Source organism: Rhipicephalus sanguineus, chromosome 6, assembly GCF_013339695.2.
Source record: "Rhipicephalus sanguineus isolate Rsan-2018 chromosome 6, BIME_Rsan_1.4, whole genome shotgun sequence".
NCBI classification, from domain to species: Eukaryota; Metazoa; Arthropoda; class Arachnida; order Ixodida; family Ixodidae; genus Rhipicephalus; species Rhipicephalus sanguineus.
In genome coordinates this window covers 52488575-52560663 of record NC_051181.1, presented here as the reverse complement: position 1 = coordinate 52560663, position 72089 = coordinate 52488575, and the positions used below count along the sequence as shown (strand labels likewise).

The following is a 72089-nucleotide window of genomic DNA, read 5'->3' as shown; positions in this document are numbered from 1 at the left end:
TAAGTTATCACTGAAAAAATTGCAATTCCCGCTTACAGGATAACGCTAATTTAATTGCCAGTCATGTGTTGCGAATGCCTACCATTCCTTGGTGAATTTAATAAACGTGGGAGGGGGGGGGTGCTCGTCTACTCGTAATTACCTCACGCGCATACACAATCTTCTAGTCTAGTTGCCACTCTTGATCTCGCTTTTTCGGCAAGCCGCCTAACATTACTTTATTTTCTTCGGGTCCGTCTTTAATCCTACTTTAATGCTGCCTTCGTTTACATCTCCAGAATTTTTTTCGTGATTCGGCACGAAAAAAAATCTCCGCCGCCGCCGACGACGCCACGACGAAACCTTCAGAACACTACGCGAACCAGACAGAGCCCTGACGACGAAACATCGCGGACCGAAGTAGACCTGACGACGCAACGCCGGAGCAGCGTAACAAACCGACGCAGCCGTGACCCGACGCCACGACCTAACTGCAACCCAAGGCGACGAACTAGCGACCTCGACGTTGTTATCGACGGCCACAGCGTCACAGCCCTTGCCGACACCGGAGCCGACTATTCTATCATCAGTGGATCATTCGCCACGAAGCTGAAGTAAGTTAGGACAGCCTGGGAAGGCCCCGAAATCCGGACAGCTGGAGGTCACCTCTTAACGCCGGAGGGAATCTGCACAGTGGGACTCACCATTAACAACCGGATTTATCCCGCGAGCTTCATGGTGCTACAGCGTTGCTCGAGAGATGTCATCCTTGGTATGGACTTCTTAGGCCTTCATGGTGCAGTCATCGACCCAAGGTCCAAGTCGATAACACTGTCCACGGAAAAGGCCCTACCACCGCACACTCCGCGAAGAAAGCACGCCTTGAATGTGCTGGAAGACCAGGTCAACATTCCGCCTCGCTCCAGCGTCATCATTTCCGTCGGCACTCAGAAATCAGCACACCTGGAAGGCATCGTTGAAGGCGACCAGCACCACTTGACTAACCGCAAAATTTGCGACGCAAGAGGAGTAGACGAGCCACGGGCAGGGAAAGCAACAGTTATGCTCACGAATTTCAGCAACGAATAGAAGCACGTGAGCAAAGGCACGACGGTCGCCTGCATCGAAGAAATCGTAGAAGCCAGAAATGCTTTCGGCCTCACCGATTCTCCCGAGCCTACTCCGACGAGTAACGCTCCGCAACCAGCTTTCGACGTCAATCTCAGCCTTCCGAAGCACAAACAAGAACAGCTGAAAACCCTGCTCTTGCAATACAAGGACTGCTTTTCGTCGTCATCAAGAATTCGGCAGACCCCCGTGGCAAAACATCTAATTATAACAGAGGAAAGTCCTAGACCACTCCGTCAGAGCCCGTACAGAGTTTCGACGAGAGAACGCGAGGCCGTGAAGTAACAGGTCGACGAAATGCTACGCGACATAATCCAGCCGTCGAAGAGTCCGTGGGCATCCCCCGTGGTGCTAGTGAAGAAGAAAGATGGGACTCTACGTTTTTGCGTCGATTATCGTCGCCTGAACAAAGTCACGAAGAAGGACGTGTATCCCCTTCCCCGGATAGACTGCACCCTGGATCGATTACACAATGCAAAGTACTTTTCGTAGATGGAACTCAATACGGGTTACTGGCAAATAGAAGTCGACGAGAGAGACCGAGAAAAGACTGCCTTTATAACACCAGACGGCCTGTTCGAGTTCAAGGTCATGCCATTTGGCCTTTGCTCAGCAGCTGCGACTTCTCAATTGGGTGTGGATACAATACTAGCCAGCTTGAAGTGGCAGACGTGCCTCGTCTACTTGGACGACGTCGTTGTGCTTTACTCAAACTTCGATGAACACCTTCGGCGCCTTGAAGCTTTACTTCAAGCAATCAAGACCTCCGGACTCACCTTGAAGCCTGAAAAGTGCCGCTTCGCGTACGAGGAGCTCTTGTTTTTGGGTCACGTGACCAGGAAGGATAGTGTTCGCCCGGACCCGCGGGAAACAGCTGCAATCGCTGCCTTCGTGCCGCCCCCCGACAAGAAGGTCGTACGCCGTTGCCTCGGCTTCTGCGCCTATTACAGACGTTTCGTCAAGGAATTTTCACGGATCGCCGAGCCACTGACGCAACCTACGAAGTCCGACGTCGAATTCAGGTGGGAAACGTCGCAAGTTCAAGCATTTCAAGAAATAAAACGACGCCTGCAGGGGCCTCCAATACTTGCGCATTTCGACAAATACGCCGATACAGAAATCCACACCGACGCAAGCAGCCTAGGACTCGGCGTCGTCATTGTGCAGAAGACCGACGGATTAGAAAGGGTCATCACTTATGCTAGCCGCTCGCTATCAAAGGCAGAAATGAACTATTCCACAACAGAAAAGGAGTGCCTGGCCATCATATGGGCTACATCGAAGTTACGGCCGGTCATTCAATGTTGTGAGCGACCACCACGCCTTGTGTTGGCTAGCTAACTAGAAGGACCTTTCAGGTCACCTCCCATGGTGGAGCTTACGACTTCAAGAATTCGACATAACCGTCGTTTACAAATCCGGCAGAAAACACTCCGACGCTGACTGCCTGTCGCGCGCCCCCCTCGACCCAACGCCGCAGGACGACCAGGAGGATGACTGCTTCTTGGGAACCATAAGTGCCGACGACTTCGCCGAATGACACCGAGCGGACCCAGAACTCAGGGGTCTTCTGGAATACCTCGAGGGCAGGACCACCGTTGTTCCCAAAGTATTCACGCGGGGACTGACGTCATTTTTCTTGCGCAACGGTGTTCTCCTTAAGAAGATCTTCTCGCCGCTTCGAGCCGATTCCCTTCTCGTGGTGCCCTCGACATTGCGACCAGAAGTCCTCCAGGCTCTGCACAACGACCCGACGCCTGGACACTTGGGTGTTTCTCGCACGCTCGCAAGTATACAGGAAAAGTACTACTGGCCGCACCTTGCCGCCGACGTCACTCGCTACGTAAAGAATTGCCGGGACTGTCAGCGAGGCAAGACGCCGTCGACTAGGCCAGCCGGACTTTTGTAGCCTATCGAGCCACCTCGACGGCCGTTCCAGCAAATCGGTATGGACTTACTGGGGCCATTCCCGACGTCGAATACCGGAAACAAATGGATCGTCGTAGCTACCGACTACCTCACCCGCTACGCCGAGACAAGGGCCCTACCCAGAGGCAGTGCCGCCGAGGTAGCGAAGTTCTTTGTTGAGAACACCGTCCTGCGTTATGGCGCCCCAGAAGTCCTCATCACCGACAGAGGTACGGCGTTTACTGCTGACCTAACTCAGGTAATACTGAGATGCAGCCAAACAAGCCACCGCCGAACCACACCGTACCACCCACAGACCAATGGCCTCACCGAGCGGCTAAACAAGACCATCGCCGACATGCTGGCCATGTATGTTGACGTCGAACACAAGACGTAGGATGCCATTCTTCCGTATGTGACCTTCGCATACAACACTACCATGCGAGAAACGATGCAAATGACGTCGTAGAAGCTGGTCTACGGAAGAGCCCGGCAACGACGCTCAACGCAATACTACCAACCGCCACCGACGAAAACGATCTCCACTTTGCGGCCTATTTGCAACGCGCCGAAGAAGCTCGACAGCTCGCCCGCCTGCGCATCAAGAACCAGCAGAGGGCCGACAGCCGTCGCTATAATCTTCGACGACGCCACATGGAGTACCAAGCCGGTGACCATGTCTGGGTCTGGACGCCGATACACCGAGGTGGGCTCAGTGAAAAACTTCTTCGGGGATACTTCGGGCCATATAAGGTGCTTCGACGTCTCGGAGCTCTTGACTACGAGGTCGTCCCGGACGGCATTACGAACTCCCCGCGACGCCGCGCACGACCTGAAGTCGTCCATGTCGTGCGCCTTAAGCCGTTTTTTTGCGCTTTAGCAAACGCGGGGAGTCTACTTTTTCCTTTGTTATTGTAATTCATTTGTGTATGCGCTTGTTCCTTTTATTCTTTCTTTTTTTTCCCTGCTATGTTCTGTCGCAAGCATCGGGACGATGCCTTTTCAGAGGGGGGCAATGCCACGCCCGCTTCTTCGTTTATTTTGATGTATTCGGATTTGACCAGCAAGGGCGGTTATCAACGCTCGACGTTCACCGCGCCGCAGTGTTCGAGAAGCTTCGCGAGTGTAGTAGATCGTTTTGTGAAGATTGCACGCATGACGCGAATAATCTAGATTATTCCAGTGCTTGCGCGACAACCAGTGATAAGACTGGAAAGTTGGATGCGTGATGTATAAAAGACGGCGCATCCCAGCTATGATTAGTTGATCGACGGTCGACGCTCTGTCCACTGCTATCAGTGTATTGCTGTAGTTTGACTTTCAGTTTCCCGGCCACAAGTTCGGCAAAATAAACAGTTTCATCTCGGACGTGCTGACTGCTGTCTTCGTCGACGTCACGACCACGTGACAATATAATGCAGTGGTCTCTAAGACGCTGTTTCGTTGCTTCCTTCGTCTGACCGCGTTATCACTCGAAAAGGTATGCTGCTACATTTTCAGACCGTGAACGCCGCACATGGCTCGAGCACTATTTTCACTTGCTGCTCGGTGACATAGCCAGTGATAATTATTCAGATGGGAATGTCTTAGAATAGTGCGCGCTGTCCAAGACTTCCAAATTATGGACGTGCCCTGTGGCACGTGTACCTTGTTGTCTACAGTACGCTCAGTGCTGTTTCTACATCTGACCCTTTGTCGAGGGATGTTTTCTCTTGTTCCGTTGATGATAACATTACAACGGTACGATAATATCAGCTTTTCTGTCTTTTAGAAGAATTTCGTTCTTGTTCCTACGTGGGGTAACATTCCGTGGGCCTGAAGTCAACTACTACCAATAAAAACGACACTGGCGCCATTGCTTCTACGCTCGTGTCATGTATCTCGAAATAACGTTTAGTAGTGCTTCCACTGGGGCTAATTGGTATGGCATTGCGAAGTGAAACAATGCGCTGCATAGGTGAACGGAGACGAAATACGCAAGGTCCTTGTTCGTTTCGTGTTCTCATGTCTTTCGTCTCAGTTCACCTATGCAGCGCATCGTTTCCCTTCACATGTATCTGCTTCGGAACGGCATGTGCTGAACGAACTAGTCGACGGTATCTTTCGCCGCAAAGTGATTTATACGTCCCACACTCCGTGGGCATCCCCTGTCATCCTAGTGAAAAAAAGCTTATTCTCTGAGGTACTGCGTGGACTATCGTTGTCTCAACAAGATGGCTCACAAGGAAGTTTACCCCCTACAGCGAATTAGACAGGAGCAGAGCTTTTTGCAACGCTTGATTTGCGACAGGGTATTGGCATGTACCCTTGGCAGACGAAGACCGGCGGAGAACAGCTTACGTCACGCCCTACGGCCGGTACGAATTTAGCGTCATACCTGCGAAATTTTGGTACACGCTGGCGACATTTGAGCGCCGTTAAGCTCATTATTGCGCCAATCGCAACGATCTGCTTTAAAGGCGCAATTGCTATTCCGACGGCCGCCAACGGTCGTTTGTAGTATCTTGCAAAATATGCGCATCCTTCTACTCTGATGCTCTGTGTGCGCACTTGAGAGTATTCATAAGTTTAGGCCGAAATTTTAGGCACTAAAAAGCACATTTCAGGTGCCAAAAATAGGCAGGCAAAAGAACATTTTAGGCCTCCAACGTCGTAAATATAGGCACTGTAAAGACGTTTACTGGCGGGCACTCGGTGGCGATGCACGAGAGCGACAGTAAAGACGGGGACCGACTCTCTGTGCGAGCTGCGTTCACTCCGAAAGGAGCCGAAGAGAGCTACCCACTAGTGCTGGAGAGGACGACCCACTGCACATTTCCAAGGCTTCGCTACAATTACCCCGGGTACGAAAAGGAAGAAAAGGAGGAAAAGGGTTTTAGGCCTCCAACGTCGCAAATATAGGCACTGTAGCGAAGCGTTCGAACTCAGTAATCTTCTAGTGGGTCGTGGGTCGCCCTCTGCAGCTCCTTTCGGAGAGAACGCAGCTCGTGCTGACAGTCGGCTCCGCCTTGACTGTCGCTGTCGTGTATCGTCGCCGAGTGCCCGCAAATAAACGTCTTTATATTTTGGTGGAGAGTGCTGGGCCTTCACAACAACTTGGGCCCTCATTCGATGCCCCTGGCTCTTTGATCCTGTAACCTGCCGCCTACCATGCCTCAAGACGCATCCCGGCAGACGCCCCTGTCTGCACCGACCTCATGTCCCGGTGTCCCTCGTATCCGCGACCCTCCAGTCTTCACTGGCGCAGATGGTGCCGACGTGGAGGGCTGGAGTGCTATGCAGGATGGCCCGAGCTTCTCGGGCACACGAGTTTGCTCCGAGCCCGCCCTAGGACGGTCATGATAGGAAGACAGTGCGGAGCGCGCTATAGAAGCGTTGATAAAAACGGCTAAAAGAACGAGAATGGCGTCACAAACGCACGCGCGGCATTTGCGGCGGTTTTCAAAGGAATACCGCGTGCGAACGCGTCAGCGCCGCCACTCAGTCAACATTTTGACAGTGCAGCGGCGTCAGCGTGATTGTCACGCTATCTTTTTGCCAACTGATGATCGCGCCTCCCACGGGCGTGTTCGTGGGCGTTTTTCCTCTTTCGGAAAATTCTTTCGTTCCACCAAGTGCATGGAAATTTCCACTCTCGAGGGCAACAAGGGCGATCACGCAGCACTCTGGCGCAGCTCGTTTCGCTTCTCTGGAATATTACAGATAAATAAATGGACAGGTTACTGCTACACTTACATTACACGTATAAACAGTTTTTTGTATTAGCGAATCGGTAGAAACAGTGTCTCCGCAAACAAGTAATAGTAACATTTCTCGCCGCAAATCCCACCAGGGGCACTTGCTTCATGGCTGTGAGTGGTACGTCGTGAGAGCGGTGAAATTGAATGCGAGGCACCGTAGCCACGTGATGATATAACCTTTAGTTCTTCGTGCGTGTGTGCATAGTCTGTGCGATTAAGCTCATAGATGAATCGTGCCGCTCGCTGGCGTTGTTGCGTGAGCACTGCTCCTCGGCAAGAGGGAACGCGGTGGGCGGGCCCGCTCTTCGCCGCGGGCGTCTGTCAATCAAATTGATTGACGCGTGATCTCGGGCACAAACTCGTTGATTCTGAAAAGGCCCTAGTTCAACTCGTGACTGTCGTAGTGCCGGTGTGCCTGTAAAGTGTTTCATGCGGTGGGCGCTACCCAGCAGCTTCTTTGCATGAAAATACACCATCTCCCGCTAAAGGGGACCATGAGGCGATGCGAAGCCGGAGCACTTGCACGATCGCGTTCCGTTGGCGTTCGTTGGGCATGCTACCGACCTCGCGTCGTGGAACGCGAAGAGGGACGCTACGCGCGTCGTATCTTCCATCTAGCCTGGCCGTTCTCACAGGGCGAGCGGGGAACGCTGTCGACAGGCGGGCGAGAGGGGGGCAGCGTGGGAGAGGAGAGAGAAGCGGAGGGGACGCGCATGCGCTCGAGCTCATCGCGGCGTTACGCAGGAGAGAATTTCCGCATGTCTAGCCCGCGTTTCAGAGGAAGAGTGGAAAGGGGGAGGGGAGAGGGAAAGTGGAGAGGGAAAGTGGAGAGAGAAGTGGAGAGGGGAATGGGAGAGGGAAAGTGGAGAGGGGAAGGGGAGAGGGAAAGTGGAGAGGGGAGGGGAGAGGGTGAGTGGAGAGGAGGTATGTGGAGAGGGTATGCGAATGCGCAGTAAGGGTGGTCACGCCGCACACCACCACCACCGGATTGAGCTCCGCCTTAAGATACTTCGCATCTAATAAAATAATTTGTTCAGCTTGCAGTGCTTGTGCAGGGCTTGGGTCATCGGCGGAGTGTGTGATCAGCTAGCTTCTTCCACCTTTTTACGTGGCTTGTCTACTCAGTCTGCTTGGTCTGCTTCAGTGTAATGACCATGTCAGTTCGGTCTCAGTATTGGTGCTATTGCTTAGGAAGGTCTTCACTAACATGATAGTGAATAGTCAATTCTTAATTGTTAATTTTTTAATTAACACGGCATTAAGTAAGTACACAGGTAATTAGCATAATAATGATTAGCACGATCCCAATTAACACGTCCTCGGTGAGTAAGGTCGTGGTTATCTTTGTTTTAATTACACGCTTCTAATCTAATCACCGTCGTGTTAATTAGCATTAATTGATAATGTTTTAACTACCGCGCCATTAATTACTTAGGTTTAATTCGAAAGGTCCTGAATAGTACAGAGGCAATTAACGTAATCCTAATGAGCACGATCCTAATAACCACGTTCATGATTAGCGTCATGTTAATTAACAATAACTAATAATGTCTTAATTACCACGACATTAATTACACAGGTTTAATTTGCAAGGTCCTGAATGGCACAAATGTAATTAGCATATTGTAATTAGAACGATCCTAATTAACATGATCTCGGCGAGTAAGGTCTTGATTATCTTGGCTTGAATTACACCATCCTAATTAGCGTCATGTTATTTATCATCATCTCAATTACCTTGTTCTTAGCTTTACACGACTTCATTAGCACGGTCTTAGTAAGACGTGGCTTAGTTAGCTCGACCTTAACAAGATTTTACCTAATCAGCTTCGTCATAGCACGTGCTGACAGCTAGGTATACCGCCCAGCCATTTAGCTAATTCACCGGGCGCGCCTGGTCGGGGAGCGAGCAGACGATTAATAAGAGGACGAAGAGGGCGCGCCGGCCGAGCAACGTGCTAGAATGTACTACAGGCCGACCACGGTGATTATATACGTGGCCTCGGCGATTAGGTCTAGCCGCAGTGTTGTAAGGCGCTCTGTCGGAACTAATCTCGGAGGCCACGGTGCTGCCGGATACTTGCTGCAGACATTAAGCGCTTGAAAATGAATTCAAACGTCCCGCGCACATATCCAAGGAGTGAATGATGATGAGTGGGCGAAGCTGCGGAGGTTCATCGGTAAACCGTGAATCTTCCGTGAATTCTGCCCAGTACATCATCACCGACGTGAGATAGGGCGCGTTTATACTAAAGGTTCGATGAGTTATGACGACTTGCAGCTCACTTTAATTTTACATGTACGCTGCGAATTTTCATTGTTTAGAAAACCATTGCTTTAGAAAACATCTGGCGTCTTTCGTTAAGCAGCTGGCGTCTTTTCCTAATGCTTTAGAAACATCTGGCGTTCTTCCGTTTTGCTTTTACAAAACATCTGGCGTCTTTCGTTGGTTTATTTCATCAATAAACGGCGTTTTGAACAAAATTTTTATTGTTTAATCACGCACAGGAGAAATCTCACCAGGCACTACCTTGGAGGTAAAGAATGGCTGCTAATGGGAATGAGAGACAGAAGAAGTCGGCTTTTAGCTACCGCTGCGAATTTTTTATTGTTCAACAACGCACAGGAAAAATCTCCCACCGGCACCACCTTGGAGGTCAAAGCGTAAGACTGGTTACGGACTACGACTACGACTACGAGGGACGAACGGGTGCCGCCTTAAGGAGCTTCGCCCCTAAAAATATAGTTAGTAGAGCTTTCTGCCACTTTTCCTGCATGGGTGCACTTCTGCACTCAGTGGAACGACAAACAAACGAAAGAAGGTGCCTCTAGTTTTACGACACCACCCAACCTTCTCGACCGCCCTTGATGTGACGCCGCGTTCCATCGTAACGAATGGAACGGAGCGCGCGCTGAGGGGTGGATTTCACCTTATCGTACTATTAGCTCGTTCAAAAGGGGGTGTCGCCAGAGCTCGGAAAGATACCGAGTTTCGCCAAACTCGGGCCATCCTGTATAGCACCCACGGCTCGCGATTTACGAGCGCGTGAGTGTCCCCAATAAATGGGACGAGGCAGGAAAATTGACTAACCTGGCTTTCTACGACGCGGGTGTGGCGGGCCTGTGGTACAACAACCACGCATCAGGTTTTACGACGTGGTCCGACTTCAAGACCGCCATTATCAAAGTGTTTGGCCGGCCTGCCGTTGGTAAGCTGCAGGCCGAGCAGCGCTTACGTGAGCGCGCTCAGCAGGCCGGTGAATCATTCACCAGTTACATTGAAGGCGTCCTCGATTCCTGTAAGAAATCCGACGCCACCACGTCCGAATCTGACAAGATCAGGCACAGCATGAAAGGCATCGACGACGACGCCTTCATCTCTGCGTTGCTCGCAGAGATGAAGACACTCGTGCGCGAGGAAAGCGCGCGCCAGTTCTCTCTTCTGGACTTTGTTCGCCCTCAGTACGTTCAACAGCCGTCGTCCGCACTTCTGCCTCCCCTCCGTCGAGCAATTGAACCGGAAATCGCGGAGGTCATGCCCGAGTACCACCAGCAGCAGCCGCCTCCTGCACCCTTCAGTTACGCCCAAGTTGTTACGCTCGATGTTCAGTTGTTCAGTTATGCTGAACAACTGTTCAGTAGTTCAGTTGCGCTCAACCTCGCTCTTTTGAAGCGGATGTACCGGTTACCTACGCCGACTTCACGCACAGGCCACGACTGCAGCCCACAATGCAGTCCTATCAGTTGCCGCCCCGTCAATCCCGTCCTGCACCACGGGCGGGCCCTGCCCCAGGGAACCGATGGCGTACACCTGACAACCGCCCAATATGCTTCGCATGCGGTTACGCCGGCCACGCGGCGCGCTATTGCAATCGCGTGCAGCCGCCTAGAGTCACGTCGCCTGCCACCAGCCAATCGAACCGCCCACATTGCGAAACACCTACGCCTCTGTCGCGGACGTCTCGCCCAGCTCCATCTACCCAACGTTCGCCGTCACCAGGACGCCGCTTGCTGTCACCGATGCGGCCACGTCTAGTTCTATGCGACCAGGAAAACTAGTCGTCGCAGTCCACGAGGCAAGGGCTGCGATGCTATCGAACTGCGAAAGCCCTCAGCAAAACCCATCGAACGTGATAGATGTTTTTGTGGACGGTGTTCACCGTCGAATTCATCATAATTTCTTCATGCTCTCACGACGTCATCCTGGGATGGCATTTCCTCGCCCGCCACGACGCCGTAATTCATTGCGCACCAGCCGAAATAGAGCTCCCACCATTCTCAGATTAGACGCCGGCAGACAGTTCATCGGCTGCGACCAAGGTATTCGTCAAAGTCGACACGACAGTTCCTGCAAATTTGTCAACGGCTGTGTCAGTCTATTGCACCGGTCTTGTGCGACACCCTTGCACTCCGTTCTCCATGTGGCCGCATTTTCACTAGAAAAGGCTTGCTTGTGCCATTTGCGACCGTGGAAGTCAATCAGGGCGACACGGATATTTTTGTGACCAACCCGTCCCCGTTCATTGTTACGTTGGTGCGATGGGAATGTCTCGGCAGAGCGGAACCCCTCGAAGACGCACAAGTTATGGACGCACCGGGTGACACGCACTGCGCCAGCTCGCGTGCGCTGAGTGCTGTTTCCACATCTGATCCGTCATCCGCTGATGTATTTCGTTCCTCGATTGCTGACAACCTTACGTCGGTCGAGTGTTCCCAGCTTTTATGCCTCATGGAAGAATTTCGTTCGACGTCGCGCAAACTTCTCTCGGCCGCACGTCTGCTGTCACGCATCGCATCGACACTGGCACCCAACCACCGCGTATCTCCAGCAGGGCGTCGCGTATCGCGTGTCTCCAGCAGGACGTCGTGTAATTAACGAGCAAGTCGATGACATGCTCCGCCGCGACGTTATTCGACCCTCATACAGTCCGTGGGCGCCTCCTGTCGTTCTCGTTACGAAGAAACACGGCTCTGTGCGGTTCTGTGTCGTCTTCCGACGACTGAATAGGATCACCCGTAAGGACGTTTATCCCCCTACCTCGAATAGACGACGCCATTGACAGCCTTCAAGGAGCAGGGTTCTTTTCATCGCTCGATTTGCGCTCACGGTACTGGCAAGTCCCCATGGCTGATGATGCTCGACCGAAGACAGCCTTTGTCACGCCAGATGGCTTGTACGAATTCAACGTCATGCCGTTTGGGCTGTGTAATGCACCCGCGACCTTTGAGTTCATGATAGATACCGCTTTGCTCAACATGAAATGGCGCACGTGCCTGTGCTACCTCGACGCCGGGCTACAACTGATTGTAAAGAAGTGCCGATTTGCAGCACGGCAGCTGACAATACTGGGCTACGTCGTGTCCAAGGACGGAATTCTCCCCGATCCAGCCAAGCTTCGGGCCGTGACAGTGTTCCCCAAACCTACGTCGGTCAAAGAACTGCTCAGTTTCGTAGCACTATGCTCCTACTTCCGGCACTTCATCCGAAACTTCGCGGCTATCATATCGCCGCTGACGAAGCTCCTTGGCGGCAACTGGCCCCTCAATTCGTGGTCGTGAGAGTGCGACGACGCTTTGGCAAGCTGCGTCGTTTTTTGACGTCTCCTTCCATACTACGCCACTACGACCCTACGGCCCCTACAGAGGTACACACGGACGCCAGCGCTGTTGCCCTCGGCGCTGTTCTTGCGCAGCGCAAACCTGGGTTCCCTGAATACGTCGTGGCATATGCAAGTCGTACGCTTACTACAGCTGAGACCAACTATACTGTTACAGAGAAAGACTGCCTAGCAATCGTCTGGGCCCTTACGAAGTTCCGACCTTATTTGTATTGTCACCCATTTGATGTCACCGACCATCACGCCCTGTACTGGTTGTCGTCAATGAAGGATCCCTCAGGCCGTCTCGCCCGGTGGGCACATCGCCTGCAAGACGACATCCGCGTGCTCTACCGTAACGGACGCCAGCTGCTGACGTCCCGCTCTCCCTTGCCTGAGTACAATGCCCACAGATCAGTGTCTCACTTTGCCATTTCTTCCCTCGACATTCACACCATCGCTACCGAACAGCGCAAGGATCAATGGATTGCCTCACTGATAGACTTGCTGACTGATCCATCGACGACACCATCCTCTCGCGCTTTGCGTTGTCAAGCCCACCATTTCGCCGCTCGCGACGACCTCCTCCAGCGACTCCATTACGGCGGCTACGGCCGCCAGTGGCTGCTGGTAATACCCCGCAGTCTGCGTTCTCACATATGCCAGTCGTTCCACTCTGTTCTGCAGTGCGCACACTCTGGGGTATCGAAAACCTACCACCGCATTCACCAACGGTACTTTTGGAGAGGAATGTGCCGCTACGTACAGGAATTCGTTCGCTCCTGCATCGATTGTCAGCGCCGCAAAACTTCAACGCACCTGTCGCCGGCAGCTCTGCAACCTCTACCTTGAGCTGAACGACCGTTCGGGCACGTTGGCGTCGATTTGTATGGGCCACTTCCTCCGACGTCCGCTGGTAACCGCTGGGCCATTGTCGCTGTAGACAACCCCACGCAATACGCTGAAACTGCCACCCTCCCTGCGGCGACAGCACGCGATGTGACCTCTTTCTTGCTCCACCGATTCATGCTGCGTCACGGTCCACCCCAGGAGCTGCTCTGTGATTGAGGCCGTGCCTTCTTGTCGGAAGTAGTCGAAGCCATTCTCGAAGAGTGCAACGTTGTTCACCGCAAAACTACTGCTTATCACTCGCAGACGAATGGCCTCACCGAACGCTTTAACCGCACGCTCGGCGACATGTTCTTGACGTATAGTCGCGCTCAATATGACTTGCAACACCGGAGCGCGTGGCCTCACGCGCCTAAAGATTTCACATTCCTTCCAATCGCCCTTGTTTCTACAACTATATCGCTGTTCTCTCACTGGAGGATGTTCCCAAATAAGAAAATAATACTAAATTACAGAAATGAAGCAAGTTGAAGCCGTGTGCAATCATTGAACTCGTGAGGCCACGCGCTCCCGCGTTGCAGGTCATATGGTACGCGACTGTACGTGGCCGACGAGCACACATATTGGGATGCCATTCTGCCTTTCGTCACGTACGCCTACAATACCGCCCCTCAGAGCAGTACTGGTTTCTCACCCTTTTCTTATTGTACGGCAGGCACCCGTCGCACCCAATCGACACAATCCTTCCCCACAAGCCGGATCGATCTGAATGTGCGCCTATTTCTGCCACAGCCCGACTTGCTGAGGAGTCTCGTGAGCTCCCCAAGGCCTTTACTACGCATAACCAAGAGCGGCTGAAGAGCAGTCGCGGTGACACCACCACTTCTTCGCCCACGTTCCTACCTGGAGCGCTCGTGTGGCTCTCTGTCCCTACCACTGTGTCACAAATTAGCGGGTTATAAAGCGCGCGCGAGGCCGCTTTCAAACTGCTACGAGACAGAACGGCGCGAACCGCTCGCCCAAGAAGCGCAAAAGACGAAAAAAACAAGCATCAAAAGACGCCGGCGCGCCGCATCCTCCTCACCCACTCGAGCCAGACGCCGTCGACACGATGGAACGCCCGGCAAAGCCTGGATGGTTCTAGAAGGAAGGGGGGACGCATCCCCGAGCGGTGCGGCCGCGATTCGAACCTACGAGAAAGCTCTCGCCCTTTCCCCAGGCTTAGCTGTACTGCACGCAGAAGAAACATCCCGACGCTTCTAGAAACCGGGGGAGAAGGGATAAAAGCGTGCAATCGACGACAGACAGGAGGGAGACAGTCAGCGAAGGAGTGAGCGAGTCAGTCGGCCCGGTGATGGTGAAGTTACGCTAAGTGTGGCTCCGTTAGCCAAAGAAGACGTGTTTATGGTGGTGTGCGGTCGGCCGATCGTCAATTTGGAAGAATTGGATGACGACGCCGTGTGAGCCGTGACAAGTCACGACGACGGTTGAGCTACGACGATCAACGCTGGAGCTGGCGTGAGTGTTTCCTTGAAGAGAAGCATTCGATTACCGTCCAAGTATTGTGGACTGGATACGCCATTATCTATTCAGGACTCTAACTGTCGTTGAATAGTTGTAATGCATGTGATTGCATTCGTAGCGTGGGATCTGTTTGTCTAGCTCCCGTTGTGTAAACACCATCTGAGTTATATTGTGAAGTTGTAACTGGTACCAGCCTAGTGTGCACGTGTTTGTGATATTTGTATTGCCTTAACCGAGAATATATTTCGTTTTCGTTTGTGTTATCGACTCTCGGCTCTGACTCGGTCTTTGGACCACAACCGGCGTCCGCTGGCGCACCAAAGGACCAACTCTAAATTGTCCGCGCTTTCGTGGTGCGTTTTCGGAGGGCCGTGACGCCAGCCCTTAGAATCCGCCCGGCGATTGCCGTCCCCATTAACGGGACAAGTGACACACTGCAACTGGCCTCTCTTCCAAACTACTGCCCAAATACGAGGGCCCCTACCGTGTCGTCGAACGCACATTACCGGTCAACTACCTGATCGAACCCTTCGAAACATCTTCGGACATGCGCCGTCGAGGGCGCGACAGTGTCAACGTGGAGCGCCTGAAGCCCTACCATGACCCCCTCATAGCGACAAGTTGCTAGGTCGCCAGGCGGCTCCCTTTTCGTACCCGGGGAATTGTAGCGAAGCATTCGAACTCAGTAATGGGTCGTCCTCTCGAGCACCTTCTAGTGGGTCGCCCTCTTCGGCTCTTTTCGGAGAAAACGCAGCTCGTGCTGAGAGTCGGCCCCGCCTTGACTGTCCCTGTCGTGTATCGTCGCCGAGTGCCCGCTAATGAACGTCTTTATAGCACAATCAATTTTTACGTAATTGCAAATGCTTTCAAGAAAAGACGTGCGTGACCTGTATCTACGACAGGAACAAAAAATGGCCGCGTATCTGCGTGCTTCCCTGAAAATGTCGTCGAAAGACGATAGTGTTCTGCCGGCCGCACTACATGAGTCCTCCTCCTCTATGATTAATCGCAACATCTGGCTCCCAGCGTCGCATTCGCACCGCAGCCCAAAAAACACTAGCATTTTGTGAAACACGCATATAGTGAAATAGACATGAAAAAGAATACTTGAAAGCTGGAAATACTGATTTAAAAAGCGCTACTTTATGTCTGACTGAGCAGTTATATTAAAAAACAACAGATGTATAATACATTAGAAATAGACGACGATTTATTACGAAATTAACGTGTTCTTAAATGAGGACTGTTAAGTGCAACTATGGAAACTTTTACATATACAATGACACTACCCGAGTTGTACAGGCAAGGCGTACCGACACTGCCAAATACACTTCCGGCCATTTGAAGTGCACATGTTTGATAGAATCTGTGTGGAGAGGACGCTGAAATAGTCTAACAATCATTGTCAAAGCTGCGGAACAATAGCAGACTACCACAAACTCCCGATTTTTGTATTCCAAATTGTGCCTCTTGTCACTGACAATAAGCTCGTACGCTGAGAAGGAATGCTGGACGTCGACAGATGTTATTGTAGCGTAGTTGACTTTGGGAACATTCGATGGCTTAACCGACAGTAGGATCCTAGAGTGCTCACTAGGAAGGACTCCTGAAACTTATTTATACACAGAAAATTCCTCGTTCTTGTCCAAGACCGACTGCGACATTGTACATGCCTTTTCGACCAATGCTCCATACGGCGGCGATTCTTTGCTGTGCATGAAATATAGGTGCACGTTAAACAACCCCAGGTGGTGCAAATTTCCGAAGCCCTCCACTACGGCGTCCCTCGTAACCCTATCATGGTTTTGGAACGTCAAGCCCCACAATTATCATTATCGCTCTGCATGAAGAACTTGCGCAATGTTAGCAATTATAGTTTCTGCCGAACGTTCAAGTTTCTTGTCAGGAACGTGGAGTTAGCGCACAATTATGTCAGGTCAGATTGAGCCTTCCTGGCTGAAGCACTCTCGTCACCTGAAAAGCTGTTAATCCCGACCGTGATGTCCGAACAGTAGCAGTTTTAATACTCAACAGCTTCTAGCCATGTTCGCCAACTTGTGACGATGGGCTCTGGCGAAGTGGGCACGTACGGTAACTTCTCATTACAGCAAAACAGAAAGGCAGGCTGGTTGGTACTGATTAATAATGGCGTAATAGTTGCGCAAAAAAAGACAAAGACAAGGTGGTATTTACTTTCTTCTCTTCTTTTTTTGCGCAACTATTACGCCATTATGAACTTCTCATTACACGAGCGCCCGCGAGAAGGTGCCTTCAGGAACACGGTCTTGGCTTTTGTTTTCCGGGAGCTGGTTGAGCAAGTGGAGTAGGTTGAACTCCATACAGTTTCGCACAGTCAATATTTCCCGGTAACATGAATAACGCCCCCAAACTGCACTCGAAAGCGAAACTTGAGGGTAAATAGTGTTTATATAGGCGCCAATTTTGGTGTAGGCATTTATAAGCGTTTAAGTGCGTTTACGCACGAATACCCAAAATAGGCATCTTTAGGCACTACAAAACCCCCAAAAAGTCCATCTTAACCTCTAATTCATGCTCATATATCAAACTGGCGCGACAGGAGCACAAGGAACAAAATAGGCATTTGCCTAAAATCTGGTCTCTATTCACAATTTACCAGCACCTTCGACACTGGTGCTGTGGGCGAGGAGTGTACAATGTTGAAAAGTTCGTTCGCTCTTGCCTTGAGTGTAAGCGCCACATTTCATCGCCCCACATCTCGCCCGGTGGTCTGCAACCTCTATCTTGCCTCAGTGGGCCATTTCGGCGCGTTGGCATTTACTTGTACAGTCCGCTTCCCATGATATCAGCTGTCAACCGCTGGGCTAACGTGGCAGGTAACCACCTGAGGCGATAAGCCGAAAGTGCCACGCTCCTGGCAGCTACAGCGTACTGTATTGCCTCCCTTCTACTTCACCGATGGATACTGAGCCATGGGCCATTGCAAGAACTGCTCAGTGATCACGTATGTGTGTTCTTGTCCGAAGTCGTGAATTCTATCCTCAGAGTGCCGCGTTCTTCATTACATACTACTGCATACCACGCTCAGACCAGTGGCCTTATTGAATGCTTTTGTCCACGCTCAGGACGTGCATTACATGGATGCCGCTTCCGACTGCACTAAATGGTACGCCATTCTGCCCTTTGTACCACATTGCTGCTAAAAACCACTGTTTCTCGTCCGTCTCATTCTATGGCAGTCACCCATAGCCTGCAATAGACACATGTTGGTATTTCAAAAGTCAAATTTCTGTGAAAGTTTTGTAATTATTACCCACACAATATTATTTAGCATTTCTAATTAACAGACCCATTAGTTAACAATAATGTAGTCGGAATATTTAGACAAGCACGCCGTTTTATTTGCCAATGCCGTGCACATGTCTTTGTTTTATTTACGTTCTCCGGCACTCTTGCAAATGTGTTTGATATAAAGGGGGACCGCAGGACCACAACCACAATTAAACTGGCGAAGACATAGATCGGGTATTTCGTCTTCTGAGCCTCTTGCCACCCACATGATGCATTCTGAAAAGGAACAACTGATGATGTATCTTCTGTGCCACTTTGTATGCTCACTGCACTAATGCAGTGAAACCAAGCTCCCGTCACAGGTTATAGTTACTTCTACCAAGGGTGGTCTCTTCATATTCTTTATTATACGCATAAAACAGTTCAATTGATTCGTATTTCTTTCCGTTTCATTGCAGGTAATCTATAAACCGGTCACAAGCTTTTAAATAACATGCAAATTTTACAGAAATAATCTTTGATTAATCATGACGTTCTGGGTGAAGTGTCGCGTTAACGTAAAAGCACCGTCGACATATCTGTATCGAATGTCGTTCACAGAACTCGTTTAGTTTTCTAGCGGTGTATGACAATTGTAGAAAAAAGGTTCGTTGTGCTTCAAACGTCAACAGCTGTCTTATTGGACAAAATTAGAACGGGTTCCATGGTCTTTGCGTTTATCCATTTCATTTCAACAGTCAAGAAGTAAGCCGACAAAAAATATTGCTCAATGAACTTATGAATGATGCACTTCTTCATTTCAAAACGTTTTATTGCGCTGGCAGTTATATGGACACTTCATGCGCATTCTTGCCGCCGCCGTCAGCGTGAGGTCTCGCATTAACTCGAAGTCGATAACATTGCCTCGCACGCTGTATGTGCTGTTGCGATTGAAAACGTGCGACTGGAGCCGACGACCGTGGTGCATTCGGAGAGGAAACTTCGCGGCCATCTTTCGTAGCGAGAAAAGCTGGTGGGGGGAAGGGGGTCATGATGCGCGAAGGGATGCGTCGCTCCCGCCGGAATTTCTGAAGAGCGATTCACGGATCTGAAGAGGGATTCACGGATCAGCGGACGGATCATACCTTTGTGCGTACTGTGTAATTTTCGTTAACCAATAGCCATCACGAAGCTCTCTTCGCTCGCTGCAATGGCCGGTTATGCCTTACGCCAGCATTTTTATACTTACGTCAGATCTGACGCTAAAAGTGTTAGCTGCTAGCCGTACTACGTGTGACATTACGCTTTGTTGCTATCGCATTAATTGCTTCGCGCTTGTGGATATACTGTGACATTTAATTTCTAGTGTTGCAGTACAAACTGCAGAAACTAGCAGAAACAGAAACTAAAACTCTTAACGGTTCTTTTTTGGGGGGTGGAGGCGTACCCACCTTAACAGCACGCCACACGGCACGCGTTGTCGGCACTGCATTGGGAACCTCGCTATGGTTTCCGCATCCACTACCATTCGATGGCCCCCGAATCCCTCTACAATATCGCTCTCTGTGCGCTGGATTTGGTGATGTTAGTGAAAGTTCTTTGCACCTGAGAAAGAGGTGGCCTGCGACTACGTACATGCCACTTCTGGTGCTACATAAACCCGCCTGTATATGTTTCAAGAGAAACTCCTCAAAGCTACGTAACTGCGACTGCGCTTCTCTCTTTTCTGTACGAACGACTCCTATGCATATGATCCAGGCTTATTCATACGATTAGCTTATTCATAGCTTCTTCATACCTTACTAACTCGGCGTCATACTTAGGAGCCTCGGCTCTTGGGCGCCAATTTCCTAGTACGACACGCAGCAGCGTTAAACTGCGAATTTTTTCGTGTGACGCAAGATGTGACGCAATATGTTGTTTAGAAAGTTTTCTGGTGTGACAAGGTGAAGTTTTCACAATAAGTTGCAAGGAATGTAACCCTAAATAATTGTTCGTTCTTAATTCACCGGTTACCTTCGAGGAGCAGTCACTCTCAACTTTTATCAATTACGCTTCTCACCGGGCTCAATCTAATTTTATTCACTCACATTTTCTTTGTAAACAGCACAAGTCTAGGCACTGCATACTTACTATTTTGTTCACCATATATCTTGAAGACCGAGCATGTTTCGAAGTCACTGTATAAGCTCTCGGCTGTAGATGGGTTAGCGGTATCTGAAAGTGAAAAAAATGTGAGTGCATTCTTTAAAGCGTTTAATGACTTGTCCACTGGGACAGGAATAGTAGTCACAGAAGTTGAAGTGTAGAGCGTTGCACTACATACAGGAACTCGCGGAAAAAGACGCTACATGAAAGTCTGGTATAGTGATGTCATCGGACCCGCCGCCGTGGTCTAGTGGCTATGGCGCTTGACTGCTTACTCGAGGTCGAGGGATCGAATCTCGGCCGCGGCGGCTGCATTTTCGATGGAAGCGGAAATGTTTAGGTCCGTGTACTTAGATTTAGGTGCACGTTAAAGAACCGCAGGTGGTCGAAATTTCCGGAGACCTCCAATGCGGCGTCTCTCATAATCATATTGTGGTTTTGGGACGTTAAACCCTAGATAATATTATTATTATTATTATTAGTAGTAGTAGTATCACCGCACGAGCTGCTTCAACGTACAAAATGTGCTGCAAGCCAGGCCAGTCCCCAGGGCCGCAATCGCAAGCCTGAATTCTGCTACCATAAACTAGGCTATATTCGTGGATGTAGAAAGTCACCTTCGAGACCATCAACGAAGCATGGGAACTTAGCTGCCAAGCAACGCTGATTGTATGGATGAAACTATGTAGTACCACCATTAACTTCTTGTGAAGGAGACAAACGGCTTGTGCAGAGCTGCCATTTTGTTCATTGAGGGTAGGGCAGATTCCTGCACGTAGGTTGATGGCGTAGTTCGTAGGGAATAAACATCTGCAGCACACTCACACATTAGCTATGGTGACTTTAAAAACAAACTCTATTCACTTAAATTAGACTGCCTAATCGAAAGTGCGCACGTCCTGACGAGAAACGTCTCTGAGATCTTCCAGCAGACGGGTCGCTCTTCAGTACAAGCAACGAGATTTTTATTCGTATCATGAGCTATGTCGTCGATGCCGCCCTACCCACATACCCTATTTTAATTCTGTAATGTGCTTCTAGCGGCCATGATCATCTTCATCAGCAGTGGTGTATTTATGGCGCGCTCAGGCGCATGTGCCTGCGAATGTGCCTCTTTCCTCGCGCTGCGAGCTGCGAGGTTAAAATAATAGAAAAATAATAAAAATAGTTTCTCATGCTCCTGCCATCGGCCTATCCGGTTCTCAGCTCGCTTTCGCATGCGTTGTTATGGTGGACCTCAGTCCCTATAACGTAGTGACCCGGAGGCGATCACAAGACGAGCACTACAACATGGACGAGGCCGCGAACGACACACCAACGATCGGCGCAGAGGCCACCGCCGCGTTGCAGATTGAGCTGCCGTATTTTTGGCCACAGAATCCTGCAGCCTGGTTTACACACGTGGAGGCCATCTTCACCGTTCGGGGCATTACTTCGCAACACACGAAGGTCGTCCACGCTGTCTCCACACTCTCACCGGATGTGGTTGCGGGGTTCTAGGGTGTTCTGAACGTGCCCCACGAAAGCACCCCCTATGACCACTTTAAAACGACGGCGCTCCGAAGCGAGCCAGTGTCTGTGCGCAGGCATCTCCAGGAGCTTTTCAACGAAGAGGAGCTCGGCGATAGGCGACCGTCGGACCTCTACGTCGCATGCGGCAGCTTCTGAGTGACTCTAGGCTGTGTTGTATCTAATAAAAGGACAAAGCGCGGTGACGTCACTACTGACGCACCGCAACTTGTGTGTATATATTGCCAAGCAAGATGCTGAGTTATCAGATTAAACTGTTCGCCACGACACGTGTCACAGATGTCTTCTTGTTCACAAGCTACAACAACTGGCAACGAATGAAGAAGATCCTGAAACGAATCTACGAGGGGAAGGGGCGGTCCCGTGAAGGACTGAGGCAGGGCAGAGCACGTAATGGCCAAGATGTTGCAATTCGATGCATTCCTGGAGGGCGGCGTTGAAGACTTTGCTTCGTACGTGGAAAGATTCGCGCACTACTTCGAAGTAGCCAACGTACAAGCGGAGAAGCTTAATCCATATATGCACAGTGTCCTACATATAGGACGCTTCTTTGATGCACTCTAACATCGCTATTTCTTTAGCTTATGACTCGAGGAGGTCATCGAGGAGTACATCGAGGAGGTCTCATTACATCGAGGAGGTCTCATTCTCAACGTGTACAAGCCTAGACATTGCTTGCTTTTCAAGCTGTCACGTGCCGACCGCTTTCTCCAGGCAAACGCGTGCTTTGTGTGAAAGACGTCACGGAAAGGAAGAAGTGCACGTAAAATGCCGACCGCTTTCTCCGGCCAAACGCGAGCTTTGTGTGAAATACATCATGGAGAGGATGAAGTGCAATGTCGGTGTGCACGTGAAATGCTTCAAGGCTTACCACACCCGCCCCTAATGCCCAGTGTCCTACATGTATAGGACGGCTTGAAAAACAGTGTTGCGTTTACCTGGCAGTAAATACAGAACTCCTGCTTTCTTTTGAGGGTAGAAGTACACTTTTTGTGAAAAACAAGATTTGTTTTGTCATTTTTTTCTGTGTTTCGGCATATATGGGTTAGGAAGTCGGCCTTCATAACGGCCATTGGCAAGAACGCGTACAAGGATTTGCTTCTACCGGCGAACCCTGCGGAGAAGAGGTCGAGGTACTGAGTGACCATTACGAGCCTTCAAGCCGATTCAACAGGCGGTACCAAGCGGAAGGTGAGACAGTAGCGAGCTTTGCAGTTGCACTGAAGCACATTGCAGCTAAATGCAAGTACGGCACATTCCTTGACGACGCTCTACGCGACCAGTTCGTCGCTGGACTGCGAAACCCTGCCATTCAGACGGGTCTACTAAAAAAGGAGCTGTCGTTTGAATCTGCTTGCGACTATGCCAGTTGAACTGGCGGAACAGGAGTCGAGGGGGTTTCGACCGGGCAGTGGAACGGAAGCCGACGTCGATGCGATAAGAAAGACAGGCAGGAAAGCGGCATTTGCGGTCAAGCCAGGCAAGCAATACGAGGCAACCAAGACGGTGTCACCGTTGCGGGAAAGAGCACGATGCTATTTCTTGTCCTTATCGGAAAGCAAGGTGCTACAGCTGCAAACGCACGGGTCACTTGGCTCGAGTATGCGGACAACGCCCGCCGGGTGTGGAAAAAATTCACGCCGTTGCCGATCAGCAAGGAGATGAGATGATGCTCTACGCCGACCTTTCGAAGCAGCCGTAATAGGTAGAACTTATGCTTGGAAGGAAGTGCGTGCAGATACAAGTAGACACAAGAGCCGCTGTTTCTGCGATATCGGAAGACCTATGGAAGCAGCTAGTGAATCCTCCACCGCTCACACCGTCTACAGTTAAGCTGAAGACTTACGGAGGAGTACTGCTGGAAGCGAAGGGGCAAGTCGAGGTTCCTGTCGAGTACAACGGACAACGCAAGATTCTACCGGTAGTTGTGGTGCCAGGAAACAAGTCAGCGCTACTTGGACGCGATTGGATTGAGAATCTGGGCGTCGACTGGAATGGCATTCACACGGTGCAAGCGAAGCTCACGGCGGACAACCTTGTCGAAAGGTATGCCAGTGTTTTCACTCCTGGGTTAGCACTGATAAAGGGCTTTCAAGCGCAACATTCCTTGAAAGAAGGCAGCTTGCCAGTGTTCTTAAAGGCAATTCCAGTACCATATGCCATATGGGAGCGAGTTAAAGAAGAGCTAGATAGCCTACAAGTTGATGGGGTACTGGTGGGTGTAACGCAAAGTGACTGGGCCACGCCGTTGGTGGTAGTCGAAAAACCAGGGAACAACGTGCGTCTTTGTGGAGACTATAAGGTGACAGTAAATTCTTGCGTTAAAACTGATAACTACCCGCCGCCAACGGTCGAAGAGATCTTCGTGGTCCTACCAGGAGGCAAAGTGTTTACCGTTTTGGACTTGTCGTCAGCGTACCAGTAAATTGAGCTGCACCCTGACTCGTGGCCCTTGTTGATTATAAATACACACATGGGCTTGTCCAATATGTCCGAATGCCCTACGGCATTTCCAATGCACCAGCAGTATTCCAAGCAATCATGGACAGTTGCTGAAGGGACTAAGTGGAGCAGTTTGTTACCTTGACGATGTGCTTATCACAGGTGGCGACTACAGCGAATGGCGGGCACGTGTAGAAGCAGTCCTGCAGCGCTTCGAGAAGAATGGCGTCAAAGTAAGGCACGACAAGCGCAAATTTTCTGTGAAGTCCGTAAGATATCTGGGCCGCGTCATTGATGAGACAGGCGTGCACCCTTGACTTGAAAAGGTGGAAGCAATTATAAAGGCTCCAACGCCGAAAGATTACCCGGAACTAAAGGCCTATCTTGGCATGTTGACATTTCATTCCCGGTTCATTCCGAACATGTTATCGGAGCTAAGGCCGCTATACGCCCAAAAGAGGAACCTTGGGCGTGGTCGGAGAAGATTAATAAAGCTTTTCAGAAACGCAAGTAAATGCTCACTCAGGATTCAGTACTAACCTTCTACGACCCTAAAACCCTCAGGTCTGGTTTGCGACGCAACCCCTTGTGGGGTGGAGCAGTGATATATCATGTTTTTTAGGCCAAGAGAAGCCGATAGCATACGCTTCGCGCACGCTAAGCAGCGCCGAGGAAGGCTACGCGCATATCGAGAAGGAGGCGTTGACAGTGGTGTTTGGGGTAAACCGCTCTTATAAATACATTTATGGGCGTGAGTTCTCGATTTATTCCGATCACCTTCCGCTAGCTAGCCTGTTGGGCCAGACAAAGCCAATTCCACAGATGGCTGCCGCGTGCATGCGACGTTGGATGCTTTTACTGGCGGATTATCAGTACAAGTGGACTTATAGAAAGGGTGCGCAAGTGGTTAACGCTGACGCGTTATCACAATTGCCACTTCCGAACGAAGCAGACAAGAACGACTACGTTCTCTTTTTCTCCGCTGTTGAATCAATACCGCTTTCAGTAAGCAAGATGCAAGCGGAAACTGGGAAAGACCGCACGTTGTCTAATGTGAAACATCGTTTTGAATGGGTGATCTGAAATACTATCAGATATTGACATTGCACCCTATTTTGTATGGCGAAACGAGCTGTCTCTAGACTCTGGTTGCATAAGCTGGGGCACTAGAGTAGTTATTCCCGAATCTTTGCAGCCAGAAGTGCTACAGCTTTTGCACGAGGGGCACCCTGGTACCACTCGCATGAAAATGCTAACAAGAAGTCACATGTGGTGGCCGAAGTTATATGAGCTGATCAAAGAAATAGTTCGACACTGTTCGACTTGGCAGCTCAGCCAAAACGCTGCACCCACCATACCACTTATGTCATGGGGATGGCCCGCCAGACGGTGGCAACGAGTGCACCTAATTTTTGCATACTACAAACAACACTGGTTTTTGGTGCTTGTCGATGTCCATTCTAATTCGGTGGACGTTATACAGATGAAATCGACCATGGCGTCGAAGACAGTAGAAAAGCTTCGCACTGTTTTTGCAGCGTTTGGGCTTGCCGAACAGATTGTGACAGATAATGGTCCTCAATTTGTATCTGAAGAATTTGTAGTTTTCCTCCGATCCAATGTTGTGCAACACGTCAAGACAACTCCGTACCATCTATCTTCTAATGGGGCAGCAGAGAGGCTCGTCCATGCGGTAAAGAACCTTGTACGCCAACTGCGAGGCGAGCAGCGCTCGGGGCAGCTCGGACGATTCAACACCGGCTGGACCAGTTCCTCTTCACATAGCGCAACACGCCATGCTCCACGACTGGTAAGACTCCTGCAGAGAGTTCCGTGTCTTGAGCACGGCGCACGCGTCTCAGCATTTTGCACCCTGAATTAGCCAAGCGGTCAGAGCCTACTCCATCTAGAGATCAAGACCAGGGACAAAAAAAGAATTGGAGGAAATCTGATGCAGGAGAACGGGTCCGGGTGAGAGATATCCGACCAGGCGACCCACACTGGTTAGAAGGAACGAGGGTAGCGATGCGGGCTTGTTGGTCTGTCATGGTTCTTGGATGTGTGCACGAAAAGACAAGGACAAAGGGAAGAAGAACACACACTGGCGCTTACATAGCGCCACTGTGTGTGTCCTTCTTCCCTTCGTCCTTTTCATTGCGCGCCCACATCCAAGAACCTAGAAGGGACGATTCCACTGTGAACATATTCACAGTAGAAGGCCACGAGCGATTCATGCATGCTGATGACATTGTTAATACAAGTATTCCTCTTACTCTACCCAGAACAGTGCACATCAGTGGCACACCTCTAGCGCAACCTGGTCCGGCGACCCCTGAAGAAACAGAGGAAACCACTACCGAGGTCCAGGAACTAACGTGCGAAGCTACAGATTCTACCGCCGCTGAAGAACAAACTCCTGAACGTCTGCGACGCCGAAGCACAAGGGTTCGGCAACAGCCTGAAAAATATGGATATTGAATAAAATAAGATAGAAGGAATGTTGAATCTATTAAAAAGGACAACGCGCGCTGACGTGACTACTGACGCACCGCAACTTGTGTGCATATAATGCCAAGCAAGATGCTGGGTTATCATATTGAACAGTTCGCCACGACACGTGTCCCAGCTGAGCTGCGACAGCTTGTACGCCGTAGGATTTAGAGGGGGGAATGGGGCGCTTCCCAAATTTCAACCACTTGGAGTCGTTCTTTGAAGTGCTCTCAAATTTAAACACAAGGGTCGCTAGCATCTTGCCTTCATCAAAATGCGACTGCCACAGCCGGAATCTAACCCGCGTCATTCAAGACATAATAGTTGGCTTCGTAATAACCTTTTCAATGGTGGCAGATGCCTTAACATGACTAAGGTATAAATAAGGTATAAACGACACTAATAAGGAGTTTTTAATTAGTGGATACAGGCGGTCGGGATAAGCGCGAGAATCGGAGCCCCCTCCTGCGAAGAGCCCATGGCCTCTCTGAGATTTCCAAAAAGCTGGCGCGAGTAATTTTAGCAGACTGATGAAATGTGAGCAATAGCGCCCGAGAAACAGAAACGTAAACGCGGAAAAGCGCAACTGCATACTCTTTCGAGACGTCGAGATTGAGCTAGAACGATTACGTCAACCAACGATCTACACCGCTTTGTGGTCGTGCGTGCTGTTTTGCGATTATAGCAAGCATGGCGTACGTACGGTAGCCAATGTAGAAAAACTAACACCACTGCCGTCATTGTCGTGAACACTGACGTCACTCTGGTCGTCTGCTAGTTGCTCTAATCTGCGCTTCGGTTTCGTTTTCGCAGGTGAACTTGTTAGAATTTCATTACTCCGTAATAATTACCACAGGCCGCGTTTTCGCAAACTTTTGTGGCAATCGGCTTTTCGCAGAGAAGATTAAACGCTGACATTTCAAGCGACCGCCTGTCTCCAGCAATGAAAAAATGATTTCTTTAAATACTGCTGTAACTCATGCCTCTAATAATCTTATGATGCCTGCCGCTACAGAAAAACTGACAGGGCCCCTCAGGCATTCGCCAAAGACGACTCTAAGACGAAAGTCATCATTTCTTTTTTTGCTTTTCAGCCCATGACCACTTGCTCCCTTGCGGAAGATTTGTGTACCTAACGTGGTTTTGCACAGTCTCCAGGATCGAAGGCATTGCAACAGTGTGATCGGCCGGCCTTTGACCAAGCGACAATGACACGTGATGTGACGTCATGGGGACGTCAAGAAGACGTCCCCTATTTTGGGGATCTGTGACGAATGATGTCGTGCCAAGATGTGATCACATCATGGTGATTTTTGGCATCACTCGTGTTGAAGCCGCCGACGGTCAGTTTCCGCGTTTGATGAGTCATCTCAGGCTTTCGCCTTAAAATAGAGTACATGAGGGGAGCACGTCGTACGCCAATGCACTTTTAAAACAAATGACATTTTTTAGCCGTCTTATATCCCTCAACGACAATCGTCATCTATCTCTGCTGTCTTCCCTTGCGTTATCGTTGCGCGACCGCTACTTACATGTCAGGAACGCGGCCTGCGCGCTATCGTATGACGTAACCTTCTTTAATAAAAAGGCGGGAAACGCCGAGTTTTTAAGAACCTCAAGCAAACCCAGCCATAATTATAACTGCAACATAAAATAAATCTCGCCGGAAGGTGCGGAGTGTTCTTAGGGCGTAGCGTTTTCTTGTTTGTTTACAGCAACCTTATAAGTCTTATCTGTATATTATTACCGTGGCTATTTGCATCTATGAGTGGGAAGTATTTAGGGTCGTCGGACGTGGCTGCGTGAAAGTCCCGAATTCTAATATAACTACGCTTTCCACGAGGAAATGTAACTCATAGAAACTCCAGTAAGGATGATAACACCACAAGCATAACACCATTTAGTATAAGCGGTACCACATTGAGTAATACTATGAGTTCAGTTAGCATTTTAAGCGGCAGCCCTATATTGGAGCACGTCATTAATTTATATGTGACGCTGCAGTTATTTATAGCGCTCAGCAAGTGATTGTATTGAGCCATTTCATTTCGGCCTAAGTTGGTGCTTCGAGAATCTGAAAAATCCTACCTGTTCCTTTCGCTCCTTAAATAAAAGAGCCATGTAAGAAAAAATCGAAGGGTTAGGAAATGTTGAATTTTCAGCACGTTGTGCAGCTTAAGCATTCCAATGGTGTCACGAGAACCGCTTCTGATATGTTGTTGCACTGCTAAGCAGGTGGGCGCAGGTTAAATTCCCTATGAACAAGGGTACATTTAGATGGAATCGAAATGCGAAAGACCCGCGTGCATATATTTACGTGTACGCTAGGGAACCCCATGGCAGTCAAAATTTACCCGGAATCCCCTACTACGGCATACCACGCAACGGTACGTGGTTTCTCGCTCGTAAACACCGACACATTACAGTTTTAGATGCGAAGCAGCTTATGGCGGAGTTCAACAGGGTGTGCGGCGTGACCGCCCTTACTGCGCATGCGCAAACCCTCTCTCTCGCTCTCCTCCTTTACGCAGGTGTTCGGTCGCCTTCTCTCCTCTCCTCCCCCGCGCTGCAGCCGCGGCGCAGCCTCTGCCCCCACGTGAAGCGCCAGTGCATGCGCGTCCCCTCCCGCTCTCTCTCCTCTCCTACGCTCCCCCCACTCGCGCGCCTCATGCTCTCCTGCAACGAGTAGGCAGCAGCGATGCCTCCGGAGTCTTGACGTGGCACGAGCGGCCGATGGCTGCCTCTGCTTCTGTTGCTGTAGACGCGGGGTGCTCGAGCTCTCCTTCCCTCGCTGAAGAATCCCACGACAACACCAATGGAATGGACAGCAGAGAGGCTGACGCACATGATCTTGCGACTTTGCGGGAGTCGATCCCGGCCACGCCGGTGGCATTCCGATGGTTTCGAAATGCTACAGGCCCATATACTGCGCAATTTAAGGGCATGTTAAAGTTCCCAGGTTGTTGAAACTATTCGGAGATCTCTATTACGGTGCCTTTCATAGCGTGTCACTTTGGGGCTTTAAACCGTATAAACCTACCAATGAACCTTCATCAGCATAAGGAGCGGCTTAAGAAACATGCTTGAGACATAACTGCTGTGGAAGTTTGGCTTGTCGGTACGCCTGTGTAGATACTGGTGGTTAACAGTGCAAGCGGGAATAAGATGACTTTATATTTTCTAAAAATGCGTAAGTGTGCGCTTTCTTGCCACCATCTCAACACGTGTTGCTCGCTGATTGATCAGCATACTCGAGTGATGTCATTCCGTTCCCCATCGCGTGGGCGTTGGTTCACGTCCATATTAACCTTTGCCACTATATTACTCCGCGCATTTTTATGAAGGCCTGCGTATTCGCATAGGAAACCAAGCCAGGACTTTTGGTGAACACACCCAATTAATTCATCAATCGTCCACATTTGCAGCATTATAACGTTCCATTGTCTCACATTTTACAATTTTCAACTGGTTTCTAATACCAAAGCGTTACGTTGCGGACGCAATAGTGTTCAGGTTTATGCCGGAGTGTTCGCCAAGGAACGCCTAAGCATTAAAACGACAAGGATGCGATGGTTAATTGGCTCGCGGAACATACATAGGCAGAGCTTACAAACCTTCTTTTGATGCCTGTGATTTTCTTAGTAAGGCTTGTGGTAGGCTGAGTGCCTAAATTAGTAACGCTGAGATTATATTAGGACACGATCCTGTTTTTGAGTACGCTGTCAGTGCTCCTGACGGGAAAATATATTAATTCTCATTTAAACTAACGTAATTGCAAGTGACGCTGTCGTTCAAATGGACATGATTCACTACACTGACCATTAAAGTTTCTTGGAAACTAATGCTGTTTACACTTTCTAGTGGGCAACAATATTCTTGCTGTCGTTTTGCTTAATCATGTATCGATCAAGTCGACAACACTTTGCGCACTGCAATCGACCTTCTTGACCACGATCATATACTTGATGTACGTCATCAAGTTTGCATGATTGAAAAGCGCCCAAATTAGCACAGCACTGCGAACAACACGCTAAATAGGCTCTGAAAGCTATGTGAGCAGAAGCAGTTCAACTGCAGCTACGTAGCAGAAGCAGATTATGTAAGCCGCGAGCATTCTCGTTTCCTACTGAGAACAATATATCGCGACGAAATGCGCAGAAGAAAAGCACTTGATGTTTTAGGATGCATGAATGAGTCAGTGAGAACAGTCAAACAGCCATTTTTATCGATTACAGCACACTGCGCCAAAGAGCACCAATCACAGGGTGCGCCCTTAACGGTGAAGTTCGCACGACTGACGCCCCGTTCATCCACAGTGCCTTGCGGCTGTCCGCCAGGGGACCAAATGGTCCTACGATTTCGGGCAATATTCATTAGTATATATCTACATTCCTATGGCTAGTACTCGACATGACGGTGGTCGAGAACGACTAATACATGCCAAAAAATTGGCCGCGTATCTGCGCGCTTCGCTGCAAATGTCATCGAAAGACGACAGTCTTCTGCCGGCCGTACTACATGAGTCCTGGTCTCATCCGCGGCTTAGCCGCTCGGACGTTTCCTGGGAACGCTTGAGACGACGGGCGTCGGGGCACCGGCGCTTCTCCGCTGCAATATAGACGTCGGTCTTTTCCCTGCGTTTTCTGGGCATGTCTTCAGAGTGGGCTGTATTTCATCAAGTGGCTATTTATGTTTTGCCTTGCCTCAGAAAGCGCCTCCTCTATGTTGAATCGGCCACATCTGGCTGGCATTGATAAAATAGACGAGTCGCTGTGTGAGATATGGACGCCATCTGGTAATGGCGTCGGGAAACATGAGCTTGTTCAGAACCCAGGGCCACTGCCAGGTGGCAGAACCATATATATGCAGAGGGCTTTTTCGTGCATAGCGTCGCATTTTCAGCGCAACCTAGGAAAGACTAGGGTCTTTAGAATTACGTATCTATGTATTTTTTAGTAAAGCAACACACCACCTAATACTTACGTATTGATGTTGTGGCTCAGATATGAGTGATATTTGCTTTTTGATTGACAATGTTCACAAGTATGAACGCAGCTACCAGTTCAAGATGGCTGGGCGTTCTGCAAGTGCTTAAACTTTGGCCGGGTGGCTGAATCGTGTGACAGACAGAAAGACAGAACAAAATTTCTGCGTTCAAGTATGCCAAGAAAGACGATCGTCTTTAAAAAAAGGCAGCTGTAGGAAACAACGCATTTTTGTTTTTGTACAGTGACCCTCTCCTTACGTTAAATTACGGCACATTACAGATGGGAGCGGCGACGTTTTTCGCCTCCGCATCCCAAAGTGAGAAGAGCACTGTCTTGTACGATCACGGTGCTTCAGACGGTATCCTAACCCTCGAGAGGTTTCCTGAGCAAGCTCCACACAGACATAGATCGATCCTCATTGCCCAGATTGCAGAGAATAATTTCTGCATTTTAGTCCACATGGTGCCCTGTGTTACACGACTTCAACAACAGCGAGTTCTGGAAGAAGGTCATGACCAGCTCTAAACAAGAAGTCCCAGTCCAAGGCTGTTCACAGGGCCTGTGAGAGAGAGGAAAGGCGTGGCCTCCCGCCTCCAACATGAGCATAGCCAAAAGCTAACCAGGGGTACAACTCTAGGGCTCCATTGACTGGCTCATCAGGACATTATTAAGCTGTACGTCTGTCTTCTGTCTGTACTTACCATTGTTTACTACCAGAGTGAGCAGGTATGGAGTCTTGGTTTTGCTGTAGTTCAAAGTAGACTCTGTCCTGCAAAAGAAAGTGCGTTGGTTCTTTTATCTCAAGACACGATTTGATCAGGTGACCAGCAAAACAGTCACGCTAATTCATACGACGACAGCGTAGGATTCATACTCAAGGGGAAGGAAACATCATTCGGGGCATGAGCATGCAAGAGTTATCTTCGAGGCTTTCAGTATTCAGCAGGAAACATAAGTGTACCAACACGCCCACCAAGCTCATACCTATCAGAGTCTGTGTCACTGTATTTCTTTGAAATGTACGTTATATTAGGCTTCCTGCGTTTGTTAAAATGTAGTGCTGCTCCAAAACTGTTCATTGAGAAGCATTTCCTGGTGAACCGAAAGGAATTTGAATCTATCTATCTATCTATCTATCTATCTATCTATCTATCTATCTATCTATCTATCTATCTATCTATCTATCTATCTATCTATCTATCTATCTATCTATCTATCTATCTATCTATCTACCCATCTATCTATCTATCTATCTATCTATCTATCTATCTATCTATCTATCTATCTATCTATCTATCTATCTATCTATCTATCTATCTATCTATCTATCTATCTATCTATCTATCTATTCGCCTATGTCTGGGTCTGTCCATAGGCCACCCTTGAGGAGCCAAACTGTAGTTGATGTCCCCGGTAAGCCGACGTATGTAGGCCACTCAGTTTACGCAAAGACGTCGATCCGCCTCGTAACACTTGGATCTAAGACAAATGATGCCGCATAGGCCCCTTCCCATTGATTGTTTCTCATGAAATTGATTTCCACAATGCGTCGCACCTGCAGGCGCTTTTACAGCTTTCTGTACCTGGCGATGATCGAATTGGAAAGACGCGCCAGCGCGTCTCTCTAGTCTGGCCATGATATGACTAAGGGATTTGTCCGTTTACGTGTGTGTCAGTGCAGAAGTCACTGTGTTCCTGGCGCTCTATAGGCAGCAGGGGAACAACTAATGTACTGTATTTCCTCGAACGTAACGCGAGTTTCTTCCCCAGAATTTTGCTACCTGAAGTCGACCCTCGCGTTACAATCGAATACAGAAATTCAGGTTGTCTAAAAAGTACAACGACGCACCCAATTTTGTACGACTACCATGTTGGCCATTTCGCGATTTATGTTGGCAACATGTGCCAGCCGAGTGCCATTTGGATCCACGATAAGCCAATGACCGTTCTGTTTGTTTCTATTCTGCGAAGGTGTGCACTTCGCGTTTTCTTTTCTTTGTCGTCGTGTTTGAATGTCTCGGTATCTTTGGTTGCCTTCTGGTGTTTCGAATCCGCTTTGCGATGGGAACGTTTCCTGCTCAGTTCGATGGCCGTTTCAAGAGGCGTGTTATTTTGACGGTTGACGGCTGAAGGAATCGGCTGCTGCTCGAAGCCTCGACGTGAGTGCGGCGACCATCTGCGAGTGGCGGCTCTAGCAGGAGCTCGATTTCAGGCTCGAGCACCGCCGAAATGGTTTCCGTGGGCCACGTCGGAACAGGAGCAAAGTTTCGCTGATTTCATCACAGAGCACTGCATCGCCTTATGGCGGTCAATGTTGAACCGATACAGTTCAAAGTGAGCAATGTCTCTCGGCAGATGGGTATCTCGTGAACAAAGTTCAACGTGTCATGTGGGTGGGTGCGAAATATCACGTTATGAGGCATTGTTTGAAAACTAAATGTGCTTTTTCATACCTCCGCTGGCCTCTCGTTACGTTGGCGGTATTTTTCTGCAGGAAACAAAAGAAAAAAAGTCGTCCCTGGCGTTACTTGCGCGGTTTTATTTTTTCTTCCTGAACACCATGAAAAGTCGCCCCTCGCGTTACAATCGCGGTCGCTTCCAGTCGAGTAAATACGGCATATCGAAGCAACAAAGCGGTAACCTCTATGTATCGGCGAATACAACATATGATAATGCTCATCGAATAGTTGGACATGGAGGCAACGTAACGACAGGAGAGCAAATAATTAAGTCACCGTAGAACAACCGAATGCGACGCAGAACTATAGTGCCTCTCAGATGTTCCTGAACGTAATGTTGCGCACGTTTGTTTGTATTTTCGGACAGCGTTCTTTAACTGATTAGGATGAGCGAAGCATACACGAATTAATAATTAGTGTGACATTCATTCGAATACTTGGAAGCTCGTATTAACGTCAGCTGTGGCGATACATGGGTTATTCGGTATTCCTGTGAGCGCGCATGTTCCACAGATGACATAAAGCAGAATACAGGGGCCACTTCAAAGTTTTTCATAGTATAAAATAAGGCGACCATTCTCCGCATCGTAAGACGCGGCAAACAAGCTGGCATACTTTTCTGCTCCTCCGACGCCAGGTGTACGTAAGGTGTATTGCAATTTTCCCTCTTCCTCGTTGTAGTACGTCAGGTCAGCCGTCGTGCACAAAAGTGACGAGTCTACATCGACTGTCGAAAATGCTGCATAAGTGTGAGGCAGTCTACGAATCACCTGCAATGAGAACAAAGTTTAGTTGTTAGCATATTAAAACAAACTCCCCGCAGAAGCTTCTTTGGGAGATTTTTATCAGATACGCCCGCGTGGTTTTATTGTAACAACTTTTATGGTTGCGGCCTTCCCTGAAACGGCGTTGTCGGGTGGCAACCGCGTGGTTATTGTTATTATTTTTATTTATTTTTTGTAGTTCATGCACACTAACGGCCCAGTAGGGGTATTACACAGGAAGGGAATATAAACAGAACACAAAAATCGACGCTCTTCTGTCTGCTACACCGCTTTCTCTGAGGGAATGGAACGGCCTGAGCTGCACTAGCAACTACATGCTGCCGGAGCCAAACTCGGAGGCCACGAGTATTGCATAATGACACTGACCAGCACCGACTGCGAGCGTTTCAGTAGTTTTGGCGCGGCGGAGGCTTTCGCTGAATTATTGTAGAAAACTTTACGGTAGGTGAAATGCGGCGTCCACGGTAATTCGATTCGGTGACGCCTTTCGCATCAGCGTGTGACGCCTCGTCGCCAGCGTTGGCTCGCTTCCAAATGGACTAACGGTGCTTCTCCGCCGCATACAGCTTCCAGTACACTGGCACCAACTACATGGGAGGGCACACCTTGCCGTTTCTCTCCTCAAATGACGACGATTTGAACGAGTGCATGTCGAGTTAGTGTTTATTATGTGCATGTTCAAGCCATCCTTGGGCAGGATTCACCATATGCCCTGTACAGCTGTACGTTATCTACTACAGCTACCACAAAGGTTTAATCATGTTCACAGACGTTAGTCGTCAGGATGGACATGTGCCACGAGCCCGCAGCGCCAGTGCATCCACGTCAAGCAGTGCTATAGCTTCCAAACACCCATAGACATTGTGCAAGCTCTCGTAGATCAATGTAAGATAAACGTTCACCTACCTCTGCGAGGAACAAATTTCACTTTAGTGTTATACCGATTCCTATGACGGCGGTATCAACCATGTTTTTTATTCTTTTTGTCCTCCTTTTTCATTCACCAAAACAACGCGAAAGATGCTTTAGCAACAAAATCCATTTAACGACGCCTACAGAGCAATGTGACGCATATTAGTGCTGTTCGACAGGCTCACTTTGTGGAACATTGTGAGCTAACATAAAAGTGCCCGAGTTCTAACCGCCAAACATATTTCTGTTAAATATTTCTAATGCCCCAAAAGAATGTTCACAGTAGCGAATGGTCTCAACGCGTTTTCTGCAATAACTTCACTATGCGTGTATTTTAGTGTAATTTCTTCTTTTACAGATGCTACAATCCCCCAGAGAATTTTAGCCGGGTGCAAAATACAATATATCATGGTACAAATGTAAGCAACGAAACAAAGCAAGATGGAATACATTGCTTCTAAAAACTCAAATACATACATAGGCAACAAACAAATTTTTAAACAAACGAAATGCATTGTTCTGCTATACCAGCAGTCAGCAATACACAGTAGTACACCATAGCCTGAATTTTCAGGAAAATTATGATGAGAGAACGTTACCTCAAAGGCATCGGTCTCGTAAACGTCACATTGCTTCTCTCCGACTGCTGACCCCAAGAGTACAGCGGCGACGATTACCGGTGCAGCCAGTTTAGCCATCACAACTTCAAAGGAGCCGGTGTACAGCGCCAAGCTTGTAGTCTGCAGATACACGAGATCGAGGGAGTACAGGCGTGCCTATATATATACAAAAATAGGGCACAGAAATTTATGTTTTTCTGCCCGAATACCCGTCACTACGCGGAGCTCGACGCAGCTGCAGTTTGTTACCTATACTGAGGAATGCGTACAGATGTACTCATGGCAGCAATCTATTTCATGTAGTTTGATAGCTTGAGCAATGGGCAGAAAAAATTTCTGTCTTCATTCACTAGCCAATCAGTATTCCAAATAACAGCAAACGGGACAGTATTAAAATTGGAAAATACAAGCAATATTAATGAGAACTAACAGACAATAATACCAAAGAAAGTATAGGGAATGTTATTCGTTGTAATTAGGGTAAAGTGTGAAGAAAGTAACGTGGACGAAAAGATAACTTGCCGCCGGCAGCCATTTCTAAAAGGACATATCATCCACTGTACGAGAGTGGATTTCTGCTGCCTTGCAAATCGGGAAACATTAAAAGTTCATTGTCGGATGCCTCCTTCTGAATAAAGGCATTAATATGTTGCTACAGACATAGGCTTAAACATGTAGTATACTTAGAACATTTATTAGCAGACTAAAAGCAGGAAATGATATCGAAAGAATAGGCGTAAACCAATCCTATTTAGGCCCGGTATAGACTTCCACGTGTCGTTCTACATCTATATAAAACTAGATAGTACGATTAAGCTCCGGGGGCGTCAATACCGACTTCCGGCTTGTGAAAGAAGACTACTGGCACAAAGTTGCATACAGACTGTCTCAAGGTGCCCAAAATACAAGGCGGCATCGAGCAAGCTGCACAATGCAACTGCGGGGATTATCTAATGGGGACAAACGTATCATTACGCCCAATTTTACGAGTGTCATCGATCAATTGTTGGCAGACGCGATCTAATTCGGTGTACTCAAAGACGAACAATTTAGATATCGGACACGGCGTCCAGGAGACCACAGGACGACAAGCGAATAGGAACGAAGGGGCGGGCCTGTGTGGGGTTCTATAGCTATATTTCTTACGGATATGATACCCCTGTACAGCGGGAGATGTACGCGCAGTTACGGGGAGTACACATCTGCGTAAGTGCGCTTAGCGCAATCTGAACGTCGCAAGCAGAGTGTCACTTGCAGAAGAGCACACATCCGTCGGAGAGCGTCAACGAAACGGGCGTTACTGGCCGAGTGCATTGCCGCTGGGCTCTCAAGCACAGACCTAGAACGCGTAGAACGCGCTCGTATTCTGTTCTAGCAGGTTGGAACGCCACCTTGCGGCACGCCGCCTTGTTCTGCACTGGATTCCGTCTCTTCGCCGGAATCGATCCACAACACTTTTTCTTAAACGACGTTCGCGTTTTTCGTTGCGGAAAAATACATTAGCCTTATTTTCATTTGCAACACAACGTAAAACAATCACTTTTTTGAAGTTGCTTAAGCTGCTTAAGCTGTCGGGGACTTGTGCTCCATAGTGAAAAAAACACAGCATATCCACGGAGTGAATGATGATGAGTGGGCGAAGCTGCGGAGGTTCATCGGTAAACCGTGAATCTTCCGTGTATTCTGCCCAGTACATCATCACCGACGTGAGATAGGGCGCGTTTATACTAAAGGTTCGATGAGTTATGACGACTTGCAGCTCACTTTAATTTTACATGTACGCTGCGAATTTTCATTGTTTAGAAAACCATTGCTTTAGAAAACATCTGGCGTCTTTCGTTAAGCAGCTGGCGTCTTTTCCTTTTGCTTTAGAAATATCTGGCGTTCTTCCGTTTTGCTTTTACAAAACATCTGGCGTCTTTCGTTGGTTTATTTCATCAATAAACGGCGTTTTGAACAAAATTTTTATTGTTTAATCACGCACAGGAGAAATCTCACCAGGCACTACCTTGGAGGTAAAGAATGGCTGCTAATGGGAATGAGAAACAGAAGAAGTCGGCTTTTAGCTACCGCTGCGAATTTTTTATTGTTCAACAACGCACAGGAAAAATCTCCCACCGGCACCACCTTGGAGGTCAAAGCGAAAGACTGGTTACGGACTACGACTACGACTACGAGGGACGAACGGGTGCCGCCTTAAGGAGCTTCGCCCCTAAACAAAAATTTGCAGTGGCTTAGCTCGGTTATGCCAGGAGATACGTAGCGTTAGCAAAGGTTCAGCTGATTATTCCTAGCTTTCCAGATTGTCTAGGATTACTTGCCTTCTGTTCATTCTTCGTACGCTGAACCAATAATTGCCAGGCAACTACTTCGGGATCCGTTAAGCTTCTCGGCTCTTCTGCGCCGTTGAGTAGCATTCGCGCTCTCCTCCGTGGCGTTACCCACCTGCAAACGCCAGTCAGAGGCGCTATCACGCGGCTCCAGCGTAGTGTCAGACGGCGACTGCGCAGCGAAGGCGAATAGCTGCGCGAGCACTGGCGCCAATGTGTCTGCCGCGGCTACGACGCCACTCCTCCCGAACGCGCAGACCAGCAGCGGCGAGTCTCGCGCGGCGGTGGCGGAGAGCGCGTGAGATCGCGGTGAGCCAGCTGTGTGACATCACTGATCCTTGCGCATGCGCAGCACGGCTCATCAGGATCCACGCGAAAGCGGCTCCGGCTAGGCAAGTGTAGCTATCGCTACAAAACTAGCATCATCATGTACCTGCATCCGGTCTCTTCATTCTCTTTACATTGAGGCTTTAAGTATGTCATCCACAGGCGATGAGGATGAAAATATAGGCGAAATTGTTTTAATGATCCTGGAAAGGGCTGTACAGGCCAAAGAAGACATCCTAAATTGCTTTAAGCTGGTCATATACGTCATCGCGATGCAGTGTAAAATAAATTGTGCGAGAATCTAAACCTCAGGATGGGCACGCGAGTGAAATTTTCGAGGACGTCCATTATGGTATTCTCAAAAGATAATTCGTAGGAGAAAACCACGTCAGTTAGCGGAGTTACGACGTTCTCACGATCAGAAACCGGAGAGCAGGGTATCGGAATGATACACGTAGCAACTCGCTGACATAGCCCTGTGAACTCTACTGAGCACAAGCGGTGATTTGCAAAAGTTGTAACAACAACCAGACACGGCACATCCGACTGTAGTACATGTACGGGGCAGTAAGTATAGCAGATTTGCTTTCAAGGAGAGAGAGAGAGGAAAGAAAGAAAGAAAGAAAGAAAGAAAGAAAGAAAGAAATAAAGAAAGAAAGAAAGAAAGAAAGAAAGAAAGAAAGAAAGAAAGAAAGAAAGAAAGAAAGAAAGAAAGAAATACGAAAGGCAGGGAGGTTAACCATGGCTTAGCCTAGTTAGCTACCCTACACTTTATTAGGAGAAAGGGGAACAAGAGCGGGAGCGCAGGCCGATAATGAGATCGTGTGGATACTCTTGGAGGACTATCAAGAGATAGTTGTGGAGTAAATACCAATGGTCCACCTCCTGTGCAGATTCTAAAGACAGTGGAAGCAATACTATCAGCGTCTGGCATTGTAAGCCGCACGGTATGTGTAAGAACATTCTTGAGCACTCAGCTCGGCGAATACCAGCACTAATAACTAAATGCTGGTATTGAAGACAAGATGGTTAAATGCGCCCGCGATGGCGTTGGACACGCGACAAACGTTGCGTTGCTCCGCCATCTTACCATCCACCTTACGGAAATGAGCGAATACATCCTGCGCATACGCCACATGTGATTCAGTCGGCGTTGGGGAACCGTCCTGAAACTAGGGATGTGCAAATAGTGAATTTTCAACTCGAATCGAATTCGAATCGAATAGTGCCGAATAGTGGCCTAAAATATCGAATATCGAATCGAATAGTATAGGTACACGAAACGTGTACCGCCAGTTATGGCAAGAAAAAATCACAGCATATCCACGGGGTGAATGATGAGGATTGGGGCGAAGCTCCGGAGGGAATCATCGATAAACCGTGAAACTCTGCCGTGAAATTCGCCCAGTACATCATATAAAGAGTGTGAAACACCGTGTATATATTAAACATCAAACTTTTATTGTACTGTTGGTTTACGTGGTCCCTTCATTATCACCGCATTGTGATCGGTGAAGTGCAGGGAAAGTGTCCGCTCCCGAGCGAAAGAGAATACGCGCCAAGAGCGACCGCGTCCCCCGCTCGCCCTGTGAGAATTAACGGCAAGGCTATAGGAACGACACTTCACGCGCAGGGTTCCTCGTCGCGTTCCACGACGCGAGGTCTGTAGCATGCCCAACGAAAGCCAACGGAACGCGATCATGCAAGTGTTCTGGCATCGCATCGCCTGATGGTCCCATTTAGCGTCCCAAAATCAAACATCTTGCTCAAGGTGTGCTTTGCGTTTTTCGTAGAAATAATTTCTTTATCATGTACATTAAGACGAAAAGTTGAAAGCTCACTAGAGTCTATCGCCCGCGAAGTATGTCTTTTAGTGTGATTTAACTCTCGTACGGCAGGGTCCTCGCGCCGTTGCCGATCGGCGTTCGCCCGATGCCGATCCACCTCGCCCGTTGCCGATCGGGCGAGGTGGCTACATACTACTACTACAGAGGAGGGAAACACCCACACCTTAAGGAGCTTCGCCCCTATAAGGACAAATATGGGGCGCCATGGCTTGGTGACAGCTTTATTACGCGCTTGTTCGGGAGTTTTTTCATTTGTTTTTTTTTCAGCTTTTGTGGGCGCGCAGGCATGTTGATAGACGAGCCGCCATTCCAGTCAGCAGCGCCACTCCTACCCCCTTAAAAGCTAACAGACAAAAGGGGGGGGGAGGGGTTACGCTAGCTAGTTTCTTCGTTTTCGCTGCCATATATGGTCACGCAATACGGTTCATCTGACAACGGTAATGTTGTGCTTCATCACCATAGGATTTCTGGACCCAAATATCTTCGGGCGCCCGTTCACAGAAGCGTTTTAACTCCGCGCCAGAACGATGGGAGTTTCTGAACGATTGGTGAGGTGCGGCAGTGCGACTTCGCAGCGTAAACAAACAAATATGCACATGTGAAGCATCACCGAGGGTTTCGTGGGCAAGTCGGGACGTTTTACGGCGCGTGTGGCATACGCGACCGAACTATGCAAGAAGTCCGTGCATTCGTTTCAGAAGCGAAGTCGGGAAGGGCTTGACAATTTTCTCATGTGTTTTTTTGCGAGTGGAAATGACACAATCTTCTTTAAAGTAAACCTGCACTCTTTTATGAACCAGGACATCGGTGAAGGTTTTAACGAAAGGCCTACTCTAACGACGTTAGCGTTAGTTCTATCCACCAGAGCCTAACCAAGTTGCACCATTGGCCTTTGTCGCGTTTTAGATATTCGTCCTGTCGAATTATTCGAAACTCCGAATACTAGCTGATCGAAAGTCGCATCGAATAATACTATTAGGTATTATTCGATTCGAATTCGAAGCTCGTATATTCGCACACCCTTACCTGAAACCCTTTCTTAGCAAAAGATATCCTAGTAGCACAAACTCGACAAAGAAACAGAAGAAGGATACGAAATGAGCGTTCACAACTGTTTAACCAGAAGAAAGAGTTACTATATATGTATACATGTGTATGTGCAGACGTTAATCCGATGTACCTTCACATCTCTGCGCATACATTTGCACGCGCAGAGTTATCGTAGTGTATCATTCTTAGGCAGCATGTTGGCAGCCAAATGTTTTGCGAAACTAGTACGATGCTTCTCCTTGTACTAGTCCTTTCGCATCCGCTTCATAATGAATCATGAACAAACATCGTGTAACCTGTGTACGCTGGCGCGTACGTACATCTACAAGCGGTCTGTTTTTCAAGTCAATATTCTGACGTTCATACAATTGCATCTCTTTTCTCAGGAATAAGCTGATGTTGGAAACATTCGAAACACTCCTACGCAGTGGCACGGGTAGGAGCAACATGACAGTCACTGGTGTCGACGCTTACGCGTTTGAGGTTGAAGGCTCTCCTTCAGACGATATGGCGGCCAAGTTATGTGCGCTGGAGTTTCATCTTGAGTGTCTTGCTGCTTTGCCAGATAGTTGCAACAACAAAACTGCGAAGATTATGAAATACCTTTTTCATAGTCTTTAATGTCCACTATATTTTCATGTGTCTGAACTCACCTGCGACGTCCTCTTTCACCACACAACATAGAATCTGACAACATATTGCGTAGTTTTCACACCACGCCATATTGTAGTAATACCTTATACTCCATACTCTCGGGTAATTCTGCCACGGCCACCTACTTTCTATGGTGTTATGTCCATAGGCGTGCGCAGGGTTCCCCTTCAGGGATGGGGGGGGGGGGGGGTCGTTCATCGCGGCGCCTCCCCCTTCTTTTTACGTCAATGTATGGGGCATACTTTCAGCTCCCCTCTTCTCAGGTGACCAAGGGGCGCGGCCGCCCCCCTTCCACCCCTATGCGCACGCCTATCGTTATGTCGCGGCTATCTTTAGCGCATGCTGAGTAAATCATCATAGGTCTTGCCGTAAATTTATTCTGAATATCTGCGCATTCGTTTCACAATGTACTTATATAAGCATGTACGTGATACCTTCAGCAGTTGTTTGCGTTGTGATGCCTTTCTGCAGTCCAGAAATCCTCGGGTAAGTACATATCATTTAACATAAATTTCTCGTCGTTCTAAAATACCTTATAAACTAATGAAGTTAAAACGTATTTCACACATCAGGATGTAGCTGAGCACGAATCAGAAATATAACGGGGGAAATTCTACGCTCTCTGGTATAACGAAGCAAGTAGTTAGGAGCACGTTAGATGCAATGCGATATTTATAGCTAAAGCAAGCGGAAAATAGATGCTTTCCTTAGACAGGAATAAGGGGCTTTTATTGACAACAAATACGTGTGGTTTCCGAGTATGTGCGGTTATCGAATATTTACAAGGCTTAGCGTAGTAAAACAGTTTCAGTCAATTGTAGGGAAACAGCGCGACAGACCGGGCAGGGAAAGACACATACAACAGCGCCAGCGCTGTTGTATGTGTCCATCTCTGCCTAGTCTTTCGCGCTGTTTCCCTCCAATATGTCGTACCAAGACGCCCAAGCAACCACTTTAGTTTCAGTAAAGTTATTGTTGCATGTGGCATGCGTCTGTGAGTGTACACGTGTTCACAATCCTCTAGTAAATTTACCTTGAGAGATAGCCCAAATGGTGAGCACTTATTTTACGTCATATCGTTTGTGATGAACGCTGCAGGATTGACAAGGTGACCGATGCGCTATTTTCAATTCCTCTGACAGCTGTACCCAAAAAGTTACACAGGGGATAATTACCTCTGCCATTCAACTGTCCTAAATTCTTGCGTCAGTATAGACTTGGAATGGAGAAATACCTGGCGAGTTATATCGATGTGTCCTTGATCATGATGATTAACGGGGTTTCGTGGCGCAATGGCCGTGGGTGGCCAAAAAGCGCCATGTGCGTTATGTGGTGTAAACCATGACAGGGCGTATTATGGCTGTATAGAGGCCTAAAATCACGCGCTATAAACAAGCGTAAAAGGTGTGTATAGGGTATAAAATTATGGTAGTGATACGTGATGGGATCTATGGTCGTGGAATGAATTACGAAAGAGCACGATATCTACAAGTGAGAGATGGGAGAATAGCACGAATGCTTCCTCACGGCCCATGAGGCTAAAGGCAGGGAGGCAGGTGCTTCTCTAATGTAGCTACCGCAGCAACAACCTCTTTTGAGAGCTCGTGCTACGGATTGCCTTGGTATATCACATGAAAGCTATGAACTTCTTTCAAAAAACGCGAACAATGACTGATATTTAAAAACCGGTTCCCTAGCGATGAACATTGATGGATGAACTGGTATTTGCTCTCCGTATGATATTGGGAAGTGCTTTTTTCTTACGGCATATAATCCACTGTATTGAACAAGTATGTCAAGCACAGTGAGTAGTTCACCACATTTATCACACAAAGGTGAATCACCACCGGACAAAAGGTATCAGTGTGTACTCTGTGTTTGTCCTGTTCTCAACCTGCTAAGCGTTACTTCTGTGCGGCGTGACTGGGATACTAACGGCCGATGCGCGATATGTGGCTTGATGAGGTGAAGTTTATTTTGTGTTTGCCTATCCCATGACCTCTGCCAATAATCTCTAAGATTTCTTTTAAGGACGGGTTTTAGGTCGAGTGCAGGGACAGCTATGGGTGTATTGACTGCAGCGTTTTCGTGGGCGCAAGCAGCTAGCTGGTCCGCCAACACGTTTTTTTGGATTTCGTGGTGCCGTGGCACCCAGCACACTACGACACATTGTTTGAGTGCGTAGACCGTGCATGAAAGCGGATACTGAGACAAGGCCAGTGTTCTTGTGATTTCAAAGCTTTCACCACGCTTAGGGAATCTCTGCATATCACTGCACTTTGTAGTTTTACTTCATTGGTATGTTCGATGGCCGCAAAAATCGCCGATGTATCAGCTGTGAAGATACTTGTATTGGGGTGCAGAAGGCCTACATCTGAAAAGGATGGGCCAACCACTGCATAGCACACACAAGCGTGAGACTTTGAGGCATCGGTAAAAATTCTGGAAAAGTGTATTTGTGCTGGAGTTCGAGGAAGTGTGTACAGATATGTGCAGTAGACGAGTGCTTAGTAACTTCCACGAAGGATACATCGCAGTAGATGAATTTGCACTGCCACGGCGGGAAATATGCAGCTGGAGCCACCAGACGGTGTTCATGAACCAGACGGTGTTCAAGATTTCGTCAGATGGGCCCCTCACACGAATTCCGTAGGGCTGTATCGTGTCAGGACGGTTGTCAAACACGATAGCACTGGAAAAATCATTCATAGCACATTTTAAGGGGAGTTTTTTTTGCTCGCGTTCACCTTGAGGAAATAGACAAAATATAGGTGGGATCTCTGGAGGCGTAACGACCGCTCGTTCGATTCAACGTAAATGCTTTCTACGGGGCTAGCACGAAAAGCACCCGTAAAAAGGCCAAATCCTAGATGGTGTACAAGGTCAAGCATCTTCAAGGCACTTGGTGTCGCAGAGCGATAGGTTATCGCCCCGTAATCTAGACGCGTGCGTATGAGGCTTCTATACAGATTCATCAGACACGTTTTGTCACTACCCCAAATAGTGCGTTACAACACTTTCAACATTGTTTTATGCACTTGTTTTTTATATACTTGATGTGGGATACGAAGGTCAGCTTGGTGTCTAAGATTAGGCCTAGGACTTCATGCTCGGTCTTTACAGAGAGACGTTGACCATGCAGGTCAATGTCTGGGTCGTGATGAATGCCTCTCTTTCTGGGGAATAACACGCACGTGTTATTTGTGGATTCAGCCAGAACCAGTTATCCTGTGCCCGTTTAAAAACTTTTTCAAACCAAGCTGAACCTACCGCTCGCACATTGCAAGATCACAAGACTTCTGGCCAACCTGCACATCATCCACATATGTAGAATAGAACACGTTACGCGGCATGCGCAGTCGCAACGAATTCATTTTGATAATAAAAAGTTTACAACTCCAATACGTCGCCTTGGGGCACTCCTGTTTCTTGGATAAATGTTCGGGACAAAACAGTACCTACTCGAACACGGAATGTGCTATTGGACAAGTAACATTCAATAACGGTCAACATCCTACCCCGTAGACCTAAATGTGAGAGGTCTCAAAGTTTGCGAAGGCGCCATGTGGTGTCATCGCCTTTTCCATATCGAACAACAGAGAAGAAACGATTGCTTGTGGACGAAAGCATCATGAATTTGTGCCTCGATACGTAACAGATGGTCAGTCATCGATATACCTTCTCGAAACCCACACTGGTATGGGTCAAGTACATGGTTTGTTTCAAGGAAGTGTAGGAGTCGCCTGTTTATCATTTTTTTCAAACACCTTGCAGAGACAACTTGTTACGGCTATAGGCCTGTAATTGGAAACTGAGGATGGGTCGTTGCACTGTTTTAAAAACGAAATAAAAATGGCTTCTTTCCAGGCGGACGGGACCTCGCCGGGAAACCAAAGAGCATTCTACAAGGATAGGAAGACTTTTTGAGTTTCAGAGGACAGGTGTTTCAACATTTCATGTACTACACGGTCTGAGCGTGGGGCGGATTTATTTCAGCAGTGATGCCTGTAGCTCAGCTAAGCGGAAAGGTTCATTGTATGCCTGCTCATGTTTTTTTGGATTTACGCTCTAGTTTCTGTTTTTCTATTATTTTGTTTCGTTGGACAGTTTCAGTATAGTGCGACGAGTTGGACACCTGTTCGAAGTGTGCGCCGAGGAAGTTCGCCTGGTCTTCCAAGTTGTTGCCATGTGTGTTTATGAGAGGGAGTGAATATGCTTGTCATCCTGCTACCCTACTAATTATGTTCCAGACCTTAGCCTCCTGTGTACACAAATTGATGCCCAGAAAAGCTTCTGCCAACTTTCCAATCTTTTCTGTCGGCGTTCTCATGTCTTCACGCTTTATGTTCTTAAAGCTGTCAAGATTCTCGGCCGGCAAAGAGTCCTGAAGCAACCTCTATGCTTTGTTTTGCTTTTTGCGCGCATTTCGACATTCACAGTTCCACCCTGGGACACGTAGTTTGCCGGGCAGTCTAGCTGTTTGTGGGGTACACTTAGTTCAGAAGAACGTGTTGCTGGGCGAGTTGGTACTTGCTGAAAGACATAATGCAGCGCTAAAAACACACACCACAAAGTAAGGAACCCGTCGGTTTGTGTTCCTTCCTTTGTGCTGTGTGTTTTTAGCGCTGCATTATGTCTTTCAGCAAGTACACTTAGTTGCAGCATCAGCGAGAAAAGATGTAAAGTACTCTATGACTGCATCCATGCATAAACCACACACGTCAGTATAACTTAAGCGAGTAACTTTTCGGAACTGTTCTCAATCTGTTTTGTCAATGTGCTATTTGGGAACCTGAGGAGGACATTCATTCTCTATTGGTGAGCTCATAACTATAGGAAAGTGGTCACTTTTGTAAGGTTTATAAATGTATTTCGTTTTTCATATGGGTAGAAGCGATAGAGAGATAATGCTGAGATCTAAGGACGAGTAGTTATTGTTAGAGAGGCTATAATATGTTGGCTCTTTTTGATTCAAGGGGCATGAGCCGTAGGAGAAGAGCAAGTGTTCAATTAGACAACCTCGCTTATCGCAGCGAGAGTCACCCCATAGACTGCTATGTGCACTGAAATCCCGAAGGACCAAATAAGGTTCTGGAAGTTCATCTAGTAAAGACCGGAATTGATAATTTTGCAGATGGTAGTGTTGAGGTATGCAAAGAGCGCAAATGGTGACGAGCTTATTCAAAAGAACCGCCTGAACAGCCACTGCCTCAAGGGACGTTTCGTTGGGAGTGGTATGGGTGTACATGCTATTCCTTAACTAACTACAACGGCACACTACCGGACGATGTCATGACATCATCCCGTTCATTTCGGAATATAATGCAACTGTGTAGAAAGTTGGTTTGTTTGTATGTTAAGTGTGTTTCTTGTACACACAGCAATTTTGGTGAATGGTAGGGTAAAATTTCTTGGACATCATTGAGGTTTCTAAGGAGTCATCTGACGTTCTATTGTATGATTTCTGCCTCCATATTGGAAGTTAAGTAGTTCTGTGTGTACGAAAAGGGAGTGGCTGCTGTTTAAGCGGGAAGTTGGAAGTTAAGTAACAGGGCCGTCGTCGGGCGCCGTTATCGGCGTTTTAGTGTTCTTCGCGCGCTCCAAGAAGCTACGCCGGTCTTTCGGCACCGGCGGTACCGGAGTTGTGTACATCGCCTCGTGTGAGGCACTGAACGCCCGCGTACGCGAGCTGCTGGTTCGTATTTCTGACCTCTCCTGGCGAGGCGTGGTCGTGTGACTCCACGACCCTGGAGTCGCCGGGATCTGTGGCTTAGTAGGTTGAGCAGACTTGACTCCTGCCACCACAGGGGCAGCTGCCACAGCCGATTGCTCACTTTGCATGGGCCGTGACAGTGGCGGTGGCCGATGCGACGCTGCCCCCTCACACGCTGCATCAGTATTGGCGGCGAGATCGCCATATAGGTAGCAGCTCGCTCCTGCGTTTCTGTGGATCGTCGACGGTGCGCTGTGTCTAAGTCTACCGGGCTGCTGTTTCCTGTGTCGTCATTCTGCGCTCCCTAAGAATCGAAAACGTTTCCATTTCCTAGCGGAAATATTGTTCGGTTCCGCAATGCCACACTTAATGCACAGAGCCAGAGATAACCTTTCATTCCTACCCCGGCGACGCGCAGTGTTGATCGTCGACCGTGCGCTGTGTCTAAGTGTACCAGGCTGCTGTTTCTGTGTCGTATTTCTGCGCTACGTAAGCGTCGAAAACATTTCACTTTCAAAGCGGAAGTGTTGTTCGGTCCCGCAATGCCACACCTAATACACATAGCCAGAGATAAGATTTCATTCCTACCCCGGCGACGCACAACACCGAAAGTGGCTTGTCAGGCGTCGGAACGGCAAGGTGCTTTGCGATGGTGCGCAGCAAGCACATCGATCACGGTGGGTTGAAGCGTTCGTTGACGAAAAGTGTTGATGCCCAGTCAAATACGCTAACGCGTTTCTCACTATCAGTCCGTAATATGTGCATCCATGCTTGCTTATGCGTAATTTCTGCGCGCTACGTGCATGAACACTGTTGCAGTCGGCAAAAGATCGTGGCAGCTTGGCCAGGGCTGACAGTCGTGATTTACTTGCGCTTTTGCGTACTTCCGCAAGTTAATGAATTGATTCTTCATGTATGCAATGTGGCCTACATCCTCCGTGCACCACCTTTGCAGCGAATGCAAGGTTTCTTCATGCTAGCTGCGAGTCCTTATAAGCGAGCGTCTTACCTACTGTTCTTTGCGCGTTTTCCGTCGCTCTTACTCAACTACGAGAAGCGTTCTCAATGTTCCGAAGTAGAAATATCTAAGCACCGAAACTCGTCCAGTTTGTACATGCACTCGTGCAGAGTAAGAAATATCGTTTCGCGATCCAAAAACGAACGGGCCATATAAGCGATGAACAAGTATTCGAAATCGAGCTGATAACCACAGCTCATGCTGATATATTAGTTTTTTTAATCTTTCAAACGGATCTTCCAGTAATGATTGAGGCCTGATATAGTGCCAGAGTTGAAGGTACCGTAGCGCGTATTTGATTAGCATAAGCTGTCTCGCAAGAGGCGATTCAACAAATTGCAGTACGCGCCGTGACCAACCATATCCGAACATTGTTTTCTCCTTAGTCAACATGACGTGAACTTTTTCTTTTGGCCTTTACTGAGCCTGGAAGGCTGGAGGAAAAGTGTATGTGGTTAAAAGTGGCAAAGCGCATGAGGTGCGGTCGCAATAAACGAATGCCTTCCGCATCGCTACTTAGAAAAGAAAAGCGACTGGCTCTGCGAGCTTCTATTACAAAAAGGAAAAATTGAATTTACTGAACGCCGACCAAATCGTCCGCATTGCAACTTCCATCGCGAATTCTCCAGCATCAAACAGAATTGTAATGTAGATGCGCTAAGCGAAATACAAAAACGAGAAACGTAACAAGAGGACAGGACTAGTGGTGCGCAATCTACTGGTGTGCACGACTTTGTGCTCTCCTGGCCGTTTCGTTAATGGGATGCACACCAATTGTGGTATGCCATAACATGACTGTATGACGAATATAAACTACTGCGCACCGCTAGTCATGTCCTCTTGTTACGTTCCTCGTTTGTGCCTTTCGCTTAGCGCATCTACATTACAATGCCGTACCAACTAGCCCAAACTGAAACTGAACACACGGCACAATGCTGTTGGAGCGGTCGCTGGCCACCTGCATTCCTAGCGGTCACCGACGCTTCGTCCGTTTGCCGCTAGGTGCCGACTTTGTTCGATCTCGCGGCCGATAGGTCGGGCCATGAAAGGCCGAACACCTTCTTCGTGCTTCTTTAAATGAGATGTCTTGAACCTTCAATGATATATCTTTTTCCTTCTTCCAGTGTGGGCCAGAACGTGAATACGCAGCCTGGTCGCCATCACCTAAGGTGTCTGTTATAGCCAGCACCTAAGATGTCTCTTAGTGATATGAATACTACGAAAGAGGACACGGTCCTAGCTGCTTTGTCAGACTCATCACTGTGTATGATAGTGGGGGTGTACTTCTTTCCGTCGACCGAGAATGGTAAATTCTTCAGTGCGTACACGCTTTGAAGCAGCACGATCATTTGCCAACGGAAAAGCTCGATGCATGATAGCGGAATTTGATTCAGCAGCGATGGCGGCCACCCACCATGGAACAAGGGTACTCTACACAATTCACAATACGGGAAAACAGAGCTGCCAGCCGTACACCGCTGCGATAACCCAATGTGCATAGACCAAGGTAGGCTAGTTGCACAAGCTTAACCCAGGCCGCCTACAAAACTTGGGAAGTAACTGAGGGAGTAGGAGACAGGACAACGAGAAAAGAAGAAAGTGAAAGATCAGAGAGGGGGATAGGAAAAGGCGACCGCCGATTTTCCCTGGGTGCCGTCTACGTGAACCCGGGGCCAAAGGGGTGTGTTGCCTCTGCCAGGGGGCCTTACCGGTCCAAGCACCCAGCGTCGGCACAACCCCCAGGATCCCCTTGACCCCGGACACGGCTAAGCCACGCACGGCGAGGCGTGAGCGAGAGGGTCGAACCGCCCCCCCCTCCCCGTTGGCTGGGGTCCCTGGTGACCGCCCTCACCAAACGCCTGCTTCCGCAGACGCCCCTGCAGGTATACTTGAGCAGCACTGATGAAAAGTCAACAGTCATAAAGAAATTTAGCATCAATAGTGTTAAGCCATGGTCACCGAGAAGTGACGCATGTAATTTCAGACACAGAATTGACGTCTATAAAAATTGGGGGGCCTTAAAGCTTCGCCTTCAAGAGTTGAACGCGATAGCGAAATGCGGCCCCTAGTGCGCACTTCAACCACTAAATGCATACTTATTACTGTGTGTTGTTACACACACACACACACACACGCACACGGACACATGGGCACGCGCGTGCTATGCATCTATAGTAATGGTACAGGTTTTCGATTGAAGCACTTCCCTGTGCTAGAGTCGAGACATATTTCTCACAATGCATCACAGATGGCGGCCCATTATCTAATGTTTGCTGTTTGCTTGATCAACGCCTCCTCCAGAAAGGAGGCGCTGGCTTGATATGTTTTCCGCTAGATGGACATAGTTGTGTATTTTTTGGAGCTGTTTGAAAGTTCGTGTGTGTTTTTAGCGGCGATGGCTGCACTATTCCTGCTTTTTTCGAAGCATGGCGTCGCGCAAAAGACGTAGTTTGATAGCCTCGCCAATGCGCCTACAAATCGCCGAATGGGCTCATTTGCGTCGTGATACCTGTCGAACCAAGTGCGTCAAGGAGCCTTCTTCCACTACATGGCATTTATGTAGTGTTTTTTTCCCGAAGCAGTTGCAAGTAACATTGTGGCTTTGTGGTAAGACACCTGCTTGCCACGCCAAACGGCCCGGGATCGATCCTCAATGGGACCGAAGGTTTTTATTGATTATTTTATTTTCATCTGTCTCTATTTTACGGTCACGGACAATTTTTCGCTCACAAGCGACGTAGCGACACCGACACCGACGGCGGCATTTCTGCGAAACGCGTTGTCTAACGCTATCTCGCATTTAAAAGGACGTGGTTGTAGCTCAGAAAGATATTCGGAAAAAACTGAGTTTCTCGTCAGGGGACTTCAACTTTCAAAAATAGAAACCGGTAGCGCTGACTACTGGTGCACGAACGGAAATATGTGCCAGATGCAAACTCGTGAAGCATGCTTCTCAGTTCGAAAGGTTTAGCGATGTCAATTAGGAGTGGTGCAGCAGATCACTATGGCGAAGAGTTCCGGAAGCGTGTCAGCGCGGCGCGAAGCAGTCATATCTCCATTCTGTTTGCTGAAAAGTACAGTCGCGGTGATGGGCGCTTATATTTATTCTTTGGCTGTGACGAATTTGAGAGCGGCGCCGCGAAGTAATGCGCCGAAGCGCTGTGGAAGCGTCTCGGGGCAGCGCAGCGCTGTCATGACTGCGTTGAACTGGCGAGACAATCTCCACCGGATACCACATCGTTTTCACGAGTTCCAGGCGCACACCGCGAACAGTGCATTTCACATTCCTGAATCCGAACGCGCCACTACTGAAAGCGCTGCCAAAGCACTGCGGAGTATGATCAAAGTGCTAGGCAAAGATGTGATATTGGGTGTTTTCAACATGGGTATGCCCAGCCTAATGAAAAAGCGCTCTGTGTCAATTCTATTAACTTCCAGCACAGCTGCAAGTGCTACTATCAAGACCCGTGTCACACGGTGTTTATGAACGATTGCTATGAAATAGCAGTCAAGAATAACCTCAAGGTATCACTCTGCCTGGATATTCAAATTTATATCTCTCTTTCTTTTCCTTTTCCTTTTTACAAATTTTGTCGAGGACACAATATCAGTTGTTAAACATTAGCAACGTGTGCACGCACCACCGCCCTTTTGCACAAATAGTGTGTCGCACTTACAGACACAACCTTAAAGTGGCCCTGCGGCACAAATTAAGTATGTCGTTTTCAACGCGTGTTCCGGTACTTTGGAATACGCCGACATCGGTGCGCAAGTGGCATCGCCGAAAACGAAGCTGTTATAATTTTATTTCACCGGATAAGCTACCTTGATTTTGGACTACAGCGGCACACATCGGCTATTTTTCTTATGGGAAGTGACGTTTCGTCATGTGGCAGTGACGACAAAGGCCGTGCGTTTTGATTGGCTTGACGCCACACGTACCATGTATTATTCATACGGTGGTAGGTAGGCCATGTAACTGAGCCCTCAAAAGAATAAAACCCCTTTTTTATGCTTTCGCAGAAAGAAATCACTTTTGTTTCTAAATGATGTATTTTCAAAACAACGAATACGACGCTAGGTGCGCTGTGGAGAGAGCAACCGAGGAAGTGCTAGTGCTGGAGAATTTCAATTGGAAAAAGGCTGAAGGAAAAATTCCAAAGCGCACTGCCGCGGGTTTAGATGGGATTCCCGTTAGCCTCATTAACGAACTAGGAAATATCACTAAAGAAGCACTGCTGAAAGCTGTAGAAAAATGCTTAAAGGACAGGCAAATACCGGATAGTTGGCGAAAAGGTAGAATGAACTTAATCTATAAAGGCAAGGGAGAAAAGGATAACATTCGCTCGTATAGACCACTAACCATTACATCGGTACTATACAGGTTGGCGATGCAAGCAGTAAAAATGAAAATAGAAAAGTGGGCAGAACACAACGATATTTTGGGACAACTCCAGAATGGATTTCGAGTCGACAGGCGGTTAGATGATAACCTGTTTGTTCTCACTCAGTGTATATAAATATCTAAAATAGAAAATAGGCCCTTGTACATGGCTTTTCTAGACATCACTGGGGCGTACGACAACGTTAATCAGGAAATTTTGTGGGATATATTGAAAGGAATGGGCATAGGCGACGACTGTATACAGCTTTTGAGGGAGATATACCGGGAAAATACAGTTTGCATAGAATGGGAAGGAATGAGTAGCAAAGAGAACGTTGAGATTAGGAAGGGGCTGAGACAGGGATGTCCTTTGTCCCCGCTGTTATTCATGCTGTACATGGTGAATATGGAAAAAGCGCTAGAAGGTAGCAACTTTGGTTTTAATCTGTCACACAAACAGGGCGGCGTGATGATTGAGCAGAAGCTTCCAGGATTATTTTATGCTGACGATATTGTCTTATTTGCTGACAGTCGAGAGGATATACAGCACCTGGCGGATATATGCGGAAGGGAAGGGGAAGCTCTAGGACTAGGAGTTAGTGTAACAAAATGTAGATTGATGGTATTCAATGACCCTTGTGATCAGGCGGTGTCAATACAGGGCCAAGAAATACCGAGGGTGAGCGAATACAAGTACCTCGGAGTATGGATAAATGAGGGTGACAGGTACATGGAGGTACAGGAAGAAGCCTCTGCAGCAAAAGGAAAGAGGAATGCTGCAATAATGAAGCACAGAGCGTTGTGGGGATACAATAGGTACGAGGTGCTTCGAGGTCTGTGGAAAGGTGTAATGGTTCCGGGGCTTACTTTTGGGAACTCAGTGGTGTGCATGAGGGCAGAGGTGCAATCGGGAATGGATATAAATCAAAGGACTGTGGGACGCCTCGCGTTGGGTGCTCACGGGAAGACAACAGATGAGGCTGTAAAGGGCGATATGGGATGGGCAGGTTTTGAGGCGAGGGAGGCTCAGAGCAAAATAAGGTTCGAAGAAAGGCTAAGGAATATGAAGGATAGTAGATGGGCAGAAAAGGTGTTCCGTTACTTGTATAGGAAGAGCGTGGACACACAGTGGAGAACAAGAACTAGGAGGCTCACTAGTAAATATACGGCTGGTAGTGTAAACAGTATGTCAACAAAGAGCGTTAAGCGAAAAGTCAGAGAGGCGGAGAGGATTTACTGGATGGCAGCTATGGAGAAAAAACCGGCTTTGAGTAACTACCGAAAGGGCAAAAATGAAATAATGAGGGAGGCATTTTACGACAATTCAATGGGAAGCGCTTTACTGTTTGAAGCGAGATCGGGTTGCCTTAGAACGGGTAGTTATAAAGCGAGATTCAGTAAAGAAGAAGAACAATGCACGTGCTGCGGGGAAGATCAGGAAACGGCGGAGCATGTTCTGATTGAATGTGGAGACATCCACCCAGGTGTACGTTTGGGCACGAGCCTACATGACGCTTTGGGTTTTAGAGACAATGGAAAGCTGAACACACGTCCGCGATTGAAATAAGTAAGAGACGGTTAGAGTATTGGTGGCAAAAAACTAGAGAGAAAGGACAAAAATAAATAATGGGTAAAAAATAAGGACATTCTGCCGTAAAGGGCACAGAACGGAGCTGAAAACTTAAGGCTTTTTTTTTTGTAAAATAGTTTTAATTGAAGTAAAGACACTAGGCCAACGCTAAAAAAAGAGTAAAGGTTTTTTTTTCGAGCCTGGTGGCACACTTGTCACCGCCCCGTTATAAAGGGGACGCTCATAGCATCCATCCATAGCATCCATGGTAGTCAAAACGATAATCTTCCGAATTTTGCATTTTGCGGCATCGGGTGATATCGGCCACACATGCAGCTGCGAAACACGCAACGCTCAGTTCGGTAAAATGCTGTCAACGGAAAACGAAAAAAAATTCTAAACGCTTGCCAACCGCCGCCTCCCGCGTCATCGGGTGGTAGCGTTTCGTCCAGGCCCTCGGAGCCATCCTCACGTTGCGCGGGGCTCAGCGACGCACTTTCAGTTTACATTGGCGTGTCCGGATACGACACTACATGAAGGGCATTGCTACGTCGCAAGATCTTGCGCTCAAGGTTTGTTAGATCATCCAGACTCATTGTGTGCACTACACGACAAACCATGGGACCGTCTCCTAGGCGCGGCACGTGGTTCGTCGTAGCTATGGTTGCAACGCCGTCAAAAAGAGCAGTGGCAAGGCACTGTGTGAAGGCCACCATGAGACGAAACTTCCGGTCTCTATTAGAGGCGCGCGGTGATTGGAAACGGCCTTTGACGTCAACGGGAGAGTGAAATGCGAAAGGGAACGTTTCTTGTCGTCGTCTGCTCGAGTTTTGAACTTTGGAGACTAAAAACATCAGTTTTCTCGCACCAATTTTCGTAATTTTTTTTTTTCGTGCACGCTGCAGCCGTTCAAGTCGTACTTGGTGTGCGCATCGTGCAACAATTAAGCATTCACAAACCATACCCAATTACGCAACATTCACGCGATACCCCCGCCACTCTGCGACGCATTTACTCGAGTTCTCCCCGTGGGAAGATGCGGGCGATTTTTTGCGTTCTTCTCCGCATTCATTACTACACGCTTTCCGGCGCTAATTTAAGACAGTCGCAAAAGTGCCGCAGGGCCCCTTTAGGCACAAAGGGCAACACAGATCGGCTGAACAGCCTATGAATCACACGCGGCTGTAATTAAAAAACAGTTACCATAGTACAGTAGGTAAATTAGCTCTTGTTTTAAAAAACAATGTGTTGAATTTCTTTTGTCGGCTGGTAATTAGGTTATATAATGAATAACTTCAAGCGAGTATCTTCAAGCAATAAAACACATTACTTTCCCAATTACAAGGGGCTAATATATGGCATGTCCACTTGCCTTATGGCAAGATATTGGCCAGAAATGGATGGAAAGCAAGACAACAAAGACAATTTAATCTGACTTGCTGAAGCGTCAGAACAAGGCAGGCGTACAGAAAATCTGCGTATCATCCGAACTTTGTGCGAACTCGAAGCCTTGAATAACATTTATGAAGGCCACGACCCTCCAAACTCCAAACAAGAGAGGTTAGGGACGGCACCATGCAATAATGACTGTCGGACAGCTCAGCTACAGGGTGCAGAGGTTTCAAACGAATACCTCCCCCCACCCGCCTATCGACAGAGAACTTTTCTTTAGACAAAAAGATGGCTGATCCCTCCGTCATAGGAATCGGTATAACACGCCAGTAAAACGTGTCGTTACAGGAGTAGTTGATTGTTTATAGTCAAATGGTGTGTGAGAGTTTGTATGATGTCTACTGTTGTTTGGTATATATAGCACCGCTTGATGTGGACGCACTCACGTTGACGCCTAGTGGCACATCTCCGTACCGACGACTAACGCCCATGATCATAATTTAACCCTTGCGGTAGCTGAAGTTGTCAAGGTATACCTGGACACCAATTATGGTGAATTCCGCGCAAAGATGGCATCAACAAGCGCATTATAAACACTGATACTCAATATGAACTCCTTCACAGCGTCGTAAAACGCGAAGGGCAACGCAACGCGCGCCGTGTCTTCCCTCTAAACTGGCCGTTAATTCTCACAGGGCGAGCGGGCAACGCGGTGCGACAGCCAGGTGAGCGTCGGAGAGTTATTTTTGGATATGGATGGATTCTACGAGCGAGGCTTGGGCTAAATCCGCAAACTGGCGGTGTTAAAGCGTTCACGAAATTACATATCTATTGGAAACGCGCCGGATGGGATGGTCGTAGCAACGGCGCGTTTTGTTTTTAAGGTGGCGGTTCCACTACCACCATCTTGCCAATAGTTCGAAAAACGACAACAGACGACGCCACTCATCCACGTTTGCAGAAAGCGAGAAAATTGCGCGCGCAAGTATGGTCAGCGTCGCCTCGCGCGTGTTTTATATGTTATATGTCGCGCTAGGTGACGGAAATCGGCCGACAAAAAGCAAGGAGCACAAACGCGGACGGCGTCTTTCACCTACAATCGGGGCCAACTGTTGGCGTCGTTTCAACGACATGACGATAAGTGCCCCAGTTTGTAAGGACAAACGCTCGCTTCCTATTGCAGCCCTTGAGAAAGGACAGCGCAGCGTCTAAATACAATCGCTTGAGAACAAAAGAAAAAAAAACACGCAAACACACGCACACTGGTGCGTACAACAGCGTGCACTCACACACACACACACACACACACACACGCTCTCACCCACACGCACGCGCTACGCTCTCACTAACGCACTCACATAATATAATGTGCCTCAGTGAAATAGTATTGAACAAAACATCAATCAAACGCTTCGCAGCGTTTCAGTGGAATTGCACGGCCGCTACTAAAACAATCATTTTGGTTCATTCTAGCGACCGTGCCAGTGACTTTTATAGCATCGCGCGAGCGCATGTCTTTTGTGTGTGTGTGTGTGTGTGGGGTGGGGTGGGGGGGGGGGGGCGTCACGTTTTGCTTATTACAATTGGAGGAGGAAAAAATGGACAGACAGACTTCAGCAAATTATAATTCGAGAGTTATATTTCATCCTCTCAAACTGCAATAAACGGTTACCAAAATAAAGTACATCTTGATGATCAGTTGAACACATGACTACCACTAATTACCGGAGTTAGAACCTCCTAGAACACATGCTTCTGCCAGCGAGACGTCTGACAATGAATGCGTTTGCGTGAGGAAGAAGACAATGATTTTTCCATGTGAGGCATCATTTTTTTTCTCTTGGGAACAGTAATAAACCAAGATGGTTTGTGCGTTGGAGGGCAAGACACCCCGTTATTTTCGTCTCTTTGTTCTCATTTGTAACCTTTAGCCACGCTGTGCAGGCGCGTTCGTGGTCGTCTCGCACGAGCGTTTACAACGATGAAAGCCAGGCGCAAGACGCGCGTAATCACACATACTGCTGACTGAACTTCTTGTATAGCTTCCACAGCGTTGCATATATTGTATGAAACTGAGTATAGGCGCCGTCCACTGACTAGAGGGAGCTGCGTTTCTCGCGGAAGGCCGTCTCAAGTTTGCTGATATTGGCCGCTAGGGGCAGGCAGAAAGCAGACGCTCGCTCGCGTCCCCCCTTCTGGCCCGGCCACAGTCTGCACACTCATGCAGAGGCGGAGAGACGCGCACCGCGTTTGATTTTGTCCCTGGGCCGTCTCAACGCTTCTTTCTTTATCCGCTAGGCTGTGCGTTCTGGCGCTGCAGTCACACGTGATAACTCGACTGCACGGTGCCTATAGGTACATCGGCCAGCGCAGGCGTGCACACGAGGGGGTTGGGCGCCCCCCCCCCCCCTTGGGAGGGAGAGAATACAACATTTATTGGTAGAAATAAGTCGCTATTGGGGGTGGGCCTCCTAGTCCGGAAGACCATTGGCTCTTGCCGCCGCCCGGGCACGACGGTCGACAAGGGCTTGTTGCTGCACTGGGTCAGAGCTGGACAGGGTCGCCTTGGGGGCTTACATGACCGGTCATGTAGGCTTTTACAGAATCCAGTTTTTATTTATGCTTGTTCTATAAAAGCATGAATACACTTATTTGTTGTGGAAAGCTGTGGTTTTCCTTTATTTTGACTTACAGGCACCATCGACAAGTTTTCCATTTAGGTTGCCGCAAAAGTTTTTCAACAAAATGTTCGTCAGTAGCATATGTATCGGCACTATTTTGTTCATGTGGCCACTCTCACGTGCGTCTAAGTCAGGTTATTCTTCGTTTACCAGACATTGCACTGTCCGCCTTGTACTTTGCTACGAACTAGTTGTTATCCGATCATTAGCAGTAGTTCTGGCTACGCAGCAAGCCGCTTTACGACAAAGTAGCAGTGCGCAACAGCGTTATCACTAGGTAGAGTAGTCCTCCTCAGCCGAACTGTTTCCTGACACCGTAGCGCTCATTAGTGGCAAAGGCAGTGATCGTCTTATCCGAAGTGAGTGCGTCTTTTCACAAAGCACAATATAACTTTTCCAGGGTCCCGTACATTGAATATTCTGCCACGTTGACTAGAACGTTCTGCATCTTCAACAAAGTCTCGCTTCTGTCGCATCGTTGCAACTAGGATGTAATTACCTGATTGGGTACAACTTACCACTACTGGTCAGTGGAAGTTGTCGGCACAGTGCTCGACAGGCATACTTTGAAAATTCCGGCAATGACAAGCTTTCATACGTTCACCATCGTGTCCCCTTTGAAGCGGCGCTACATACGTATCATTCACACGGCATGTCAGCGTCCTTCCTTTCACAATTTCGAACCTCACAGGCAGGAAAACACTCAAAGGAACGCGCAAAACACGAGCAGCTGAACCACAAAGAGATGCACATTACTAAAGACGTGCCGGGGAACACTGGTTCTAAGAACGCGTGACGAACGCGCAATCTTCCTGCATACCGAAACCATTTGCCGCTTGATGAGACCGCCCCACCTGCTGACGTCGGGCGAGTGGAAAGGGTTTATCACTAAGCCCTCCTCCTTTTACGGTTGGTGTTTGTTACGCGCGGCGACTAGACTTAGCTAGTGAAGCAAACTATGAGGCCTGGAGATATAATTCATGCCTGTTCTATCCGTTTTATTATGTTTAATTGCGCCACTTTTGGCGAACGCTTGAACTCGCGTAAAGCAACTTGATGTTTCATTTCATAGATGGAGCTACCACCAAAAAACGCCTGTGAGACTTATGATTCATTGAAAATATTTTGTTTGAAGCACTGACTGGTCAAGTTAGTGAGCACAAGTAGATAAAAGACACAATATGCATCTACTAATGTGCAATACCCGTTGGCAATTAGCGTCTAAAAGAAAAAAAAAAGCGAGTTTCTACTGGACTGGTCAGCAGGAAAATTACGTAAATTCACTGCTGTCTTGCAGGTTCCATAATAAAGATAAAGGAATTTTCTCTTCATAGAATCATAGAAAGGGCCTTGCTTCTTCATTATGTAAAAGTTCACGGTATCGGCTTGTGTAGTTTTGTCGCTTCATCGGTAATGCGTGACCAAGTACAGCCATAAACTGCCGCATTGACACAATAATAATTCATCAAGTTTTCGTCAGAACACAAAGCAACTTCGCATGGAAAATAAGTGTAATGTAGTCTACGTAGCCACTAAATATTATTGTTCTGCTTTGAAAAGTGAAAAAGGTATTCTCACAAAAACTTTTAATATTTTGTCCATTTTCATTGGAGCGTAAATAAATTACTAATTATTTTATGGCTAATATCTCTTCATAGAAACTTTAAGTAGCACTTCTTCTAAAGGCATGGTAAATTTGGTCTTGTTATGTTGAACAGTTTCGCCGTACTGGCAGTACAACGGAGGCTTGTACAACGAAAATGCCTTTTGTTGCTCACACTATTTTCATTGCTATTAGGTAACGCTTCCGAACAGGCATAAACACCAGGTGTCATTAGAAAGCGGAGATCATAAGCTTTCTGAATTATTACAATTAATATTTATTTGTCAAGCGCAGCGAGCACAGTGCGTCCGCAAACAATGCGTAAAATGCGGAGGGGGGTTCGCCGGAGTGGGACCGCCACCTTAAATGCGAAGCATTTCTTAGCGAACCTCAGGCAATTTGGGCGTTTCTATCTACGTATCAATCTATCTATCTATCTATCTATCTAGCCGCCTACGTCTGGGCGCTCTCCTGGTCGTCTCCATAACTTGTAATGTACCAAAATTGGCACAGCAGGGGATCAGTGTATGACGAACACGATTCACTGGTCGTGACATGAACAACGCAAAATACCTGTCGCGTACGTCATGAAACCCTTTCTCTCAGTCACGTGTGGCACATACCCGCATACCAGAGTTCATGTTATGCGGGTATGGGCCACAGGTGATACAAAGTCTCAACCAAGACAGTAACCGCGAACACACACGTTGACATGCAAGGAAAGTGATAATAATAATTTTTGGGTTTTTGTGTCCCAAAACCACGATATGATTATGAGAGACGCCGTGACGAAGGGCTCTGGAAGTTTTGGCTATCTGGTATTCTATAACGTGCACCGAGATCACACAGTACACTGGCATCTAGCATTTTGCCTCCATCGAAATACGACCGTCGCGGCCGGAATCGAACCCACGACCTTCAGGTCAGCAGCTGAGCATCGTAACCGCTACACCACCGCGGCGGACGCAAGGAAAGTGACGAACCTGAAGACATAACAACTCTGGAAGACGCTCAACTATCATGCACCCGTTCACGTGGTCTACAACGTGGACCACGTTGGTTACGCAAAAACAGGGGTCAATGCTTCCTACAATGAATCTGCCGAGAGAACCAGGCCTCTCATCATTACCGGTGATTTCAAAGCTGATTTATCAAGACCAAACAACGCCTGATCTTTATACTGCGTGAAAGACCGCTTGAATGTGGACAGATCATCAACAAACCTTGCTGCCACGTCCAGGACAGGAGGCATAGATAATTTCTTCGTAAGAGGCATCCAGGATTTCCACCAGCTGTGCTATACCTCGCACTTCACTGCGCTTAGACCCACGTAGCCGCGGTCACAAACGGATCCGATTAAGAAGTCCGGTCCAGCTGCTGGTGCTCACTGATCACGGTGATGATGACCTTGTTTAGGAACTGTCCAGAACCCCTTCTACACATACACACGGGTTCGTTAAACGTGCGTGCGTTCGGACAAGTTAACAACTGTAACGCCTGTAAGAACTGCAACTGTGACTGTAACGTACGTGCAGTGCGCCTGCGCGTGCCACTCGGCTGTGTGTATATCCAGGGAAACTTTCGTGAATGAAGGTTCGTTACGAGTAACGCCTGTCCTGTGCATACGTGTTTCATCTTTGCGTTGTTCGGATTCGCGCTATCCAGTGTTGAAGAATATAAGCACTTCATAGCAGCTTACCGAGTCCGGTGTTCGTAACACCCATGTTGCTGTTGGCATCGTTTCGTAACTGTAAACAAGTGGTTATGTAATTCATATGCGACTCTTCAACGTATGATTATGTGTATACCACCTGCACATTTCTCTAGCGCCATTCCGTAACGTTTCGCTCAATGTGAAAAATTACGCCACGGTCACCATTCCGCGCATGCTTCGCATACCACCGATTCCCACGGTACAGTGGGATCTGCCGATTTTTTTTTTCGAGCCTGGTGGCACACATGTGACCTACCCGTTATCAAGGGGATGGTCATAGCATCCATCCATCCATCCATCCATCCATCCATCCATCCATCCATCCATCCATCCATCCAATAACGCTGAGGGAAAAGTGTGAAAGGCAAAAGGCGCGTTCATGTAGCTTGCGTAATGTGTGTGCCGGTAGCTCAGTGGGCTAAACCCCCGCCAGCCATCGTCGCGGACCGAGAGGTCATGGGTTCGACTCCTGTCAACGGAACTTTTTGTTGTTTTTTCTTTGCCATCTGATGGCGTTCATTTTACTGACATATTCCCGTGACGGAAATAGGTCATTAAGTCTTGGTGGACCCCGGCATAAAACACTTTCGTGTTAAAAAGACGATAGGTCATCAAAACATCATGGCTACAATATGTCGCAACGATGGTCTAGATGCTAAGCTCAAACACGAAAGATGACAAGTCTCCGCACACTAATGTCCCCTTTATTTACAATCTCTAAATAAAAATTCATAAGCCCTTCACCAATCGGGGAAATGGGGGCAAGCGAATCTTCGCGTGGGCGTTCCTTACGTACTGCTCTTCCTTCTTTCTTTCTTTCTTTCTCTCTTTCTTTCTTCCTTTCTTTCTTCCTTTCTTTTATTCTTTTCGTAGCGTTAGCTACACTTGCCTAGCAGGAGCCGATTTCGCGTGGATCCTCATGAGCCGTGCTGCGCATGCGCGATGATCAGTGATGTCACACAGCTGGCTCACCGGTCTCCGCGCTCTCCGCCACCGCGATCTCACGCGCTCTCCGTCCCCGTCGCGCGCGACTCGCCGCTGCTGGTCTGCGCGTTCGGGAGGAGTGGCGTCGTAGCCACGGCAGACACATTGGCGCCGGCGCACGCGAAGACTCCGCCACCGCCGCGCACGACTCGCCGCTGCTGGTCTGCGCATTCGAGAGGAGTGACGCCGTAGCCATGGCAGACACACCCACGCCAACGCGAGCGCAGCTATTCGCGTTCGCTGTGCAGTCGCCGTCTGACACTGCGCTGGAGCCGATTGATAGCGCCTCTGAGTGGCATTTGCAGGTGGGTAAAGCCATGGAGAAGGAGAGCGGAAATGCTGCTCAACGGCGCGGAAGAGCCGAGAAGCTTACCTCATCGGATCCCGAAGTAGTTGCCTGGCAATTAGTGGTTCAGCGTACGAAGAATGAACAGAAGAAGGCTAAAAATCTTAGACAACCTGGAAAGCTAAGAATAATCAGCTGAACCTTTGCTAACGCTACCTATATCCTGACATAGCCGAGCTAAACCACTGCAAATTTTCTTTCTTTCTTCCTTTCTTTCTTTCTTTCTTTCTTTCTTTCTTTCTTTCTTTCTTTCTTTCTTTCTTCCTTTCTTTCTCTCTTTCTTTCTTTCTTGTTTGTTTATATACTCGGTCCCAAATATCAGGCGCAATACTATGGAGGCTAGCCAGACAGACTTCTTGCAGTAGATGTATTCGCACTAATGAAGAATTCAGCATTTTTACCACCCAGAATAAATATTCTTTTAATTTTTACAGTAAGAAGTAATAAAAAGTTTTTTTGTGCCTTACACATAAGACAACGCAATTATACATAAGTTATTATGTAGCGTGATCGCTTAGCGTCTAGCTGCTTTCGTTTTTGGTATTTCATTTGCAGTCCCTCGCGACGCGTCACGTGTAGGCTCGTCCTCGGCTCGCGCGAGCATTTTTTTTCTAGAGTTTGCCCAACGGCATACATAGTTAAATATACAGGTAGAGGCCGGCTTCCGCTATATACATCAACAATGCTCTATGGTGGGGCCCATAGAGCCACAAATCATAATCTGGTGGTCTTGTCGGATGAAGGCCTACTGTTCTCAGCTAGCGCCGCCGTATCTGATTCACGCCAGGGCATGTCCACAACAGGTGCTTGATTGTAACCGCGGACGCTTCGGTGGTACAGAATGGGCAAGTATCCCCAAATGGTCCATGCAGATGTTGTGGCCAGGCATATGTGACCGACGGAGTAAGTGCCGCCCCCACACGAAATCTCCGCAACACCACCTCCTCCTGGCGGGTAAGCCCACCTGGGAGGTTTGAACCACACGGTGGAATTAAATCTCGTGTGGTGCGGCGGAGAATCTCCTTGCGGTGGAGGAACTCACCCCGGGGATCACTCGGGAAAGGCGCTTCTAGAGTACGTGGCAGCTCACTGTGGGTGGCGGTGTCAGCTTGTATGTGATCAGAAATGGTGTCCCGTGGTACACACTGTATCCTTATCTGGCCAGGCATCTGTGCAGTTATACGCTGTATATCACCTGCGATAGTGTGCGCGTTATATACCTTGCGGAGCTCCTTTATGTCTGATGTAGAGTCTGTGAGTATTATAGTAAAGGATGACGACGATGCGGAAGCCGCGCTCACCAACTTTGTTGCGTCTCGTATTGCCAGAAGTTCAGCACTGACCGATGGAACCGGAGCTCTGAGGAGGTACAATCGATTGACACACAGGTTTTGGTGCCCCGGCACCACGATTGACGTAACCAGCTGCGTGTTCTTGCAGCTCGCATCAGTATAGGCCACCCGTGATGCTGTCGGGAGTGCGGTATCTGCTTCTTCAATGTGGCGCCGGAAGGTAGTCGTTGGGCGAGGGACTGGATTTCGGAGGCGGCCAATAGGTTTGTTATCCGTTAGTTGCCGGTGATCCCACGGTGGAAAGCTTACTATTGAAGGGGGCGAGACAGACACTGGATTGCCCATATATGCCGCTCAGTCAGCAGCAGGTGGTAGAAATGACGGCTTGAGTTCCCTTGCTTGCCGGCGTTGATAAATCAACTCGTCGATGGTGTTTAGTTGCGCCTCTTCCTAAAGTATCGGGATAGGTGTGCATCGTGGAAGCCTGGTAACGACGCGCATCGCTTCTCTGTTGATGCATTCTAAACGGGCCCAATCTCTCACTGTAAGGTGCTGAAATTGAGCCGAATAAATAAGGCGAGGCTGCAGCACTGCTCGAACAAGTAAACGGGCAATCTTCGTGCGGGCACCTCCAGCCTTGGAGCTGATTCGTCGTATCAGATGGAGCACCTGGTGCGCTTGTTGCTTAATTTCGCGAATCCAAGCTTTTGCAGATCCATTTGCCGTAATGACAACGCCTAATATGCGTAGCTGGGGAGCTGGCGTAAGAGGACCTCCAGAAAATGTCAGCTGAATAGGCGTGTTTACAAGTCGTTGCCGTCCCCAGCTGTTGGCAACCGACATGTAGGGAGTCTTGTCTGTTGAGAGGGTCAATCCTATGCATCTGCACCACTCGTCGGCTGTGTTAAGAGCTTCTTGTAAGGCCGATTCCTGTCGTTGAAAGTCGTTGTGAACACTCCACACTGTGATATCGTCGGCGTATATGATGTAATACACGTCCGAGATCGCTGCCTAGAGCCCATCCGAGGGGTAGCATTGCCAGGTTAAAGAGCAATGGTGCAAGTACTGATCCCTGTGGCACTCCCCGCTTTGAGTTAAAGGTGCCGGTTGCGTTTCCCGCCACACGAATAGCAAACGTTCGTTGAGTCAAGAACCTGTGTACGAAGGTGCACAGGCGCTCGGGTAGTCCCACGCAATGCATAATGACAAGTATGGCACTGTGGCTAACTTCATCATATGCCTTGTGCACATCCATGGCTAATATTGTTCGCACCCGGCGTGTCCTATTGCCTGCCAAGACCATGCCAGTAAGTGCTCCAAGTCTATCTTCTGTGCCCAAGTGCGTGCGAAATCCAATTTGTTCAGGATGGTACCATTTGAATTGTTCAAGCCACCAGGTTATTCGCGTAGAGAGCATTTTCTCCGTTAATTTGCAGACAGTCGCTGTTAAGGCGATAGGGCGCAGGTTGCGTATATTAGTAGGGTCTTTTCCTGGCATCGGTATCGGTATGATTTCCGCGTGTGTCCAAGAAGCAGGAATATCGCCTTCAGCCCACACGTGGTTGATCTTATCCAGAAGCGAGACCAAGGATGTCTCATTTAGGTTTTTGAACAACTCGTAAGGTAATCTGTCCGGTCCAGGAGTCGTCCGTGGTTTAGACGCGTCGATAGCTGCTCTCAACTCGGCCATTGTGAATGGTGCTTGGATTCCAGTAACTGCCTCTGAATTAGGTTGTTGGCCTATCGTCGAAGGCAGGGTCACATGGTCATTTATAGGGGAAGGAAGTACATCATAGTGAGGGAACAACGTCCGGGCGATTTGTTGTGCAGCATTCAACGGGGTATCCGCAGTGGCTGAAGCACCGAAGCCGTTGGGTCGGGCTGACGTTGGCCCTTCTCCATTGCACGAAACGTACGCCAGACAGAGGCTGTGCGTGACGAGGGTCCGAGAGATGCGCACCAATCTAGCCATTGTCCTCTGTCCAGTCTTCGCTCATGCCGACGAGCTTGTGCCGCGATACTCCGCATTTGAATTTTTGCTTCTATCGACGTAGGATCGCGCACCGCAGCAAGTTCAGCCCGGCGCCCGGCCGCCCAAAGGCGCAACAGCTGCAAGTCTTGGGCCGGGCGGCTTTCATCTACCCAGGACGTTTTAGTTGCCGAATCCAGTGCCTTTCGAAGAAAATCTTGAAGATCTTGCGGCGACGGGTCCTGTGGTATGAGTGCTGCCTCTCGAAAGGCGTCCCAGTGAACAACTCGACAACAGCGGCGAAGTCGGGAGTGTCCGTGGGTGGGAAATTCGAGAAAGATGGGGTAATGGTCACTTCCTCAGCAGTCCGGTTCACGTTGCCATCCAATTGCGCCGGATCCTAACCACCATGACAAATCGGGCGAGTACGATGAAACGTGCGGTTGGTCAGCACGGCGCGTTGAGATTGTAACATCGTTCAGCAACTGGAAGTGTGGATCCACAAATGTGTCCCAGACATGATTCCCACGAGCTGATGATGTGGGATACCCCCATGCCACGTGCGGAGCATTAAAGTCGCCACCGACTAATATAGGGCACCCTGAGTGCTGAGTTCGAAGGAAGTGAATCCATCCCAATCTTAATCGGGTAGATGAGCCAGTGTGCGGCTTGGCATAAAACGATACCAGAATTACGTCAGTTTTCTGAAGGCGGACTTTAACCGCGACGACTTCCTGTGATCGCGATCACCATTTTGACAGATCGATGCCCCTTTGAGGCAGCCTTGTGAGCACATATATTGTGGCTTTACCTGGAAGGACATTACTAGAGACGCAACGTCGATCTGGCATATTGGGATTAGCGTACAAAGTGAATGACAGGATACTTAACTGGACATTTGGTTCTTGTAGGAGTACTGCCCAATAAGCATGACGTCCGAAGTGAACCCTTTTGCGAAGTTCACTTAACTTGCCTGGTAGGCCACGACAGTTCCATTGCAGGACGTTTTGTGGCCGGGAGTGTTGCGACGACATTATTGAGGAAGATTTAAAGCCAGAACTTGCGTCAGCGACATCAGCTGTTTAGCCACGAATTGTAGAAGTTCCATGGGCGTCAGGTCCGCCGACGAAGACCGGGGCTGTTGGATAGGCTGGACGTTTGTGTCATGCTGCGGTGTGGACGATGATGCCGCTCGTTTTGCTAGAAGTTCTCGACGGCGCCGAAGGTTATCTATCTCCTGTTGGAGTCGGGCCAATCTTGTATCCAGTGATACAAGGTCATCTGGTGTTTCCATTTGCGAAGCAGGAAGAGCAGAGTTTGTCGGGGAGAGCTTCTTGCGCGGCTCTTTGACCACGGCACTATAACTTTTCTTTTCGGCGAAAGACGTAGCCTCGGTGATGTGAGAGTCGTCCGGTTCTAAGTCCGCCAAGATCCCGAAACTATTATTCAAATGCAGAACGCTGGCGCCACCTAAATGACTTGATTGTTGACGCTTATGTCGAAGCTCTCGAGTGGCGTTTCGTTTAGTCGGGCATTGAGGTTATGTTATGTCGTGGTCATCGCACTTGCAAAGTCCACAGCGAAAATTGGAGCCGGCTGTTGCGTCCATGTCAGCATCCGACTGTTAGGGCAAGATGCCTTCATGTGTCCTTTTCTATAGCATCCATAGTGTCACTAATCCCGTTAATCGGGTTGGCAATCGCCGGGCGGATTCTAAGGGCTGGCGTCACGGCCCTCCGAAAACGCACCACGAAAGCGCGGACAATTTAGGGTTGGTCCTTTGGTGCGCCAGCGGACGCCGGTTGTGGTCCAAAGACCGAGTCAGAGCCGAGAGTCAATAACACAAACGAAAACGAAATATATTCTCAGTTAAGGCAATACAAATAACACAAACACGTGCACACTCGGCTGGTACCAGTTACAGCTTCACAATAATACTCAGATGGTGTTTACACAACGGGAGCTAAACGAACAGATCACACGCTACAAATGCAATCGCATGCATTACAACTATTCACCGACAGTTAAAGTCCTGAATAAACAATGGCGTATCCAGTCCGCAACACTTGGACGGTAATCGAATGCTTCTCTTCTAGGAAACACTCACGCCAGCTCCAGCGTTGATCGTCGTAGCTCAACCGTCGTCGTGTCTTGTCACGGCTCACACGGGGTCGTCATCGGATTCTTCCAAATCGACGCTCGACTGACCGCACACCATCATAAACACGTCTTCTTTGGCTAACGAAGCCACACTTAGCGTAACTTCACCATCACCGGGCCACTCCTTCACTCACTGACTTCTCGACTCCTGTCTCGACTCTCTCACTGACTACTCTGCCTGCACTACTATCGATTGCACGCTTTTATCCCTTCTCCCCCGGTTTCTAGAAGCGTCGGGATGTTTCTTCTGCGTGCAGTACAGCTAAGCCTGGGGAAAGGGCGAGAGCTTTCTCGTAGGTTCGAATCGCGGCGGCATCGCTCGCGGATGCGTCCCCCCTTCCTTCTAGAAATATCCAGGATTTGCCGGGCGTTTGATCGCGTCGTCTGCGCCTGGCTCGATTGGGTGAGGAGGATGCGGCGCGCCGGCGTCTTTTGATTCTTGTTTTTTCGTCTTTTCGCGCTTCTTGGCGAGCGGTTCGCGCCGTTCTGTCTCGTAGCAGTTTGAAAGCGGCCTCGCGCGCGCTTTATAACCCGCTAATTTGTGACACATAGCAATATATGACAGCAAGCTGGAAAGGTCGGGGGCGGAGTACGCAGCCGTAGTAGTACATCTCCGGAGCGGCCAAGGGACCTTGAACAGTGACGAGACAAGTACCGCTCTTTCCCATGTGGCGTGCGGCAACAATGGTATGTTGAGGGCAGAAGAGCTCTCTGCGCAGAGTATCTTGGTCTTCTCTAGGGTCGACGCCAGCCACCACATACCGCCGAAGGTCAACGCCTGACGCTAGATAGGCCTGGACAGGAACAGGTTGGCCGACTGAGGGAACAATCTGCTTAAGCTGCTGGAGGCGACGAACGGCGTCTAGTGACGACAAAAGCCGACCAAAAGACTCGCGAAGTAATAAATTTTGCTCTTTGTATAGATCCCACAGCGCTGCACTTGATGCGTCAAACGTAGTATATAGCGGACGTCCCCGGAACGCTGTGTTCGGGCTGAATCGCCATGGCGTCTTTCACGTTCTTTCCAGCGTTCGTCAGCCAGCAGAACCAACGCCTCCTCTCGGCGTTGGAGGAACAGACTATAATGAAAGGACCATCGCGCACTTATGGAAACGCGGGGCCATAGCAAGCGTACTGTTTCCCCATTGTTTTTGCATCGTCGTAGAACCGGCCATGTTGCCTCCCTACAACGTCGTAGAGTTACTGCGTATGTCTCCTTGAGGAGCATGTACAGTAACTCAACATCTTTGGTAGAACCAGCGCCTCCTCTATGTTTGTCAATGCCAGGCAGATTAACGCCACCTAAAGAAACTTCGTGGCGTTGGTCAGATGCGCCCGATCCAGCCGTTCACCACCGTCTCCTCTCGTACTTTCCTTGGCGCTGAGCCGTGCTCCCAATTAGGGTTGCAGAAGTTGCGCCTTTTCCTTTCCTCAACCTCTCCTCCTCCTCCTTTCCTACTCTGTCCCGTCGGCTAGCCTTCGCGTCTGCTTTGCGTTCATGGGGGAGAGAACCCTTTAGGGGGTGCCTCACGACGGAATTCAGATGAGGTCATTTTTCGTTCCGTTCTGTTCAGATCCGTGGGGCGCCATCTCGCATCCCTCATGATTACGGAGTCTACATGAACGACCGTCGTTCATGTAGGCTTGCTACTTACGATCACGAGGTTGGCTGCCACGCTGGCTCTCTAAGGGCACCGGTGGCGTTTTCTGTACACTCGTGCGGCGTCGCACGTTCCTGTAGGTGCCACGCGTGCGGTGCCATACGTTCGGCAGGGCCGACCACATGAGCCCACTCCACCGCGCCACCACGGAGATTGACGACGCAGCGCGGTGCAATCCCTTCGTTCAGCGCGTGCTGGAAGGTCATGCGGCGACGTCCCAACAGTGAAGGCGCAATTGACAGCTGGCGTTGTCATGGACGGTCGGACTGGAGGGAAAGTATACGTGCGCTGTACATGGTCCGGCCGTGTTCCCACAGGGCTACTTTTGCTGTCGGGATTCCACCGGACGGCGGACAGAACTGCCGTAACCTCCGTAGAGTTCGTGCAAAACACATGCAGCGCAAGCGCCTCGAGAACAGACGAGCGCACAATGGACATACAGCGTATCGCAAGGGTCTCTAATCGCCTGATTTTCCGTCGTTCGTGCTCCTTTTCCTAGCACAAGTCGCCCGTTGCGAATTGTCATCGGCGGAATTTCGACAGGAGTGTGCGTTGTGCAGGCGGCGCTGTTGTCGCATATTCGAGTTTGCCGATTTAGAGGTTCGTCTGGCACGTAGCGCGGCCTGAAACATGGGCAGTGTATGGCGTAACTTCCCTTCCACCACCACTGTGCCAGTGTGGCTCAGCCGAAGAAATCATACAGGAAGCGATGCTTTGAGATTGTGCGTCTCCGTTCGTGGCGCTATCCTGGCTACCAACGGGCCAGAGGGAAACGCATCAATGCAACGCTGCTGCAAGCACTGCCTTTAAGATGTGCCACGCGAGCACTGTGAGGCGGACACTGCATTGCTTCGAGACACGAAGGAAGGAGCACGAAGGAACAAATCTCACAGACGCATGATACTGGAGAAGGACAGCGCGTCTATCGCATCTCCATGGGAAGGCACTCAGGCGCACGTGTGACGCAAGCAGGCGTATCGTTTAGGTGGTGTCGCGCCAGAACAACTCCCTGAATTTAGTTAACTGAAAGAAGCCACGAAACGTCG

At 48.8% G+C, this 72089-nt stretch overlaps 1 protein-coding gene across 1 annotated transcript; it reads right to left on the bottom strand.

Annotated features, from left to right (window-relative positions):
* Positions 1 to 18083: 18083 nt before the first annotated feature.
* Positions 18084 to 36480, bottom strand: LOC119397854 (uncharacterized). The gene is made up of 5 exons (XM_037665194.2): positions 36328 to 36480; positions 34647 to 34801; positions 32274 to 32341; positions 20108 to 20191; positions 18084 to 18271 (listed from the first exon to the last, which is right to left on the bottom strand). The coding sequence occupies exons 1-5, from the start codon at positions 36424 to 36426 to the stop codon at positions 18135 to 18137; spliced, it is 543 nt and encodes a 180-aa protein (XP_037521122.1). The 5' UTR covers positions 36427 to 36480; the 3' UTR covers positions 18084 to 18134.
* Positions 36481 to 72089: the final 35609 nt, after the last annotated feature.

What these genes read in the sequence shown, in the direction of transcription:
- LOC119397854 (XM_037665194.2), bottom strand. Translation starts at nt 36,426, where the DNA reads ATGGCTAAACTGGCTGCACCGGTAATCGTCGCCGCTGTACTCTTGGGG. An exon ending in ACGAGACCGATGCCTTTGAG is followed by an intron (nt 34,802 to 36,327) that starts GTAACGTTCTCT and finishes TTCTCATTGCAG; the next exon opens with GTGATTCGTAGACTGCCTCA. An exon ending in GGCGTCGGAGGAGCAGAAAA is followed by an intron (nt 32,342 to 34,646) that starts GTATGCCAGCTT and finishes TTTCTTTTGCAG; the next exon opens with GACAGAGTCTACTTTGAACT.